We start from the raw sequence: 72,089 nt of genomic DNA on the forward strand, positions 1-72,089 counted from the left end.
ATACCAGGACCAGGTGCATTTTTTCGGTTGCACACCGGTCACCTAGCTATGTTTGGCGACTTGTGTTTGTCCTTTGTCCCGCTTGTTCCCCTTCTCCAAGGATTTATTATCGCCATTCTTGTCCCCCTCGTGCGACTCTTTGTATTAATTGCATTATTAACAAGGCACACCGTACTAAATACTTCTTCACAAGATCCGCGAGGATGCGCCCTTTTAGTCAAACAAAGTGCGCCTTTCTCAAGTGCTCGGCCTCTGCGCGGATATAGTCAAAGGCAAACAAGCAAAGAGACAAAACACTTCTTTACTTGGCGACAAGACGGCTGGCGCCGGAGGGGCGGAAAACGGCAGCAACCGTGGCGGGGTTTCAAAACCGTGCAGCCCACGCGCAATACGAGCGCCAGCGCCGCGACGGCAATGAGGGTGAAAACTACTTCTGAGTGATTGAGGTTGGTGAGTGAGTGATTTCGTGAGTTTGATGAGAGGCGTGAGTTTGTGAGTTCGGTGAGTCCATGAGTTCGAGTAATTCGGAGAGTAAATGAGTTCGATGAGGGGAGTGAGTTTGTGAGTTCGGTGAGTTCATGAGTTCGGTGAATTTCATGAGGGGCGTGAGTTCGTGAGCGGGGTGAGTTCAAATGTTAAATGAGTTTATGAGTGGCATGAGTTCATTATCTCGCGAGTGACGACTTGAAGGTCAGTGGGGCTGTGAGGGTGAGGCTGAGTGAGTTTTGGGGTGAGGGAATTACTATTTCTTGTTATTTTGAACTGGCTGCGAGTTCAAGAAAAATGCTGACCTCTGCCCAATAGAAATGGTACCGATTTCTCATACAATCATCTTTTTAAATATTGTTTTTGAATGTACTTTGCTTAACTGTACAACTACTACTATGCAGAAGTACCTAAATAAAGGTATAATATCTAGCACACGAAACTAATAATAACAGTTACTAATTTTTTAACAGGCAATGCAATTACTTCAGAATTACTTCAGAAGTTCAGTTTGACATCGATGTTTCAAATTTAAGGATGTTATTTTGAAACTATTTTTCTGCACTGAAATGTTTTTGCGTGTTGGTCGCCCGACCAGATTGGATACTGTATACCGTGGTTTGTATTTTTTCACGTTCAGTGCCTTTAATTCACCAGATTAATTAATAATATTATTAACCATTCAGTGAGAAAAAAAATTGTGTCATGTTTTTTATAAACTTAGTCTGCCTCTAGAACACTGCTAAGGACGCCAGTAAGCTCTATCAAGGCAATTGTGTTCAAATATGATCTACCAGCGAATCTATACGCACCGAAGGAATCTTGTGATCCATTCCATGCCAAAGGAGACACAGCAATATTTTATGCCTGCGATTTGTAGGAAAAAATAATTTGGATAAAGAAGCCTTTGAATTTCAAGAAATATTCTTTTTTTTTTTTGTAAAAAATAAATTATATTTTTTCTGATATCATGTCCTAAGTTTCAGAAATTTGCATAAAACCCGTGTGGTTAAGGAAAACTGCTAAAAAAAACGCTTGCGTGCCACAGAAATATAGGCAGGCGTCTAATTACTTGATAACATTCCCTATCTTACAGTAAAATACAAACATTGAAAGACGCCATTTTGAGTCCAAATGATGTTCCAAAAAAGATACTTTATGCAATTTTTTATATATTTTTAGTCACCTTGGAGTTGGGTGTTTGCTACAATACTTTTTTCATTTGTTTTATTAAGATTAATATTTGAATTTCTTGGATTAAATTTCTAAAGCTTCGCTTTCTTCCATTTTAATTAAATAACAAAATCTCAAATTTTTGCAGAAACGGCCTTATCCAGAGCAAAAAAAAAAAAAGCAATGTGGGCGTCAGTGCCCGCAACATTCGAAATCACCAAAAGTAAAACTCACCTTATCCCATCAACGCAAAAAAAAAAAGTAGAAAAAGCACTTTTTGTTGTTGCCGAGAAATTATTTTTTAAAGATGAGCCTCTCCAACCATACCTCCATGCTCTCGCCTTGTAGGTGATGCAGGCTGTCGTTCGCCCGCGAGGCGACAAGGAGGTGAGACGCGACCGCAAGGTCTTAGCCACTGTCCTGGAAACATGCTTTATTCAGTTGAAGTGGACGTCATCCTGACTTTCATGCATCAGTATCCTCTTTAGGATACGTAATGATACTGTCGTTCTAATTTTACTCTACTTCTGCCCTGGTAACCGCCGATGAGCTCAGTCCTTCATCGTCTTTTTTCCGAGTTTGGGAATGCATACCGCGCGTCGGCCTCGTTTATCGTATGTCTAAATGTAAAAACAATGCAGACCGGATAGCTCTTCACCGTTGCAAAATGATAACAGTGATGTCGCCTCCCCGTTGAACCTAAACGTATTTTGATAGGACTAAGGTGTATTGAAGTTCCTTGGCGCATCTACCAAGGACGCGCTGCCGAGAGAATGACGACGTCATGGAAACGACTACGCCACTCTTCTAAGCGTTACTGTGCGCAGGGCTCGAGGCAATCTTTTTGCGGGCCATGTTGAAATCGGGAGTAAAAACGGAAAAACTGATCGATATATATCTAAGAAACCTTCTCGCAAATTCTGTAAATTGGTCAAGCCTCTGATAGTAGTTGGCATCAACCCTGGAATTGCATGGTCGGCCATGAAACAATTAATTAAAAAGTTAATTAACAATCTGTTTAATAAACCGACTCACCATGACGGTTATTACCTCATCTAATGTCCGCCGAGCCTGCCACTCAGATGGCGAAGACGGCACACGTGTAACACCCACATCTTTTCAAACATGCTTCCTCTAAAAATACTACTAAGTTCAAAATTCGAGACATGTTCAGTTGTCCTCCAGTGTATTCCGAAGCCTAAGATACTACACACGTACGTGACTTCAGGGGCGAGGCGTTTGCCGGAAAGAGGGGATTGCTTTTTCCATTTTTACACTGCTTTTGGTAGCACTACATGTTCTATCAAAATATATTTAAGGTCAATGGGGAGACGACATCACTGTTATCGTTTTGCATCGGTGAAGTGCTATTTGGTAGGAATTGTTTTTGCATCTGGACATACGACAGACGAGGCCAACGCGCAGTATACATTACCAAAACTCGGGCCTGCGCTCGACTGCGGTTACCTGGGCAGAAGTAGAGTAAAATTTAGACGCCAGTATCATTACGTAACGGAAAGAGGATACGGTTGCATGGAAGTCAAGATAAAATACCCTTCCACTGAATAAAATGTGTTTTCAGAAAAGCGTTGAAGACCTTGCGGCGGCGTCTCACACCGTTGACGCCTCGCTGGCAAACGTCAGCGTGCATCGCCTACGAGACGGGAACCTGGAGGCATGGTTGGAGAGGCTCATCTTTAAACAAATAATTTATCAGCAACAACAGTATGTACTTTTCTAATTTGTTTGATATGTTAAAGAGATGAGATGGATTGAACTTTTGGTTATTTCGAAAAATGCGGGCAGCGAGGCCCACATTGCTTTAATTCTGGCTCTCAATAAGGCCGTTTCTTAGTAAAGTGGAGATTTTGTCGTTGAATTAAAATGCAACAAAACGAGACTTTGAACATTTGATACAATTAATTCAATTATTACTCTTAAGAAAACGAAAGAAAAAAGTATTGTAGCTAACGTCTAACTCGAAGGAAACAAAAATAGATTTTATAAAGTCTCTTTTTTATAGTTCCTATTTCGACTCAAAATTGATTATTTTAATGTTTGTATTTCACTGTAAAATAGGACATGTGATTAAGTAATTAGGCGCCCACCTAAACTTGTTTGGTACGCTACCGTTTTTTTCATAATAATTTTCTCAACTACTCGGGTTTTATGCAAATTCCAGAAATTTCGACTATATTATCAGCAAAAATAAATTATTTTTTTCCACAAAAACCTACTTTTTCTTTAGAGTTCAGAGCCTTCTTTATCCAAATGATATTTTTCGTACCTATACCAGACTTGAAAAAATTGGCCATTTCCTTTGGCACGAAATGACTTTAATAGAAAATCGAACTTTCCATTTTAATATTATATTAGAATGTAAATGTCCGACCTTGATTTTGGCAGCGTATATTTCATGTAAACGTCGCCAATGAAGTAATGTTTTTTTTTTCTCTCCGTCCTGATATTGAGAAAGATGACACTGGCGGCTTATGTGGAGCGTCATCAGCTGGTCCTCGCTGCATCGAATCTGGCCATGACAACTGCTGAGCTGCGTCTACTCGGTCGACGTGTAGGAGCAGTCGTGATGATTCCATAGTCTTACAACTTGCGAAAGAGCAACGAGGCAGGCTTCTCTCGTTTTTCAAGCTGTCAGTGATTTCAGACCCACCAAAGCCTAGTTCCATCTTCTCAAAATCATAAAAAAGCCACAAAAAAAAATTGTAACTGTAATTGAAGCTTTAAAGTTACTGAGAATAAAAAAGAAGGTAAATTACAATTTTAAGCAAAAATTAATTAAATAAAATGAGTAGATGCACGAGAAAGTAATTAAATTAAATTTACTGCAACTATGTAGCCTAATGGTGTACGTGTTGTCGTTGGTTGAACTGATTGAAGGAACCAATAAGCTTCTAATTGTTCTGATTGCATCGCGGTGATGTAGCCATGGGTTTCTAAGAGTTATCATTCTGAATATGTGCTTTTAATGAAATTCTTTTCAAAATAAAACAAGCACCTGAGGTACCTGACAGAGTATAGTGGCGAGTTTATGAACCACCACTCTATAGCCAAGCCGTGCCACGCACTTGTTTCCATAGGAACGCAGACCATTAGGAGTTCTTTCCCACTTTTCTTATTTTGATTATGGAGGGCGTGTTTCAATATGGCGGACACTCCGAATTCTCCGCTGGTTAGCAAAGTGCAGAAAGCTTATATTCTTAAGCTAACAACTGCTATTGCCTTATTTTGACGACGGGTGTAACACATTCTAGATTGAAATATGGTGGCAGAGATATACGTAATGTTCATAATTTATTTTCCTTGAGGGCCCGTGGGGCATTATACAAGGGGGTGGCAATAGAACAAAAACAAATAGAACAGTAAACAGAATTATAACACTGTAAGCTAGCTAGGTAGGTTAGATAAAGAGAGGGTAATGGCTTTAACAAATTTAGTAGTATCATTAATGGAAACGATGTTATGAGGTAGTGAATTCCAATCCTCGATGGCCAATGGTAGTGTGGAAGTCTGGTGAGAAACAGTTGATGATCGAATTGGACGTAATTTACAATGGTGATCTAGACGCGGGAAAATACGATGGGGAGGTGATAGAAGTGATTCTTTGAGGTGGTTATTGTGATAAAAAGTTTGATGGAGGAGAGAAAGGCGTGATACTCGGCGGCGAAGGGAAAGTGAATGAAGGTTAGCTGATTGGCGTAATCCTGATATGCTGGTATATGGTGAGTAGTTGTTATAAAAAAAAGGAAGGGCTCTGTTTTGGACGGATTCTAGATTATTTGCAAGGTAGGACTGCCATGGGGACCATATAAATGAGGCGTATTCTAATTTCGATCTTATAAGAGTAGTCTAGTCGTTTTACGGAGGGTGTAGCAAGTTTAAGATTACGGCGCAAGTATCCGAGAGAACGGTTAGTATCAGAAATAACAGAAGTTATGTGAGTAGTCCATGATAGGGTAGAGGTGAGATGAACAGCCAGGTACTTATAAGATGAGCATGCTATTACTTGAGCGTTAGAGAGGTAATACGAAAATGGTGTGATAGTAAATTTTAGGCAATTCATAATTCAGTTAATGCATTACACTTGTCCACTGACAAGCGCCACAGCCCAAGTCATTTCTTAATTTCAAGTCTCCTTGAAACAACTATTTAGTCTAAACAAAAAATTCCTCCACAGCTTAGCACACGCACGGCGCACGGGTCAAGTGCTGCTGTAGTTGTGCTACATGCTTCTGTCTCCGCAAAGCGCTTGGCGTCGATATTAGAACGAATCGTGACTTTCAAGACCTCTAACGTGACACCGATCATATCATGAAAAGGAGTAAAATACCAGAGAAGAAAAAAAGAAAGAGGGAAAGAACATCAATATAACATATTTTTTATAGCGCAGCTCTTAAACGCCCGTCTCTGGCTTGAGCGGCGTCTCCGTCGCCATCGGCGTAACCGCGCGTTACCATTATGGCACGTTTCCCATAATAACGTCACGAGTGACGTCACGAAGGTTACCCGTGAAGTTCAAAACCTTCACAAAGTCCTTCATCAAACCTTCACGAGTACCGTCACGAGGGACGAGGGAGGGAGGGGAACGGAGGCAAGGGAGGAGAAAGGGAGGAGGAGGAGGATATATCCTCCTTTCCGCACCCTCCCCTCCTCCTCCTCAAGAACTGTGCTCTAATTCGTCCTTACAGGGAATTGTCAACGTCTTTCATTTTTTTTAGTCGTTAGAGCTTGCTTGTTACGGTGTAAGGTTCGAGAAACAAAAGTAATACCTACCAGGTTTTGAGCCAAGAAAGTTCCCGGAAGAATGGCGACTGTGCTTGCCGAAAATACGAAGCCGTACTGCCAGGCATCCAGACCTTTTGAAGCTGCCTTTAAACACAAAATCGGCTCATTAATACATTTTTTCCTAGATTGGCATGGTTTTAAAACATCCATTTTAATGCTCTCATTGTACTAAGACGTCCGAATATTAACGATGGATGTACGCAGGCGAATGCAAAGCCTATACCCTAACAAACGAAGAAAAAAGTGACATGGTTCTCGCTTCCTTCACATCCTGTGCACCGAACGCTTACAGAAGTGCATGCGCACAGGTTTTGTAGCATCTCTGCTACAAAGCCTGTTTCCAAGATAAAGGATTGTTTAAGGTTGACCGGTACTTTTGTTTCTATACATGAAATGAAAGATCCGACTAGAACGAAACTGTGCAAGCAAAGTGCACGTCGGAAAAACTGGAATGTGTCACTACAGTGCCGCTCATTTGTGACGGGCTGTTCTGCGCCAAACGGTTGGCACCATTTGTACCTTCTTACCTGTGAAATTGTTTATTCCCTATAGTTTGCTTGCAATCTTTCCGAAATTTCAGCTAGTTTAACTTCCTCCTTCCCACGTACAAAACGATATTATGCACCGCTACTCCACAGCTACAACACACTTTGATAGCTGGAACTGCTACGCATGCATCAAACACGTAAAAATAGGGGAGAATAATGAAGAAGGATTGTGTTAATATCCTCTGGAAATTTGATAAGGCTACGTTCTCAGCGACTTGTCTTGGACAAAATTTCCGGCCAACCTTGAACAACCCCATGGCTGACCAAGCTGTGGTACGCAGGCCGCAGGCAACTGTTAAAGCCGATGTGCGGCCCGCGGCTCTCTGGTAAACATACCCTTCCCCCCCTTTCCTCTCTCTCTCTCTCACATACACACACGCACACATACACACACACACGCGCACACACACACGCACGCGCACACACACACGCACGCGCGCACACACACACTCGCACGCACACACAGGCGCGCGCAAACACACACACACATACACACACACACACTTCTCCAACATCAGAACCATAGGTACATAGAATCATAGACAACTTGTGTTTTCGCAGCTTTGTGCCAGCCACCATACGCGCATGGTGCCAACCGGATCGGTGATCACCCACCATGCATGCACTCTTGTTTCGCGCGTGACAAAATATTTTTTTTTTGTCTTTGCCATAGACAATATCAATGTGGATGTTTATCCCATAGACAATGGCTATGCCATCCATATTTCTTCAAAGTTCAAGCCACATTTCAAGGTGCTTTTTAGAGCGCAGCTCTTACCGCTCATTCACACTGGACGCGGATCCGCGGTCGCAAAGCGGTTGCGAACGCGGTTGTATGAAGATTCAGTACAATTGCACGCGCACTTGATGTCATCGAGTGCGCGTGCAATTGCACTGGATCTTTATACAGCCGCGTTCGCAACCGCTTTGCGAACGCGGATCCGCTTCCAGTGTGAATGAGCGGTTAGGGGCCCGTTTCCGGCTTGAGCGGCGTCGCCGTCGGCGTAACCGCAAGGTCACGTGGCCCCCCAAGGTCACATGGCCCTCTCAAGGTCACGTGACCCCCCAGGTCACGTGACTCCCCAAGGCCACGTGACCCCCCAGGTTGCGTGACCCCCCCCCCCCCCGGTTCACGCGACCCCTCACCCCAGTGTCACGTGACCCCCGCCCTCGGAGGATATTCAAGAATGAGGGGAGGAAGAGGAGAAGGAGAGGGAGGAGGGGCCTACCCTCTTCTCAATACCCTTCCCTCCTCCTTCCCCCTCAGTACCCTTCCCTCCTCCTCCTCAAGAGCTGCGCTCCAATTCGGCGTTACAGGGAGTTGTAAACGGCTTTGACTTTTTTATGAGCGGAGACTCACGATAGACAAATATAATAAACTATCGCTTTATGACTGGAATCCGCTGTTTCCACCACCTGATATATATATATATATATATATTGTAACGGCAGCTATCGGCAGCGATCCAGCACTTCAACGGCGCCAAGCTCACGGGACAGGCACGAGCTAAGGACACGAGGTGCCTGGACCACGAGCTGCACGGAACCTGGAATTCGGCGAAGGGCCCCTCGATGAGCTAGTCGAAAAGAACAGTGTAAATATTGTAAATAAATATGTAGAGTGTGATTTACCGAGCCTCCACTCCTACATACTGGTGACCTCGGACCGAGCCACCCCCGACCACGCCCAGCTACGCTGCCCTGGAGCCCTGGTTCTTTGGGTGAGTCCAGCTGGACTCACCCAAGACACTGGGGGCGACGACTCTCAACATCAAGTTCCCAGAGTTCTGGTCGTCCGATTCCGAGCTGTGGTTTTTGACCGCGGAATCAAATTTTCCGGAAGAGCAGGATAACCTCATCTTTGACCAAATTTGACTACGTCGTCGCGGCCCTCCCGCAGTCAACAGCTGCTGGAGACGCCGTTGCTCAGACTCTGTGTTGCGACGAATCAGCTCTTTCCGTACAGTCTCGTAGGGCTGATCTGCGGGTGGAGAACGCAGAATGTCGCGAACCACGGATGTGCCAAGCACCCGTGGTTCGTCGCATTGGTCAGCCATGGGGTCGCATTGGTCATCCATCGGCCTGAGATAACAGGGGAGCGTCCACACGCTCCCCTGCCATCTCAGCGGTGCGTCAAGAGACCTCCTCAACGCCGTGCACTACTCTGACCGACATCGGATCCCACCTCGCTCAACTTCTCAGCTTCAACGATCACACAGAGGCCAAAGTGAGCGAGCCCATTCGTGAGATTCGTAACCTCCAATCACGACCTTCCCGATCCTTGACCGTCAGCTAACGTTGCCCGGCGCCGCAGTGAATCAAGAGCTGGGTCCCCCCCTCCAAGAGTATGCTGATACCACCAGAGATACGGATCCCAAGCCAGAGCATGCCGCCCACCATGTAACTACTCGGTAAACGACATGGGCACCCGCTGAAAGCCGCCAGCGTCGAAAGCCCAACTTCAGGTCGGCTTTTCTACGTCACGAAACGCAACACAAAGGTCCGCTTCCCGGTGGATACTGCATGGGGCTGAGGTAAGCGTGGTACCTCCTACGCTGGAGGACCGCCGGTGCCGTCAATAAGAGTCCCCACCGCTCCAGGCTGTTAACGGATCCCCGATAAAAGCGTACGGCGAAAGGTCCCTGACGTTGGACATCGGACTCCGCCGGACATTCCGTTGGATTTTTACAATCGCGGATGTTCGGCAGGCGATCATAGGAGCAGACTTTCTGCGGCGATTCGCACTGACCGTGTACCTGAGGAGAAATCAACTCCTTGACACCGGGACGCAATTAAGCGTCCAAGTTATCGTGTGAAGTCCCCTCCTCTTAAACTTGCTCTTCCACAAACAGAAACGAGTTCTCCTTGGCAAACCATCGCCGACGAATTTCCTGCCGTGTTTCGCCCACCTGCTCCCGATCAAGCCATCCGACACACCGTGACCCATCACATCATGACGAAAGGGGCCCGGTTTTCGCCAGACCACGTCAACTCGCTCCCGACCGCCTCAAGATAGCCAAGAACGAATTCCAACACATGCATGAACTTGGTTTTATCAGGCCATCTTCAAGTCCCTGGTCTTCGGCACTTTACATGGCCCCGAAGAAAACCGGGGACAGGCGCCCTGTGGAGACTACCGATCATTAAACCAGTGTACTCTCCCCGACCGTTACCCCATCCCTCATATTCAGGACTTCGGTGCATCCTGCAGGGCGCGAAGGTCTTCAGCAAGGTGGACCTCGTGAAGGCATTCTACCAGATCCCCATAGAACCGGCAGACATCCCCAAGACGGCTGTCATCACACCGTTTGGATTGTACGAGTTCTTACGAATGCCCTTTGGACTGCGCAACGCTGCACAAACCTTTCAACAATTCGTCGACACAGTCCTCCGAGGTTTGTCATTCACCTTCGCGTATGTCGACGATATCCTTGTATTCAGCAACACCCCGGAAGAGCACGCCGAACGTCTACGACAACTCTTTTTGCGCTTCCAAGAATACGGACTTGTCGTCAATCCGACCAAGTGTGAATTCGGCGTCAATGAACTTGAATTTCTTGGCCACCACGTTGATAGCCGTGGAATTCAACCATTACCCGAGAAAGTCGATGTCATCCGAAGCTTTCCACAACCACCGATGGCGAAGAAACTTCGGGAATTTCTCGGACTCGTGAATTTCTATCGACGGTTTATACCACAGTGCGCCCAAGTTTGCGAGCCCCTCTACGACCTACCGCCGGCCACCAAAGTAAAGGCAGCGCCACTGCATTGGACGCCAACCGCCAACCAAGCTTTCGAGAGTGAAAAATATCTTTGCCAACGTCACCCTTCTCAGTCACCCCAAAAGCGACGCACCCCTCTCCATCATGGTCGACGCCTGTTGGAGCGGTTTTACAACAACACGACGGAAACAACTGGCAACCACTTTCCTTCTTTTCGAAGAAGCTGACTCCAACAGAACGGCGATACAGCACCTTTGGACGTGAGCTGCTGGCAATATACCTTGCCATCAAGCACCTTCGCCACTGCGTGGAAGGTCGAAGCTTCTTCGTCTTGACAGACCATAAGCCGTTGACCTACGCGCTGGCCTCTAACAGCACGGCACACACTCCGCGTGAGATACGGCAGATCGCATATATTTCGAAATTCACCACCGACATCCGCTTCGTTAAAGGGTAACTGCAAAGAAAAAAAAGTTTTTTTTTTTTTTTTTTAAACAGCCTAATTGGGACAAGCATGTCACAAAACAAATGTTCCGAAAAAAAAAAATTTTTTTTTTATCAATGTTTACGCTACAGGACATAATTTAGTAGAGTCAGAACCTCTCCACGTTTGAAACTCCCGCTCTTTCGACCCCCGCGGAAGAGGAGTACGCCCCGCCCCTCACTCTCCTTGCGTTGCGGAGTTGAACGACGCAGCGTCTCGACTTCCGGCAAGATCTGGAAACTACGCCAGGCCGCGGTATTGTTTTGGTTTGACGCGGTTTGGGCGAGCACATGTAGCGAAGACGTGACCGGAGAAGTGCCCCTGTGATGTTCCCGGGAGACGGAAAGTATCGTTCGTAATCGTCGTGCGCGCTTTGAAAGCGAAGGGAGTCACTGAATCCACGAGTGCGCAACCACAAGCCAAGGTTCACGACAGCGCTGCGTTGGTTTCGGCGATCTCGTTCTGTTTGGTGCAACACGGCGATGCGACAGAGCTGAAACGTTCGTGGTGTGTGTAATGCGGTGCTATGTGTGTTATGCGGGGTTGACGTACAACGGGTCCAGTCCCGTTGTCGTCAGCACTCCAGTAAAACCGGCCCGGGAGGACACAGCGAGCGTTTTTAAAAGTAAATCTTCCTTCGTTCCGTTTCAAAATGTGGAATATTCCGGACGCATACCGTGAGTAAGAAGCTGCGGGCGTTTTCAAATAAATTACGTAGTTTTAATTGAACAATGGACGCCGAATTGTTCTCGTAAATCTGCCGTTTTCATGCTTCGTGTTGTTGGACTGCGTTTGCACAGCGACGTGTTGCGCTCGTCGTGCGGTGTGAATAAATTTGGGCAAGATTTCGTACTTGTCTACAGATGCATGAACTGAAACCACCACAGTTTATCATATACAGTTTGCCCACTGTAGAACAAGCCTGTGGTAATCGCAAACCACGTGATCGAGGGCCTTGTGTGAATAAAAGTACATTGTAGAACTAAACTCATTACATATTACTCACACAATACAAATTATATTGATAACGTAATAATTCAAAAAGAGCGAAAGTTCCTTAAACAGTTATTTAAACCCGTAAAAGCGCCCTCTCACCACGGATGGGGTAACTAACCACATTTTATGCTTCGTTTTTATTGTTTTGCTTTTCAAGATGACGGCCCCCATGGCATTTTTGTACCCGGTTCTCGCGTCCGCTTGCGTTGCGCTTTCGCTTTATTGTGACGTGCGCACCACTGGACGACAATCACAGGTAATTTATTCACACAAGAGTTATTTCAAGCAGGCAAATGTTTATTTTCGCTCTACAGAGTACAATTTATAAAACGTTACAAACAGCACATGCAATGATGCGGTTGTTGACGGGTATTATCGAACATACACGGTAGTGTTGACGATTGGGCTAGTTGGTCATTCATATTAGCGGAAAACAAACAGCGCAAGGACAAGGACAGAGCGCTGTGTGTGTCTACCGCCTTCTACTCTGTCCTTGTCCTTGCGCTGTTTGTTTTCCGCTAATACACGGTAGTACGAACAGTTTGAATGTTAGCCTTCAAGCTATGTGCATAAACAATGATAAACCTAAGATCAAGAAATATAGTCTAAACACGTAGAAGTAAAGTCGTGGTAAAGGTATTTCAAAACAGCTATTCATAAACCATGCAAAAAAAAAAAAAAAAAAACTGCACAGACGCGACAGTTTTACATAACGAGTGCGATTACAAACCAGTTGCTTTCACAGTAACTACAGGCTAATGTGGTAAAGAATAAAGCTGTGCTTGGAGGTGCATTTGACCTGCCTGTCCTTTCCCCCCCCCCCCCCCCCCCCCCCCCCAAGATGAATGTTCAACACACCTGGGGGGTATGTTCGACGACAAATGTTTCGTTTCTCCTAAAAAGAAACGGAAGTGAAGATATTGCGTCTGATTGGTTAGAGGCTCAAATGATGACAGTTCCCGCTTTCGTCATTTGAGCCTCTAACTAATCAGATGCGATATCGTCACTTCCATCACTTCCCTTTCTTCTTAGGAGAAACAAGACATTTGTCGAACATTGCCCCCCTGGTCAGTTTTCTACGAGATATGTTGGATCTAGCCAGTCAATTTTTTCAGCACAATGTTAAGCTGTTAGGTTATATGACAGCGCGCCTTTACAACTCTCCGTCTCCTGATCTGCCTAACGGGGCTACTGGCCCTTCGACAAAAATATGACCTATCATCGACAAACCGTAAGCACCTAGAATGCCACTTTCTGACTGCAGCATCACCATTGAACATTGTAATCCATGGAAGCAACCTCCTGGCTCAGCATTCTTCACTCATCGCCCTCGCCAACCTCACCTAATCTCGTTATTGCTGATCACTGGTGAAGCACACCCGCCAGCAACATGAAAGTGAACACTTTACCTGGATTCTTGCCCGTTTTACGGCTTTCTAAAGCTATATTAACTCTATACCTCTCAAATTGTATGTGGCTTGGGGTATAAACTTTGCGTTCTAGCCCTCTTCTGGAACAGAGCTTGTTCCAAAACTTGCAGGAGCGTCAAAAACAAGAAGAGGGCTGTTCACCTTCATATCGCTCACGGGTGTACCTTCAAACTCCGGCTCACGTCCCACCTGCCCCTGCTGTTTCCTGTCTGTCGACAATGTCGCCACTCTCCAATGCGACATTTATGATTTGTGGTTCCACCAGAAATGTGAAGATGTATCTCTCGCTTTGTATAGATGCCTCTCCTCATTATCAACCGAGTGGCTCTGTGCGGCGTGCCAGCTCCCACCCCTGGCCGATGACCTCTTTCCATCCCCTAAGCAGCACGGAGCCCCTGTGTACCCCACCATCATCGCCAACTCTACCAAGAAGTTCTCCGACCCGCCTCCGGCGAGCGACATCGGCAGCATTCACCGTTCGCATGACCACTCCGCGTTTGGCATAGTTGTCGTGTGAAAAGTGCGCGATCGGAGTCTACAGACTCCAATCCCGTTTGGTTTTCCAACATTTGCTTCCTAAAAAACAACCTTCCTGACTTTAAAGCGCTGAAGTAATCTTTCCCGAGTACAATATTAGCTGTGTGCGAGACATGGCTGGACGCCTGTCTTTGGTGGGCAATTAATGGGGAATTGATCAATCTCGCACAATTCTCTTTATTCCAGCAACTGTCCCTCCTTGGGGCGAAGGAGTCCGTCCTCGCCATGCCATAACACCTGCCCTGCCAACGTCTCGACCACCTCACCCCTTCGGGTCTAGAAGCCATCTTTGTCGAGGCATTTTGTAAACATGGAAAGCTTCTTCTGGTGTCCACCTACTGCCCACCCTCCCTCCGTAAACAATCGTACGCCCTCCTCCAAAAGAGCATACAGCGCGTCGACCCCAGCAAGTTCTCTGCACTGTTCATCTGATCCACTTGATGACATGCTGTAAGACGTATTGGAAACAGCTGGCCTCACCCAACTTCATGACGCCTCATTCTACATTTCTCAAAACAGCAACGCTACATTCCTCGACCTCGTCTGCACCAATAATCCCACCTTATCCTACCGCTGCACAGTGAAATCCAGCCTACCAGGCAGTGATTGCAGTGCTCTCCTCACCAATATCCATTGCCCTAAGCAAGGTCATCAAGCCAAGAAGTTCCAGTAGTTCTAAAAAACCAATTTCCCTCATCTCAATCGGCTCATCCACCTCGCTCCCTGGTTCATCGTGTTTGATCACCCATCGGCTGACGAGGCCGACGACCTCTCACTCAACATATCAGCAATTCAGCACAAATGTGTTCACCCTAAGGATCAATAGGAGGCACGGCAGCCTTCCATTGATGACAAAGGAGATTGCAGTCTTAATCAGACGTAAACACTGACTATTCAAAAAAGTGCCCCTAAATCCCACTCATCTTTACCAAGCCCACCAGGCACGTACCGAAGTCAAGCATCTCATTCATATCTCCAATAACGATTACCTACCAACTAAGAGCGAAAGCAACCTGCCAGCCAAAACTCTTGGGCATGTTTTCACTATAAAAAAAAAAAATGTTCCACGTGCCGGTCTTCACACATCACGGCAGGCACTATTCTAATCTTGACGACATAGCACAGCTCTTCTCTTACCACATTTCTCGGGCTGTAGCATTACTTGACCCTACCGCACCTAACCTTTGTCCCACCCAACACACAGCTCAGCCAATCAAGGCCACACCAGCAATCGCAGTCTCTTCCATAGTCACTCTTCAAAGTGAAACCTACGAAGCCCTCGCCTGTGACAACTCCTCTCAACGCCCTGGATCAGACAGCCTCCACCCTGCACTGCTTAAATCCTGTGCTGGCTGTATCTCCCCCGTCCTCACTCGCCTCTTCAACGATTTTCTCTCCCACAGCTCTGTTCCTAAATCCTGGAAAGTTGAGTCAGTAACGCCTCTCAAAAAGGGACACGGTGCTCCCTCAAGTCTAACATCCACTTGTGACGGAGTGTATTACCGACTCATTCGGTGTTGTGTGTGCGGGCACGTGTGTGTGTGTGTCCCACCGTGGCGTTCGCGCCAGATTACAAAGAATCCTCGCCGTGCGGCCAGGGGAAGAAAAGAGGACAAAGAAGAGGGACAGCAAAAAAAGGGCGGTTTAGCCATCGCAAGCCTTCGGATGGAGAACGTTGTAGCAGTTGTCTGTGTCGCGAACTAGTCCTGGGTACTGTCTCTCCGCAACGTCGGGGCCCGACGTTGAGGAGAGACAGTACCCAGGACTAGTTCCGGCACATATAACTTTATCTAGACTGGGCTTGAGTTCGCGACACAGACAACTGCTACGACGTTTTCCGTCCGAAGGCTTGCGATGGCTAAACCAAACAATGGAGCCCCCGCCAATATGGTTTCCGCCCGGCAGGAGCTGGGAATCGGCCCTTGCAGCTTTCACTTATGCACTCAGCACCAGCCTCGACAACGGAACTCCGTGCAAGATCGTCCAGTTAGACTTCAGAAAGGCTTTTAACAGCGCAGACCACAGCTTGTTTCTATCCAAACTCCAACAGATGGGAATCTCCGGCATGAAGAATTAAAAATTTACTTTTTCACACTACCTTATTCTTCAAGGGCTCTTTTCGTGATTTAGCACAAACTGGAAACACTATTAACAGGTAGGGTGTCCACTGAGCTAGGTTATGTGTGCCATTGCGTGTCAAAGGGGCTTTGAGAAAACTAATTGAAGAACACTTTGTCCAAGCTCAAGAGAAAAAATCTTGTTCTTGACCACTGGCTAACACAACATGATGGGAGCAACCGGTTATTGTTTTCTTCCGGTGACTTCAGAACGAGGTCTACGGGCACGACAACCAGCTGTGGTTGTCGTGCTGATCCCTAAGACAGATCGTGATGAGGAAGAGCTAGAGATAAAATTTAAAAGCGCTAACAAAGACGCAGACAAAAAGGAAGGCGAACAGGACGAGCGCTTACTCTCAACTGAACATTTAGCGCTTTTAAATTTTATATCATGAACCAACTCGCCCGCTTCGCCACTTTAGTAAGAGCTAGAGCCCTCCCAGTCACTGTTTTTTCCCAGATATGCAGAACTACCTTTAGTGCACTTACCCAACCATTTACACAGTTTGTCATATGACGAGTTGCAGATTATTGTCAAGTGACCACTTGTGGCTGCGACATTAATAATTGCATAAGAGATCATAGAATAGATGCCAGAACTCTCATGAGGAATGTTATGCTGCAATGTCAATTTCGGTGGCCCTATTACAGCTATAATCTGTTTCATCCTAATTTTACAAAGAAAAGCACTGCCGCCCTTTGGAGCTAATCAGAGCAAAGAAGCAAGTTTTGTGAGAGCTCTCCGTAGGAGGTGTATACTCCCACAATATGTTGTCCCGTCCCTCAGCCAAATGTTCCGGTTGTCTCGTTAGTGCCGTAGCTTTGGTAATGCCCTGTAAGCTGCAGAAGGATGAGTCAACCTAGTTCCAGTAACAGTTCACCTCACGTACGAATATGACCAGAAAATGCTCATGCCACCCAAGGATGAGGGTCGACAAATTTCTCAGCGTACGGTCTCCGATTTTCTTCTTGTGGCCCAGATGATGAGCTGCCTCTTGAGTTTCCTCACTTCATCCCCCTGGTTACTGATGGTCCTTGTCTCTGGTGTCCGGCCCTTGCAGCTTGCCTCCACACGTTTGTCGCCCTCGTGGTATTCTCTGTGATTCTCCGAGGAACCATCGTACTGGAACAAGAAAGTAACAGTATACAGTGAATGGACGAAGCGAGACACACCTTATACTCAGGGGCAGATCCAGAACTCCGTTTGGGGGGGGGGGGGGCAGAAAGTTTTTAAGGATGCTATTCTCCCCTTCTTTCGTGTGCACCGGGGGGTCCAGCCATGTCGAATTGCCCTCCGAGATGGGGGGGGGGGGGTCGACTTTGTTTGTGTGTGTAGGAGGGGGAGGGGGGGGGGGCCCCCGTCGCCCCCCCTTGGATCTCTCCCTTGGATCTGTCCCTGCTTATACTTCTAAATTAGATAAGTACTGTGGGTCTTACTGCATGACGTGCCAAGCGGAGATAAATAATGTCTGGAGCTTGACGGGGGGAGGAGGGGTCACGACGCATGCTGGACGACAGGTGCCAGATGCTGTCATACCCACAGGGTATCCTGAGGAGAGAGAGAAGACAGGTGTGAGTCCAGGAAATTGGCATGTTTGAGCAACACTTTTTTTGGAGGTGCCTTCCCGTTAATTCCCTTCAAGGGACATCCATCTGACTAGTTAATTCAGAATTATGTTCAATGTACCCAGTCAACTTGCTTAGCCAAATGCAAATATATAACAAGTCGTAAATTCACTTTTTATAATGTTGCGTGTTTTTTTGTTTTGTTTTTTATATCTCATGCTATGATGCCAACTTCTCTTTTATGATTTTACACATTAGCAAATCCGAGGTTCGGTCCTGATCCGCGTCATTTGCTACTATATTTATATTTTTCCAGTAAAGTGGCGTGAAAGTTTCGATACATGGAGGTTGCGCGTGAACAAGCAATTCATTACGTTCGACCGTTTTACAAGTCCCGTCCGACGTACATACGACTAAGAAATTAATCGAGTCACATACACTTCGTTGGAGAAAAGACGATCGTGCCATGGCCTGACGCGAAGGACAGCACGAGCACTTCAAAATGTTTGCACTCACCAGCAACGAACTTGAAGCGGAATCCCGGAATCTTGAACGGCGAAGTGAGTCCCCGGCAGAACAGCAACACCGACAACGCGACCGGCGACATGGCTTCGGTTAGGGCAACGAACTTTTTGAAGCTAACGGTAACTGCTCGATTTTTTCTTTCCATGTTGGTTTATCATTATTACCTAGCTTATTATTTTTTCTAAAAATAATAACATTAACGCACTCAATTTAGTCAATTGCGATTCTTTTTGACCCTGTTTTTTTGTTTGTTTTTGTTTGACAACTTCAGTTGTCGCCATCCGGCTTGAGGAGCGCTGTGTATGCGCGATTACCGGAAGTGGCCTTGAGTGGGATTACTGGTTATGATTCCACTGTGGAGACCACTTTTTACGTAGTGAATATGGTGTTTTTCTTATTTTGTGTGTCTAGTTGTGGACGTTAGGTGCACCCGGTGCGAATCTCGATGGCCTCCGGAGCGTTATGACGAGAACGTAACTGAACACGTTTGTCGCTACGCGAACGCCCGATTGACTCCAGCCAAATAGCATTCCTTTCGGGGCGACATGGCTGCTGGAAGGCTCACTGTCGGGATCACGCATTTGACATCTCCGAAAAGTCAGCATTTGCACGCGCAAACAAGCAAAACAAACACAAAAAAAGCACGCTAAGCAAGCAAAGAGGAAAACGAAAGAACCGCGCTATGAAAGCCAAAACCCCGCGTCGCTTCTTATCACTAACACCTGCGACAGCTGCTAAACACACACTACTTCACTTCAAGAAGTCTCACTCAAGCACCTGGGTCAGCACGAAACACTGATCACTTCGGCGAAACGATTAGTCGACGTAGGCGAGACAGGCGGGAGCAGAGACTTCGGCGGCCATGAAAGAATGGCGAAGCTTTTGTTTGTATGAATCCAAACGGAAGTGCCCGTCTTGTAAACCTTTTGTAAAGAATAATAACTCTCATCACATGGGTCATTCTTTAAACGTAAAAATATGCCGCTCAAAAGGAAATTGCAACATATAACAAAGGTTTAACAACCAAGATCTAAGCTGTCAATCAAACTCTTAGCCAATGAGAACCTATTGGGATTGACGTCACGTAATCACAACTTCGTGGTGCGCGATTTAAAACGGACGAAATAGCCGCAAACTAAAACGAGTCTCACGCAATAAATATTTCTGTAAAAAATGTTTTTTCTCGCGGAAAAATTGTTTTTTGACATGCTTGTCCCAATTAGGCTATTTAAAAAAAAAAAAACTTTTTTTTCTTTGCAGTTACCCTTTAAGGGCACAGATAACGCCGCAGCTGACGCATTCTCCAGAGTTGGGGTCAACCTCTGTTCCACGGAACGACCTGCAGTTCCTTACGGACAGCTGGCGGAGGCACAACGAGCCGACCTCGAACTACAACGCCTGCGGACAACGTCAACGACATTAGTCTTTGAAGACATACGCATGCCCGACTGTGACGACACAGTTGCATGCGAAGTTTCGACAGGTCGTCCCCGCCCCTTTTTACCAGCAGATTTGTGACGAGCAGTTTTTGACTGCCTGCACTCCTTGTCCCATCCCGGGATACGAGCAACCCAGAAACTGATAGTTTCGCTGTTTATATGGCCTCGTATCAACGTTGACGTGAGGTCCTGGGCCAAAACTTGCGCCCAGTGCCAACGCTCGAAAGGTCACCGGCGCACCAAGGCGCCCTTGGGAACTTTTAGCACACCGGAAAATCGCTTCGCCCACATTCACGTTGATATCGTGGGACCACTTCCTCCATCACAAGAAACCCGTTATCTTCTGACCTGCGTCGATCGCTTCACGCGGTGGCCCGAAGCGGCACCAATGAAAGACACCGCAACAACCGTAGCTCGCACACTGATTGAAATGTGGATTAGTCGCTTTGGTGTCCCGCAGACAATCACAACGGACAAAGGACGTCAGTTCGAAGCGACTTTATTTCGGACCCTCTCCCACTTCCTTGGAGTCCAACACATCCATACGACATCCTACCATCCAATCTCCAACGGCGTGGTAGAGCGTTTTCATCGTGAGTTGAAAGCCTCCATCAAAGCACAAACCAACAGCTCGACATGGACAGAGGCTCTTCCACTCGTCTTGTTGGGAATCAGAACAGCCTTCAAATCGGACATTAATTGCAGTGCAGCTGAACTCGTTTACGGTACGTCACTCCGCTTGCCTGGTGAAGTTTCTTCTTCCTAAGCCAGCATTACACAGAAAACAGCAGAAAACTACGTCCAGCGGCTGCGACTACTAATTAAAGACCTTCAGCCCACCTGCCCAAGGACGCCCTCCGCAAGACACACTTTTGTCAGCCGGGACCTACACACGTGTTCGTTCGACACGACGGCGTGAAGAAGCCCTTGCAGTCAACATATGACGGCCCTTATCTGATACTGCGTCGAGACAAGAAGAACATGACGCTCGACGTCAACGGTCGGAAAGAAGTGGTCTCGCTGGACAGAGTGAAGCCAGCTCACTTGGCACCCGATTTCTACTCATCCGTAACCACACGCCTTCCAAAGCCACCTCGCGTCAGGTTCCAGATGAACACCAGCCTGCACACGCACCCTCTCGAAGCCAGGAACGCTCGCCAGACCGCTTCCTCGCTAGGGGGGGAGTACCTGTAGCGGCAGCTATCGGCAGCGATCCAGCGCTTCAACGGCGCCAAGCTCACGGGACAGGCACGAGCTAAGGACACGAGGTGCCTGGACCACGAGCTGCACGAAACCTGGAATTCGGCGAAGGGCCCCTCGATGAGCTAGTCGAAAAGGACAGTGTAAATACTGTAAATAAATATGTAGAGCGTGATATACCGAGCCTCCACTCCTACAATATATATATATATATGGGTGATTTCATCTAAAATCGGGCAGGCTAAAAGGGTATAATTTTTAATTTTCACGAAAAAAATATATGTTTTGGGGGAATTTCTCAAATGAAGGAGGGCGCAAACCGCATGTTCTCCCGATTTTTTGTTCTCGAGTTACGAGCCGTAGAAGCCGCAGTGGCAGAAACTAGCGATCTACAAGTGTTAGTACGGCCTATTTTACTTTAACCCCGAGCGAGCTTTTTTTTTTTCTATTATATTACACTGCTCTATTACACGGGCGTCGCCCACCCCGAGAACTTTCATATAGATTCTACCTTAGAGGGCGTTTTCTGCCAGTGAAATACACATAAGTAGACGGGAGCACGTGACTGCTTTGCGCAGTCGCGTGCTTGACATTCTATGCTAACGCTATTGCTTTCTCTACACCCTTTTAACTATTCGCCCTCATTTAATAGGTACTATAAAGATACCTTGATGTATTCAAATATTTTTAGGAATTTGATTGTTTTCTAAAACACATGTCAAACTCGTCACTCCGGTCGCTTTTCGGTCAAATTTGACAGGTCATTACTTTGTCTGTACTTAAGGTAATTTTTCTTTCTTTGGCTCTACAGAAAGCCCAAAGCAAGCGCATTATATATATAATAATATCATTATGATCTGTCGACTAGCCGCTCCGCTTGCGTACTTGGGGAGTTGCTATGCTAGGAGTTTATTGTATGTATTACGACAGTTTCACCGAGAGGCTCGGCTTCGTCAGGAGATGGCATACATGTGAGGGCATCAGACTGCGCAAAGCACTGCTTTGCGCAGTCTGATACCCTCACACGCGAAACTGTCGTAATATATACAATAAACTCCCAGCATAGCTACTCCGCAAGTACGGATCTCTAACTTATGTATGTATATATATATATATATATATATATATATATATATATATATATATATATATATATATGTATATTGTGACGAAGAGCAAGAGTCGACGACCGTTTTTATGTCCGCACTGTTTAAGCATTCAGCGCGCCTCTGCCCGCGCATCCAGTTCAGGCGCACGCGGGCCTCGTCTTCCTCGGCGAACATGCTGAAAGACGATGAAGGGGACATCGTAAAGTATACACGTCACAATATATATATATATATATAAACTAATTAATTGCCATGCCCTCTTTTAACAGTAGCTTTTTTCTTACAATGTTATTTTTATGAATATTTCCATATATCTTCATGGCCACCCCAGCAACATACGGACTCCCGTCTACTTATGTATATTTCACTGGCAGAAAACGCCCTCTAAGGTAGAATCTATATGAGAGTTCTCGGGGTGGGCGACGCCCGTGTAATAGAGCAGTGTAATATAATAGAAAAAAAAAAAAAAAAGCTCGCTCGGGGTTAAAGTAAAATAGGCCGTAGTAACACTTGTAGATCGCTCGCTCAATGGCCCACGAAAGCAAGTGGTTCTATGCATTTCTATACGGTTCTATATCCTTCGAGTCAGCAATTAAAATCTGGGTCGTCGTGCGAAAATAGTTCGTGCTCCAATTCCGTGCAGCGCCGGGAAAGTCAAGGATGGAAAGATGTTCAGACCATCAAATAAATGCGCTGTATGTGTACTGCGCGAAATTCTCACTTTAATAAAAGGACAAGTATCCGGCGTTTTGTTTTTATTACAGAGTAGAAATTTTGACACGTGCAGCGGCTATGTCACACTGAAATGAAAATGTAATTTGGTTGAGCCAAAAGCTTGGTGCATGTAAGGTTGGGCGGCGCCGCGGAGTTTTTCGTTTCGTTTATTTTGTTAGCGGCCGCGTGTCAGCCGCTGGTGCGCCTTGGGGCGAGGCATGTTGGTTACTTCCTTAGGTCGTGGCCGGTCGGGTTTCGACCGAGGGGTTCGCTGTGGCGCCACGAAGACGGCGACGACGACCACTGTCAGAGTTACGGGGCTGTCACCTCGGGTCCGTTGGGAACTTGACGAATGTACTTGTATGCGCCCTGTCGGCCATTGAACGGGGGGTAGCACGTGACTCCGAGGGGTTTCAAACCTATTCGCCGATCCCTTCCCGAGGGCGAGAAGGACCGAGGTTTTAAAAGCGCGTGAAGGGGCGGGAGGGGGCGATTTTCGCTTGCTTTGGAACGACCTTAAAGAAGTTCGACGGAGATGCAAACTTCACCTACTTGTACATAAAACTGTACAAAGTTTGTAATGTAAATAAATGTTTTGAACCCGGAGCCCCTAAAAGCCTCCATCGTGCACTAAACTACTAAGCCGCCAGCCAAGAAGAACAACGACGAAACTTTACGATAAGGAAAGAGGAACATTTAAGACAAACATACAGCTTCAGGCTTTCGACTTTGAACAAAACGTTTACTGGCTCGACTTCGCCTCCTGAAGCTCAACGGGGGGCGTCGGGGAGGTAGAGAGGGAGGATGGTGGGTGAGAGAAGCGCGAGCCAGCTCGCTGTTGAAAATCGAAAGCCTGTGTTGTCTGTTTGTCTTAAATTTTCCTCTTTCCTTTTCGTAACTTAATAACCAACACGCTCAACCATCTACATTACGAAACTTTACTGTGCACAAATTAAGAATAAGTCGGTTTGTCTAAATCTTAGCTGCTCCAAATGAACAGAAAAATAAAGAATTTCGATTTGGATTGTAGAACCTGCCACTGTTACCTTGGAAACGTGTTCGGGGAATGACGAAGCCGAAGAGACTTTCAAACTTAAAGGAGCTGTGCAACGATATTCAGTTGGAATGTTTTTCACTATACACGAGCTTACTGGCACTAGTAGGAGTCAAGGATACTCGCACGCAACTCCGCTGGCCAATAAACCCCTTTGTTGCGGTGTAACTTCAAGGACAAAACCGATCATTTTCATTCAATCTCTCCTTTGCAAAATTTCATGACGTAACGTGGGGATCGCGGTAAACCCATATGACGATATTTGAATGCTGTTCATAGATTGGACCCGAGCATTGCGTGGGCACTCGATTTGGGCTCGTGATAACTACTAGCTCGAGAAACATTCGGGTAGTGGCCCGTGTCCAATCGCTGCAATGACGACAATAGCCGAGCCATAACAATATCTGGAAATCAGCGCGTGCCCTGTGCTTTGCCAACCCCAGCGCGTGGCTATGATCTACATTGGCGGCATATAATCGGCTCCAGATCATGTGGCCGCTTGTTCTGGCTGCGAGTTGAAGAGTTGATTGCTGCTCGTTTTTCTTTAATTTTTTTCTGGGACTTCTATTGCGTGGGGTGAAAAACGAACGCGTGTTTCATAGGTCATTATTGTCAGGGATCCGTTCTAAGCGGTATTTGCGCAAAGTACAAAAATTGTTGCAAAGCTCCTTTAAGGGTTTTTGATGCCACGCTGAGTATGACGTCGAAATGTCGTGCTTCGGGCTGTGTAGCGTAATTTCTTTTTTGGTGGGAAGGATTTTGCAGACGTTGTCATTCGAAAGTTCTGTTTACAGAGCGAATTGTGCTAGGCTTTCCGAATTATTCGCAGGAACGTTGACAACCGACATTTATTTTTCAGTGTAACGATGACTTTGGCTGAGCTACCCGCTCTTCGTTAGTCAACACTCTTTTCCTATGAGGTGGATGATGTTTTTTCTTGCTTTAAAACTTCTGCACTCAAATAAAAAAAAGTCCAAAATCCTTATAGGTATCAGGCAAAAAAAAAAATTGAAGACTGATGAAAGCACAAAAAAATAATACTCTAAAATTCGAATTTGGAAAAAGCGAAGCGGTTGAATTCTAAAGTTTACGGTTACCCGAATAACCCATACAAAAATGGTCTATGGACGTCTATGGAAAATCCTATGGTGAGCTATCACCTTCTATATCCCTCTATGAAACCACAAAACACGCTATAGCGACCTATAGAAAAATGTATGTCTTCAAAGCTTTAGAATCTCGACCATTCCGATTTCTATACCTGGCTATAGAATAATTTATGACTACGCAGCTATAGACTCGCGACTATTCAATATTCTTTAGCGAGCTAAAGATATATGTATGTCCTTGATGCTATAGAATCGCGACTATTGAATGTGCTTTAGCCGGCTATAGAGTGGTGTATGTCCCTAAATCTATAGAATCGCGACCATTGAATTTTCTTGAGCCTACTCTATAGCCTCTTATGTCACCAAAGCTATAGGCCTCTGACCTTTCAATGTTCTTTAGCCGGCTATAGAGTGGTGTATGTCCCTAAATCTATAGACTCGCGACCATCGAACTTTCTTTAGCCGTCTCTATAGTGTTTTAAGTCACCAAAGCTATAGGCCTCCGACCATTCAATGTGCTTTAGCCGACTATAGAGTGGTGTATGTCCCTAGATCTATAGAATCACGACCATTGAATTTTCTTTAGCCGAGTCAATAGTGTTCTATGTCACCAAAGCTATAGCCTCCGACCTTACAATGTGCTTTAGCCGGTTATAGAGGGATGTATGTCTCCCGAGCCATAGACTCGCGACCATCCAATTTTTTTAGTCGGCTCACTGGTTTGCTTAGGCTATAGGCCAGCGACCCTCTTTTTTTTTTTTTTTACTGCAGATGTACGAAGGTGGAAGAGATCGAGTCATTCATGCGCTCGATCGGGGCGAGAATTTTCTTCAGCCAGGTTAACGGGGCGTACGTCGCCGAGGCTATACGCCCGCGATCACAAAAGCGTCCTCAGCTGCCTATAGGACTATTGCAGTTTTGCCGGCTGCTTTCCCTGCGCAATGCCTTATTTCGGCGTTGACGTCATCTCAATCTTCCGTTTTTTAGCTCTAATTATCTGTTGTTTCCAGTGTATTTTGTAAGTATATGTATTTCGTAGCGCGCCTTCTACTTTGTCCGTGTCCCTGCCATGTTTGTATTTCTTTCTGCCTGCTGTGTTAAATATACAGGGTGTCACAAATAAAAATGTACACGGTCTTTTTTACCCCAAAAATAAACTAGGCATCGCCGAACGCTCATTCTCCGCCCAAAGGTAGCGCTAGAGGTCACTACCAGATGCCAAAGTTTCAGCCCGATCCGATAACTTAATCAAAAGTTATGAGTGATTTTCTGAAAACTTCAATGGGAAAATGGCGACCGACGGAGTTTTCAAACACATGGGGCTCTATGGTACCAAAAACCGAAAACGGGCAAAAATGGGCTCCATTTTCGCATTGAAATTTTCAGAAAAACACTAATAACTTTTGATTAAGTTATCGGATCGGGCTGAAACTTTGGCATATGTTTGTGACCTCTAGCGCTACATTTGGGCGGAGAATGAGCGTTCGGCGATGCCTGGTTTCTTTTTGCGGTAAAAATGACCGTGTAAATTTTCTTTTGTGACACCCTGTATTTAAAGTGTTTTTTTTTTTGTGTATATTTCGTCGTTCTCGACGCGGCGTCAAGAACGCTGCTTACGCCACTACAGAGGTGAGCTTTACTCTTGTCACGACGGTTTATCGCGCTATAAAGCCGTCTATTTGACTCGTATAAAGTCTCGAGAGGGCGGTTTCGGATGCCGGTGCACATGTCATCGGTGTAGGTAGAGCAACGACGTAGCAATCGCGACGCGAGTGCTGACTGCGCCTCGATCTGGCCGGCCGCGCTCGCTCTGTGGAAATGTAAGCTTGGGAGTCTCGAGCCCCGTTAGCTTACTGAAGATGCAAGACACTACTTGGTCGTTGCGAATCCTTTTCCCTTCGAATGGCTTCGAAGCCGTTCCAGCGCCCGGCGTATACCCTACGCAGCGTCCTCCAACAACCGTTCGCACAGCATCGGAACTCTCCGTCTGCGAGCGCCGGCGGTTCGCCGTCGCGGGGATAATGTTCGCGGGAGTTCATGTTCGCGGTGTTTCATGTTCACCGCAGGAGCTCATAAAATGCTCCTATTCAAGTCGCAACGATAAATCGTCGGCGCTCGCAGACTGCCAGTAGGCTCCAGAAAGGTTGCGATGCTGCGCGGGCGGTCGCTGACAGGCGCTGCTGCCTAGGGTACGCCGAGCACTGGAACGTTTTCGCCGGCGTTCGCAGGACAAAGAACCTCAACGACAAAGCAGCGCCCTGCATCATCAGCAAGTTAACGCTGCTCGAGAGTCCCACGCTCACATTTTATCAGAGTGAGGCGCAGTCGTCTCTCATTTCCCGATTGCTGCGTCGTTGCTCTGACTAAACAATTGACAGTTCTCTCGAGACTTCATGAGCGTTAAAGCGACGCGTCTATAGCGCGATAGAGTGTCGTGACAACAAAAAAGCTTACCCCGGGAGGGGCATAAGCAGCGGTGCAATGTCTGTCAACGCCCATGTTGAGAACGGCGAAATATACAAAAACAACAGCCGAAAAAAAAATTAATATCATTAGGCACGCGCTACCCTAGGTGCGTCCTATTTTCTCTCTGTTCTGCGAATTCGACAAATCAGCAAGCGCTGTGGCTAATTTCTCTTCTTTTTCTTTAAATTATGAGGCATTAAACTCATTGGAGCTTCTTGGAGCACACATCCCCACCATGAGTCGTCATGGTGCTCAGGGATTGTAATTGATGGCAGTGATATAGACTGAACTCACGGATGAAAAACGTATTACGGCACAAATTTCTTAAACCACGCAATCATAGATGCCACAACGATGCAAAGATTCCCAAAATTGACGTTTAAAAATGCGAACCTAACAGTGTACATATAATGCAAAAGTGCTTGGTAAAAGAAAAAAAAAAATATCTATATTTATTTATTTGTTTGTGGACATCCTGCGCAAAGAAAAAGTTTTCGCCATTAATTATTCACTTTAAATTATAATGTGGGCTACACGGCGTAAAATATGATATCTTCAAACCTGCCTCGTTTTGGGTCACTTCTGGGAAGTGCAGCTTTAGAAAGGAGTCCAAAAGTTGGGGGGCCTTCATGGAGCTGTCCTGTTCACTCGGTAGTGACAGCAGAGTAGACGCTATGCGTGTTTGAGGCCAATCATGTCTCCGGTTAGGGTCCCGTGACAACTGTCTCGAAGCTGGTGATAACGCTGGACACGGCACCTGCCTTAAGCCCAAGGCCACACATAGCATCCACTGCACTATCAACCTTGGCTCGAACTGTCAACAGGATATACACCAACTCATCTCTGTGACGTCACGGCGCCGTGGTGGCGCGTCGGTCGCACTTCCGGTCTGAGACTGTGGGCAGAAGTCCCCATGCCAGACGTGTATTCCTGCGTTGTTTTGAAAGGAACCAGACAAAAACCTGCCTTCTCGTCAAAACGCCGCGACTGGGGCCGTACCAAAAGTATCGAGAAAGGTTTGAAGGTCAGTTTTCATGTTCGTCCGAGAATCAGGATATGTGCCGTAAAAAGGGAAAAGCAGACGCCTTCGGACAACGATTGCTTGGGCGGGAAGCACTTTGGGTTGAATTCACGGATGCTTGTGGTCATCAGATTTATTTGTGTTGTTGCAACATGAACGCCAGAAAGCCATCAAGTTGTGCGGACCACCTGCGGACTACGTTCAGTGCGTCTTCAAGTTCAAACGGCCGCCTGATCGTTCGAGCTGTCGCCTGCTCTCTCAAACGTTTCTGCTTGTCGTCTGCTCTCTTAGACTACGCCGGCCCGCATATGTTGGCCCGGTACTTGCGATAAGAAGTAAGTGCAGGCCTCAAAAGACTTACGTTTGAAGGTCGGTAAGCAGGCTCGATGTAAGCAGTAGATACAAGATGTTGATCATTGTTACCAGTGACTATCACTGACTATCTACGCCTAATTGACTTGGTCCGATTCTGCTTGCGATTTTTAGTATCGACGTCGACCATTTCAGCTACGGTTCACGCTTTTGCAGCCCGAGCGGCGTCGCGACTGAAAATTGCGAGCGAAATCTCATCATGCGAATCAGGTTTTAGGGTACATACTGCGGCGTCCACGCGGAATGAATCGCCACATGTCACATTATTCGCGAGAAATTTCCAAGTGTAACAAGCCTCGGTAATTTCGCTGACGCCGCTCAAGTAGTCAGACATTGCCAGGAAGACGTAAAATCAACAATTCGAACGCGAAAAAGAGCAGGGGGACTCACACCGACGCCGATAACATCGCATTTCAATGGTTTGTCTATGGGCGACGGCGAGCTTCCTGCCCACACCCCCCTCGCGCATGCGCGGCGCCGGTGGCGTCCGCTAGGGGCGCTCCGGTTTGTTTGTAAACATGAGTTGGTGTATAAGTGACACATTCTCTCTGTGTTCATTGTTGGTATGCCCCTGAAGATTAGTCTTTGTGATCGCAACCCCGTTCTGGCTTTGAAGGAGCTCTGCGTTTCAATTTTTCTGTTTTCTCTCTCTCCCTAAGCTAAAAGCATTGCAGAAGGTGCGGACTCGGCGGACCAATCAACCGTAGACTTTCTATCGCTTCACTCCGCTCTCTGTGCGCATGTAACGGAAGGAGCGTGATCACGTGGTTTGACGGATGACGTAATAGCCGCTGCCAATCCCGGAATGAGGCTGCTTGCGGACCTAGTTTCGCGTGTCGTGCGGCCCGCGGGGCTGCTGTGGATTTCACTTCTATGTTAAAAGGTATCCCGATCGAAAAAGTCCTACCCCTATGTCGGCAACAAGCGATTTCTTCAAAGAAGCCCAAGACATTCTTGTGATGCGTTCAGTGTTCGGTTCGGCAAATGACAGCTTGTGCTGCATCGTGGTGAATCTTGACGGATCCCTTCCCTCTCGGTTTTGTGTTTGAGTGGTTGGTCTGCAGTGCCCGTGTCGACGTATATTTCGGATTACACCTTTCAAGTCCGGTATTTTTAACGTAAGTGCGCTGCAACCTACTCGGCGACAATTGACCGTTCTGTAGTGTCTATCTCCTGGCAGTGCCTATCTTCTGACAGCTGGGAGAATAATTTCCCCGTAATTCTACCGCAGTCGCCTGCCATTAGCTCTCTGAAATCATGTGAAAATTGTAGTTAGAATACTGACATTCTTATTCTCTCTGCGTTTTGTGAAAAGACGTTTCATGGACACCTTTTCGTGGATAGACGCTTCATGGACATACGTTTAGTCGGCACTCGTTACGCGAATCGCACGCTGCAGGGACATTTCGTCGCACCTGTATTCCTGAGGCGCGTGCTCACCGACTCAGCCAACCCGTTCACGCCACTTCTTGGCAAATCATTACAAAAAACAAAAAAAAAAGATATTTTGAGTTGTTTATAAACGTCACGTGTTAATAAAACGATCTCTATGAAACGTCTTTTGATAAACTGATTGCAGCGCCAATGAGTGGCGACTGGCATTAGAATTTCGGGAGAAGGGAGGGGGAATTCGGCCGGCTGCCGGGGGACTAGACACTACCCAGGAATTTCCTTTGGTTCTTGTTTGCTTTACAATATTCTCAGTTGTATAACAGCTCAGTAGTACCTCTTCACATAGTAGAGATTGCTTAGTGTGTGCTTGTCTACAGAATGGGCTGTGTGTAATAAACTTCTAGGAGATTTGAAAACAATACCTTGTGTCTGTTTACCTGTGCTTTTGCAAACACCTGAGTGAGTGCATTTGTTTTTTGTTGCTGTTTTGTTGAAATGTAAGCTCTTTGTTTTAAATGGGGCTATGAAGTTCGGCACGTCTCACAAGGTTTTTTTTTTAAAGATGTCCAGTGACAACAAATAATTTGTTTCACATTTCATACGATTGCGGTAAAAAGAAAAACTACAGGTAGCTATGGCACGATGGTAAAGAGACTCATAAGACGAGCTATAGAATGAGCTATAGCGGACCATGCAAAGAACCATAGGCGGCTAAAGAAACCATAGGAAAAGCCATAAGCAGCTATAGCACGGTGTCTAAAAAAATTTATAAAGTAAGCCATAGAGATCTCTATAGCCGACCATACAGGAAGCTATAGGCGGCTAAAGGAATTATAGGAAATGCCATAGGCGGCCGTAGCATGATGGGTAGAGAGAACCATAGGACGAACTATAGGATGAGCTATAGCGAACCATACAAAGAGCAATAGGCGGCTAAAGAAACCACAGGAAAATCCATAGGCAGCTTTAGCACGGTGTCTAAAGCGATTTATAAAGTAAGCCATAGAGATCTCTATAGAAGACCTTACAAGAAGCTATAGACGGCCAAAGGAACCAAAAGAAAAGCCATAGGCGGCTATAGCATCCTTTCTAAAGTGACCCATAGATTCAACCATACAAAATTCGATAGTCAAATTTCCATTGAAAGAGCTATAAAAAACCATAGGGTAGACCATAGGAAAAGCTATACGCCTCGCAAGTGGGCTCATTTTCGTCTTCTACGCATGAGAAAGGAAGTAGCGGTGACGTCAGAACGCCAAGCCCTCATTGGCTGATCGCGACCCCCCCATCTCAGCGTCGTCTGCTCCTTTGCAACGTCGTCTGCTCGCAACATCGTCTGCGTCTGTCTTACCTTTCCTCCGAATTTCGGAAGTGCAGGTCTTTACGAGCGAGCTCGACTTCGCCTTTCAGAGAGGGCAGACGAAATAACTCGAGCAGTACGTTGTTTTTGTCTAACAACTAGCAGACGCGCTTCAAGGAGAGAAGTCAAAGAACTCACTGGCGAAGTGTCCCGAGGCGCCGAGGTTTGTTTGCTAAGAACCGAGAGTGAGCGTGTTAGTGTCCGCAAGTTCCCTCCCAAATACCTTTTCCCTCCTTTCCTGTGCGGCGAGACCCCTCATTCTTTAACGGCGTCGGCGGGTTGGCGCGGTTAACGTCGTCTGTTTTACGTCTCCTAGTCAAAGCGATGGCTGCTTTACCTTTCCTGCGTCTGTCGGAGATTCACCGCTTTTTCACCGGCGAGAGTCACCGTTGCTTCGGGAAACGAGGAGATTAATAGAGGAAGAGATTGACCTCTTAATCTAAAATTGAGTTAAGCGGTCAAGGTATAATACGGGAAGGGTTCACAAGGGTCGCGCTGGCATATTCCATTCAGCACGCCAGCCGGTCGTGGGCAGACGGTCGCCGAGTCGCGGAGTGCCTGCTAGGCCTAACTGCAAAGCTCGGTTGGTCGCGTTCGGTGGAATCGTGGACGTTGGAGCTTTTCCCCGGTGTTTATGGATCCAGCGTTCTTGTTCGTCGTAGTCTGTTTCAAGTAGTTTTTACTTTTTTCTTGCTGCTTGAAGTCGGGACGCGTGAGAAGCGCACGTAGAAAAATAAAAGTCCGAGGGTCGTCGCGACCGCGACGCTGTCGGCCATGCTGACTTGATCGTAAGAAGTGCGTAAGACAGCTTCGGAGCTGTCGTAGGATTTGGTCGTAACCTGCGTAAAACTTACGAAAATTTCGTTTCGTGAATACGAATTTGTTCTTAAGTTTTGTCTTACGCACATTTTTGGCGTACGATCGTTTCGTGAATCTAGCCTCTCCACTTCCGAAAGTCGCAGGAAAGGTCAGGCAGACGCAGACGACGTTGCGAGCAGACGACGTTGCAAAGGAGCAGACGACGCTCAGATAGGGGGGCGCGATCAGCCAATCAGAGCTCGGCGTTCTGACGTCACCGCTACCCCCTGCGCAAGAAGCAGACGAACTTGCCTTCCGCATAGACAGCCATAGAAGCGGCTATAGCTAATTGGGCCAATTTTCTATAGCCGGCCATACAAAGGATTTTCTATAGCCGACCATAGACCATTTTTGTATGGGAAAACGGTAAAAAAAGGGAACAAAATTTGTTCATCAGATGTCGCCAGTAAAAGAGTAAAAATGCAGTAAAGCAGCTGAATTACTTCCATACTTGCACGCACCACGAGGAGAAAAAAAAAAGAAAAGAAACAGCACAAACACAGATTCCGTTTCACAGGCATTCCTTGCTCTTCTGCTAACTTTGGAGAACAGAGGTACAGGGTTTGCCTCTGTTCCTCGCTGTATCTTTGAGATGTAGCTTAAATACATATGGTGACTTTTAAATGCCATGGATATATAAACTGACAAAACAAAATGTCTTTGTTGTACGTATTAAAAATCGAGACCCATGGCGCAGCTCCCGAAGACAAAAAAACGAGGCGATAAATCACGTTCCACACAAAATATAAGTTTCCTATTGTTGTTTTCATGTAGTAATTTTCTTGTAGCGGTGTCCGTGTTTACACTAGCTGCAATTTGACTGGGAATTTACCTACTTCGGACATCCTTCTCTATCCCCACCAGTTGTCTTTCCAAGTTGTATCTTTTGAGCAGACTTGTACGCTACTTATTACAAGATATCAAATTACTTTTTGATCACTTTTTGGAGTAATGTTATGATCATTTGAATACATTGATTAGAAACTAATCAGAAAAGTAATTTTATTTCTTTCGGAAGTACTACAATTACTTACAACCGTTAATAGTTTCCGCTCCCATTTTTTAATGGCGCCTTTTGTTTCTACAAGTTTCCTGCTAAGGAATCCTAAGATCGAATCTCCGAGAGAAGAATGGTTTACCGAAATTGGGAGATTAAAGCGGGAATTCATAATTCGGCAATTTTGATCCGGCGGCAAACAATACAATAGACCCGCTTCCCGACCGGCAAATATATCTGTCGTCCTGAAAATCTCAAGGAATGGGAAGAGTAACGATAACATTTTCAAGTAACGGCGAGTTATTATTTCTTCTCAAGTAATCATGTAATATAATTGAATATTTTTTTACCAAAAGTAATCATAATAGTAATCAATTACTTCTTTCGAGTAACGTGTACAAGACTTGTTTCGAGACACAAAGGCAAGAATATCCGAAATCCCATCTTCGTACACGTACCCACGCAGACAACATGAGCTGAAACTCCGGACCTGGCGCTTTTGTGCGTCTGCGGTCTCCACAAGCTTTATCACATCTCAATTTGTCAAATCACCTAAGTATGTTACCTTAACTTTACATCTCATTCATCTTCAGCTAATATACTCAGCTATATATTTGTTTCGGCCTGATGAGCTTAACTTAAGCTCTTTAGAGCGTCAAGGTTGCACTTACGAGAGGTGGGAAGTAGGGTGCCATCAGGGAAAAGAGAGCCGAGACCCAAAACTGGACGTATCCAAAGGGTGCGATCCTGGCGACCCGCCTGCACCGCTCCCAGACCGACGTAGAGGTACACATTGGGCTCGTCGAATTATCCTCGAGATTCTGAGCAGACTTCGGCTGTCTGGTGACGTTCCTAAAGTCGGCGGACGGATCTTGCTGGCCCGATCCATATCCTGAGAGACTGGATTCGTGTTTGTCGCTAGCTGTAGGAAGCAGCAGCTGCCGGCAGTCCTCTTGAGTTGAGTCTGGAGGACTCGCGTTAACATAATTTGTAATCATCTGAGTAGCGATGTCAGAAGTCAGTCTGTAAAAACCGGCCTGATTTTGGTTTTCGTAGATTGCTTTGTGTATTGCAAACTCATAGGTAGCAAGTTTAATGTGCATTTTGTAGAATTGCAGACTTTGGTGCATTCTGCCGCGCCTCTCAAAGCTTCTTTTGTTTCAATCATGAAAAGAATACCCTGCCCCCCCCCCCCCCCCCCCAGAAAAAAAAAAAATAAAAAAATAAAAATAAAGAAACCAAGATTTTTTTCTTTTAGATTTTGCATTTGATGTTTTTAGTTATGTAAAATAACTAAACATTACCATATCAACCCACGAGCGGTAAAGGCTTTGTGCGTTTTGAAACGTCTATCTAAAGCCAGCTATCTAAATAACATGCAAATAAGCAGATAAGATGAAGAAATAAGATTAAAGAAACTTTGTCTGCTACACTCTAAAAAATCCCCGTGCGTCCACTTTCCCGCACAACACTCGGAGAGGATATCAAGGCACCTTACGAAGGCAGCTCAGCGAATGACGATGCCGAAACATATGTTTAGACCAAAAAACGCAGTCTGAGTTGTCACATTAAGCAATGCAAAACGTCACGCTTGCATTGCTTAATGTCACAACTCAGACTGCGGTTTTTGGTCTAAACATGCTTCGCCATCGTCGTTCGCCGAGCTGCCTTCGTAAGTTGCCTTGATTGGCTCTCCGAGTGTTGTGCGGGAAAGTGGACGCACGGGAATTTTTTAGAGTATAGACGTGCGCGGAGTATTGTTTAAAGTAGACACGTAGGCTGCCGATGTTATAGAAAGAAAGCACTGGCACTCGCACCTCGCTACTCTTATACCTATGTACGATACTGGTCACCGTGTTTAGAAATTATTTTATGGGATCTGTAAACTTGTGGTTGGCGTGAGCGTTGAAAACAAAGGCGAGGTTCCAAAAACGAAACAGAGGGCTGAAAGGTCAATTGGATGAAACCTAATTTGTTTAGATTCATCTATTTATTTTCAATATTTCAAATTTCATTTGGGTTTGTGGAAGAATAGTGCAGTCATGTAAAGAGGGCAGGATGCTGTCATAAGAAAAAGGGTTTTCCTCTCGTCACTTAACAATAATAATAGCTTAGATAAAGGTGATACGCATTTTTCTAATAAAAACAAGAAAAAAGCTGGCAGGGCATGGTCAATGTTCTACAGCAAGTAGTTTTTTTTTTTTCATTCAGGATACAATTGGAAAAATGAAACTTAATGGCGTTTATTGTGAATTGGGACTTCCCGTGATTGTACACCTGCTCAATCCCATACCGGGTACCTTTTTTTTTAAAAGACATAATTACCTTGTGCAGGTTCATATATAACTTGAGCCACGTTGTGAAAGTGGTGAGTTTTGCAAGAGGTCGAAGGTAAAATCACTCGCGATATTGAGAGGGGGTGCGATCGCTCCTACATTGTATTTTCCAGTCCGAGTCTTATTTTTGGGGTTTGCACGAGGAAATAGTGTCGTGAGATGGGATGATTTTGGTCTTCAGAAATGACCACAGCTCTTTACGGGCGTTTATTTGTACACAAACTCATCACAGCCCACTATTCTTGAATTCACGCACCCGTGAATACCTGCTGCGTGAGTATAAGAACACGGCTCGGAAGTATGAGCCCAGCTATGCGGAACTCAAGTTCATTCGCCTCTTGTACAAGGGTTGCGATAATCTCAGAACGCCGAGCTCTTATTGGTTGGTCGAAAAATAAAATAGTGTGTAGATAGACCTCAAGGCATTTAGTATTCAGGTCTTCCCGCTATCGTTCCAATAAAAGCCAATCAGAGCTCGACGCTGTTCTGACATCAACGCAACCCCTGCACAAGAAGCAGACGACTTGCTCTTCCCATTGTCACGGACATCTTAAGAAACGCAGGCTGTGGCTTATTACGTTCACACTTCTTACTTCGTAATTTATTTTCCGGCGTTCTAGTCGGCTAATGTTTAAATTGCATTGGCTGGAGAGTAATACTGAAATGTATGAGGCTCACCACGCCCTGTGTTTCTTAAGCCTTGCTAGTGCTTTTGGGTCTGGCTCAGAACGATGCATTTACCCTCTAAAGAAGATCTGCGAGTTCACCTTGTTTGTCTAACACAAAGACAGCCAATCGGAGCAAACGATAGATGAATACTAGCGAATGAAAAAGCTAAGGATAAGATTAGAGAAGCAAGCGTGATGTGTGCAGGGACAAGGCGCATGGCGTTTCATTTGCTCCTCGTCTTTGCTCACTTGCTTTTTTGAGATCTAATCGTAATCTGAGCTTCGTCTTTCGCCAGGAACCGTGTATTGTTCGCCGTGATTGGAAGTGTTGTGCACGAAAGGGAACCCTCAGGCGTTTATGTAGAGTAGTTTGCGTTCGCGTTGACGCTGGTGATAAGCGCCACCGTACGCGCCGCAGCCTTGCTGGAGAGTCTCGTATGTCTTAACATCCACCCAGCTATATCTAAGGTCTAGAAGGTCTACAAACTGGAAAGGCGAAGTTTACGTCGGTTTCTAACACCCTCCCCTCCGCTCCCCCCTCCCCCACACACACACAAACACACTTAACTCTAAGGTATTCAAATTGACATAATCTGCTGCATTTTTACGTATTCTAATGTCATATCTCTGATAGGCAGGTATACGATATGAGATAATTGTCTTGCAGGTATAGTCGTTGAGCTCAGAAATAAGTGACGCCACAGCTCTGAAGGGGGATTGAGGAAGACTCAAAAAAATGCATTGAAAAATGAGCGACGACGCGGACGTCGTCCGTAAAAAAGCTCAGGGAGATATAACTCTTCTTGAAGGAGTAAACAATCTAAAACAAATACTAATATTCGGAATGGCTTTTCGTCTATTTGTACTTACTTTCTAACAGGTACTAGGGCTCCTAAGGCTTCGGCCCCAAATTATATCACGTCACGTCAGATTGGATGGGGTCGAGTCAGGTCAAGTCAGGTTGAATAAGGTCGGGTCAGGTCGGGACGGGTTGGGACGGGTCAGGTCCGATTATGCTAGGTTGGGTCGAAGCGGATTGGGTTGGGTCGGGTAGGGCGTCAATGTTTTAACACAGGAACAGTTCGCAATTAAGCAAACAGTTGTAGACCTATCTCCAATTGTAGTAAGCTCACAACAAATGTCACACGTGAAGCTTGACCGGGGAATTACAATGAAACACGTACCTACAAGCTTTCAGGCAATTTTTTCTTACAATCGATCCGGCATCAAAAGTACACTTTACATGTTCCGCGGCACTGAAATAATTGGACTTACAATATAAAGTGGAGACACTATGGGTTGATCTAAATAGTGGTAATAAGTGCCGGCGAAGCTTACCCGCCATTGCTGGTTGGTGGAAACGAGCGCAAAAGGACCCCGAAAGGAACACCGTATATCAGGTGTTTTCGATCTTTTGTCAAACAGTCCGCTGCAAATTGAGCGACATAGTGCATGAGCCAGCCTCCCATGCACGTATAAAGGTCAGCGTTTAATGCCCTGTGTCACATGGAACCCACCAAGGAGAGAGAGGAGGAAAAAAGAGTTTTAGCGGAGCAGCTGGAAACAGAATAGCAACAGGAAAGGACAGCGTCATACAAGTACCGCGTTCTAATTTGCTTGCTGCAGAATCAATTTGTCAAGGATTGAATGCGCACTCTGTTGAGCATGAAGGGGTTTCAGCCGTATGTACCATGCTGCGCTTCAGGATCAGTGCTAGCGTAAACATGCCCGCAAACCTGTGATATGAACGAAGTGCGGTCGGGGATACTTTTAAAACAATACATTTTTACAACGGCGCGAACTTGTAGGAGCAGGCGAGCACTTTGTGTTCACATCTTAAACTCGTTCGTTTGTCATTCGCGGTTTTTTTCCCGTTAAGTGCCGTCGATTAACTTAGCTTTATGCGGCACTGTCCTGTCTCCACACGCAAGCGAGAAGTGGTCATAGTATATCGACGTGGTCAGCAGCATTACCTCGAGGTCCTCACTGCAGCGGTTCATCCGTGAGAGGCTTGAACTAAACAGATGGGTATAGATAACACCCTCCTGTGCCCATGGATAGTTGGGCCAGTTTTAAACAAGTGAAGACACGTTATGCTACAAATGTTTCGGAATGAATCTGTACTCCGTTTCACCTTTTAGTGCCACCACAGCCGATGTTACGATGGATGCATGAATCGATCAAGCAGCGCTAAAGATGCGTCGTCACGGCTCTCGTCGTCTTTATGCGTTCGCTTTTACCGGCTAAACCAATCACGCATTCTGGGGCTCTAATGTGGACACTTGGCAAAAAAGTCGGCGAGAAATTCCGCAGCTCTGATTGATCGGCGCCAAGGTCAAATGCAGCATTGGCCAATCACGCCCGCCAGATTTCTTGCCACGTGTCCAGATTAGGGCCACTGGACGCACCGCGATCCTGCGCTTTCGTCGGCGCGTGATTGGCTTATAGTCGGTGATAGCGAATTCGCTGGGAGAACGAGCGCACCAGCGCCGTGACGAAGCACTTTAGGCGCAGTTCGATTGACTCCATCGAATCTTATAGCATCGGCCGGACTTGTAGCGAACCGTAGTGTGGTATCGGGGACTTCATTTTGAGAAGTTCCTACATGAATGCCACCCCGCAATGCACACGGAACAGCCATCTCTGGTTAGTGTTTTATTAGCCTAGCCAATGAGATGGGCGAACGGCGTCGTGCTCCAAACGGTTGCAAAGCGCCTTATTGCAACTGAAACTGAATTGTGATTGGGGCCTGATACCGATCGCTGTTCTTTACGCCTATCAAGGAAACAGAAGACCGGTGATTGGCGAAAAACGATCGAAGTGCAGGTGAGCCGGTGTAGGTTCGTCATAATTGTAAGTCTAAAGTAAAAAAAAAAAAAAAAAAAAAAAAAAAAAAACATCAACGAAGAACGAAACCTTGAAGAAATTAGCTCACGTTCTTTTTTACTGACACGTACACACTCTACTTTTCTATTTTTAGACCCTGTCTCAAGTGGTATCATAATGATGGACGTATTATTGTTGTTCCGAGCACATCACGTTGAAGTATGCAATCAGTAAATTTATTCCGATTGTTGGTGCTGGAAGTTTTACCACAGCGCCTTAAAAAAATAAACAAGCTAAATTTTGTTTAACAACACAAGCATACTAGAATTTACTACGGGGAGTTCTGAACGAACCTTTGAATTCAGTGTGTATTTTAGTTCTCTAGATATCGTCACACTGTTATTTGTTTGCCATCATGAAACACTAACAGATTGCAGGTGACTAGGAAGCTGTTCACTTTCCAGAGTTGTCCGAATACCTCCTCAACGACAAGCGTCTTTAACACTATAAATGTCTCATCCAATACCCAGGCAATTTCAGCGATATCCATGCTGATACTTGACGCCGCGCGCAATGCCGTAAGGGTTGGATTGCATTTTAGATTGCACTAAGTATCTTGCGGGAAGTATCAGACATGTCAGAACTAGAGATCCTAGATTTAAGAGAGAGAGATCAACTCAAACCACGGTGAGCGGTTACACTTTAATGACGGACTCCTTCTGCGAAACTCTGACGCAAGAGCGTATACGTTGTGTTGTCACGTGGTGAAGTCTAAAGCGGGTGGAAAGGGGGATGCGCTTAAAGGGACCACGAAGAGAGTATTGAAGTTCAGCTTAACCATTGAAATAGATGTCATGGGTGTCTTCCAGGTAACGTTGACGACGATTTTAGCACAAAGGTACGCTTCCGCGCCGCACAAATATAATTTAATAGATCCAGCAAAATTGACGCAAGGACCTTTAAGAGCGACGCCCTGGAATCTGAAAAAAAAAAGAAGGCTACGTTCTCAGTCACATGGAGTATGACATCAATGGAGGCTCGTCAGACGATTGGTCGAAGTAAACGGAGTCCGCTCTTCTTCGTTTTCGATCGTGAGTAGAAAAAAAAAGTTTTGTTTAATTTAGTAACAACGCAAACCATACATTTTTGTAAGATACGCCAAGAATCTGAAGGAGAGAAGGAGACGAGAGAGCGGGGACTTCAGGACGCCGAGCTCTGGTTGGAATGATTAGTGGGTAGACCTAAAGCTATATGGAGACAGACAGCTTAGCTTTAGGTCTCCTCACTCTGCAACCAGCCTCTGGTGCGTCGCACGATGACAGCGCAGCAGAGGTTGGTTGCACTATCTCTCCACGGGGTGTGGTGCCGCTGGGGCTGAGATGCGCTCCGATAGCAAACCGAAACTTAAAAACCCGTTAATTTTGTGCGGTTTTTCAGAAATCCGTAAAATGCTTCGCGTGCCTTCTATCGTTCCGCAATTTGTTGATTTAGTGTTTTTCGATGATGCTGAGCAATTGTCTAATTTAAACCATGCCCTTAAACACAATATTAAAAAAAGTTAATGACGCAAAAATAATTAACAACTTAATTATCCTGGACTTTAATAATTGTCCTAAATGGGCCCCTGGCCGAGGACCAAAACGCCACTGCCTTTTTTCGTTGCGATGAGTTGTTTTCGCAGAAGCGATTCGGCCTGCGTTCACTTAAACACCCTATATATATATATATATATATATACGTAAGAGTGACAAAAATTCCTAAAATTAGTGTATTCGGGGTAAAAGAAGAATTTTGTGGTGGACGTCAGAAAATGCGCGATAATTACAAATTAGTCCGCCAATTAACTAAATGACTAATTAAATTTTAATTAGGGCAAAGAGACATAAGATTCTAATTAGAAACTTGCTGAGGGTCATAAGAAAACCACTAAATCTGTAATTTTTTCAAGGACTCTGAGCGCGTGAGAAGCGTGGAAGTGCACTACAGTTACCACTCGTGGAGCAGGTACAAGGCCAGCGGTTGCGGTAAGGCGCCCGCGTGATTTTTCCGCTTTTATGAGAGCCCCAGCCTTGTACCTGCTCCACGAGTGGTAACTTTAGCGCACTACTACGCTTCTCAGGCGCTCGAAGTCTTTCTAAAAATTACTGATTTAGTGGTATTGTATGACGCCCAGCATGTTTGTAATTGCAACAATAGGTATATCTTCATTAATTAAAAAGCTAGTTAGTCATTTAGTTAATTAGTGAACTCATTATTAAACATCGCGCAATTTTTGACGTCCGCCTCCACGAGTATAATGCGGTGCCAAGAAAATTAAGCGATTACCTCGAGTTCACTCATTTTAGGAATGTTTGTCACTCTTACGTGAAACACATAATATATATATATTAAAATAGTTTTAGTGACTTTTGTTTAGTGAGTTCCGGCATTTCTTTTATATTGCAAGTTACATAAAATCCGCGTTTGCATGGTAAGGAATGTGCACATCGCTTAGCTCACTCGTCAGTTAACCAGAAATATATCCGCAGGTGCACTCATCGAGTGAATCACCTGTGACCCCGCACATCGGTTTCTGCCCTCTTTATTGCGTTCAGCTTGCGACTTTAATGCTCGGAGCCTTTCTGGCCACATGTGGTGCGGAAAAACATAACCCGTTATGATGGTATATGCTGTTTCATATATTGAGCACAGCCGATTCGAGCCACGTGTTCAGTGGAATGGCGATATAGTAAGCTGGAAAAAGTCGCAGGGCAAAGCTGCAGCTGGCATTGTCACGGGTGATATCAAAATAAAAATAAAACTTCATCTTACTCAGACAACCGACGGGTAGTACAGTTGTCAGGGGATTATAACAAAAATGCAGAGGCATGCCTGAGGAGGCGAAAGCTCCCTTCCCCGCCCGGGTCACATCATTCAGGAAGCCAGCACAAAGTTGATGTTCAACAGAAAAAAGAAGAACACGCGACCGGAACAAACCGAACGCAAAACCTGCACATAAAGAATAAAACGCGGCCTAAAAAGGACGAAACCAAGGAAATGAAAACCAGACAGTCACCAATGAAGCGACAAAACGACATACATGTTCTCTTCAAACAAGCATAATAAACGGCACAGAAAGTGGAAAAGAGTCAAGTGGAAGCTCCTCCCACCTCTCTCCCATTTGGCAGAGCAACCGCTGGAGAGGAGGTCGTCTCTTCTTTAGCGTTCGCTCTGCCGAAGGGAAGAGAGGTGGAAGGAGCTTTGAATTTACTTTTAACCTGTCAGCGACTACAGGCGATACACACTAGCAGAGGACACAGGTACCATCACGGTGCGCATGCCAGCTTCCAGTCATTTGCCGACGTTGCTGGAAGGCATATTGGAAGCAGTGTTGCGGAGTTGCCACTCCGGAGTTGGAATGATTCCGGAATCATTCCGCAATTTCACGACCCCGGAATGGAATGGGAATGGAATGGCGGCAACGTTGAAGCGAATGGAATGGGAATGGAATTAGGTGCCTTTTGCCCGGAATGGAATGGCCACGGTTCTCCTTTTTTTTTTTTTTTAGTGTTTACGGTCAGCTAAACTGAGCCAGTCAGTGAGTCAGTTGCTCAGAAATAAAATGAGCGGGAAGCTGCTAGCCCGCGAGGAGCCCTAACAGACTTAAACGCCAACAAAATGCAAAAAAAAAAAAAAAAAAAAACAAGCGTCAATGCAAAGAGCAAAGGGGGAAAGGGGGGTAACGTGGCGCCTTTCACGCACACGCGGGCGTTGGGCTTCGATGGCATTACACGAGAGCGAAACAAGACACCAAGCACCAAGCAAAAGAAAAGGGAGCAGCAAAGAAAGAAACCGCCATGCACCACTCCTCATCGTACTTCTTGTCGTGCTTTTTTTGTTGTTGTTGCGACAGTTTGTAGAATGCACGCGCGCGCACAGACTGAGATCTGGGGAGCGGAAGCGACTCATAACTCGCAGAGCTCTGATAACTCGTTGACTTGGGCGCCGTCCAAAGATGATCAGGTATTGTTTTCTTATAGTTCGAGGCGCGTTGTTTAGCAGGCAGCCAACCCTGCTGCCTTCCATGTTCATTCGTGCGCACTCCTTTGAAGTGCGAAATGTGGGTTTGCTTCGGCATTAAAACAAAGCGAGATTCACTTCCCTCTTCTCCTCTTGCGCTTTGCTCCGAGGCTTGTTTTTTTTGTACTGCATTTGTATTGTATGTCCGCCTATTACTTGGTCTTTGTTCCGATGCTTGTTTTCTGTGTATTATATTTTAGTGGGTTGGGGTAACAAGCAAGCTAGCGGATTCCCGCTCATTTCTCTTGACTTTAGTCTCTGCCTACTTTGTTTCACCTTGCGATGGACCGCTGCGGACGCTACAAGTCACCCTAGGCAATCCAGTACCGTGAGCGGGACTGCAGGGTGACGCAGCACTCAGAAAGCACTGGATTGGTTTCGATGGCTCTCGTGCTGTCTGTTGAGGTCCATCGTAAGGTAAAGTAGACTATCGTCGCCGCTCTTGGTGTGACCGAACTGACTAGACCTGCAGAAAGACCGTCCCGCGCCAGACGAGGTGCGACCGTTGCAGTGTGGGCAACTGAGAAGGAGAGCTGGGTGCTAGCTGCCACTGTGGTTTTGGCTTCCGCACGTCTCGGCTGTCCGGTCTGCATTCGTGCTCCTTGTACTGGACCCTATTTGAGGCGGCGAGAAGTCAGTTGGACGGTGTTAATGAGGAAACACGGGGAATGTCAATTCGGACGGTGCGGTATTACCCCGTTAATTGTATCTTGATGTAAAGAGCTTTGTCAACGCTGACTTCCCGACCCGTCGCCACTACGCGAACAACCGACACCGAGGTAGAAGAATGAATCGGTTGATACCGTCTGCTGCCTGAACCCGCCACTCAATCAGCGCGAAGAGAAACATCACAATTCGGACGAGAAGACAAGATAAATACAGATTGAGTCATGGCATCGTAGAAGACATTTTTCTACATTAGTGGCGAAGAAAATAAACAAGCTGCACGCTGAAAGTTGTGCAACGAAACTATACACGGTGCAGTCGGCGTATATCATCGAACTTTATTCGCCGTCTGAAGAGGAAACACGAGAATGAGTATGCGAAGGGTGGAAAAGGGCAGGCGAACCAGCCAAAAATTGAATTGGATATGATAAGAAATATCGAGATTCGTAAAGCAAGCGTGAACTTGTGCGTTTTAAAACAGGTTTCGTGACATGGTCTATACGGTCCCTCGTGCTGCACCGCAGAGGTTGCATTTTGTCAGAGGATGTGTTCTGCCGCTGTGCATGGAGTCGCTCCCAGCAGTGTACTAGCCGTGTTGCTGTATTTGAAGAATACAGTAATGTAGCTTATTCCTGCGCCACGCACGAACTGGATATTTTTTATGGTTTTATCAAACAAACACGCTGGCCGCGTAGGTCTTAAAAGTCAAACGCAAAAAAAAGTTAAAAAAAGAAAAGAAAATGAGTGCATTTAAGTTTTGCTGTTTGTTGCGAGCGACGTGGTCGCGAGACCGATGTCTTAAAAAAGCATTGACATATCAAGGGGCTTTCTCGATGTTTGCAGTACATTGTAAATAAACACATTCTGCCACCAGCGGTCCGCTTAGTAAAAATTAGTGCTTTTCTTAGAAATTTAGATCTTTTTTTTTTTTTTTTTGCAATTGTCTTTGCATTTGATAATGTCAGCTTTATGCTGCTTATGCCGGCAACAAAATGTAGCTGTCAAGTGCCAATTTTTACGTTTAGGAATTAAAGGAATGGAATGGAACGATTTAGCCATTCCAGGAGTGGGAATGGGCTCAGTGTCTCCATTCCTAGGAATTGAAAGGAATTGAATTATCGAAAACTCTAATTCCCCGGAATGGAATTGGAATGGAATGGGGGTGCCGATTCCGCAACACTGATTGGAAGCACAGACCTTTGGGTCTAAAATAAAAGTTAAATATTCGGATGCAATATAAAAAGAAAATTGAAAGCGAAATACAGCAGAAATCACAACAAATAACTTATAGAAATATCAGGAATGTTACATAGAAAGAAACAACATCAACAAACAAACAAAGGAGCATGTTTACTAGAACGTTGTTTTAGCATTTTAATGTAGTTCCGACTAAGGTTGACTTTAGAATCACATACTGCGAGAGGGAGGATAAAACAACAACAATATTCATGAACTGCGCTCCTTTGAAAGGTGTGAACATGTTCGGTAATAATAAACTAATCTTGTTTTTGGCTATCCGATGCAAGAGAAACAAGCTGACTGGTTTCCGATAATTCAAAGACGAATATTTTAAGGCTTGGCAATGTACCGAATTTTCCTTTGACAACACAACACAAAACATTTTGAGTGGGTTGCTTTGCAAGAAAGGCTTTTTTTATTCAGCCTATAATTTCAGTTTCTCCCATCAGCTTTTAATTTTTACTTGAACATCACTGGGACATTATATATGGTATTGTGTTCTTAGGAGCAAGCGGAACTGCACGTACATTGAAGAGCTCTGATGGGACTTAAAAGTTCGTCAAGCAACACTGGCGGTCGCAATGTTTCGGACATGAAGCGAGGTCATTGGATCCGAGTCCTCATCGAACGCAGCCGCAGCGCTCGTATCTAATACGTGCCCAAACAATGGCGGACTCGAATAATTTGCGCAGCAGCCACTAGATGGCGTGTGAAGTTTGAAAAGGGTTCTATTGAAGTCAGATTTTTTTTACTAAAGCATGTCAAACTTAGGAGACGCTGAAGCTTCGCCTTTAAGACTGGAACGCGATAGTGTTGTCGTATCCCGTTCGCAAAGCCTTCTCATATAAACGCGTTCTCGTTGCCAAGCCGTGGTAGCGTGTGTGCGTGGCCTTGTCGTTATCGTCAGATGTCAAGTGAGGTCACACATGACTGTGACGTCAAGACCCTATCGACCGGCTAAATTTGGCGGTACAATTTTCCGGTAGATTTTGCGGGTCAATTTTCGCTATTTATGGCTGGAAAATTTTTCGCTATATTTTGCGGGAAAATTTCCCGCTCAATTTGGCCTGAAAATGTTCCGCTAAATGTGCCGGGAAAGTTTACAGCTAAGTTTGGCGGGAAAAGCTTCCACTAGATTTTGCGGGAAAAGTTTCCGCTAAATTTGTCCGTTAAGTTTTCAGCTAAATTTGGCGGGATTATTTTCCGCTTGATTTGGCGGGATTATTTTCCCGCCAAATTTAGCCGGTAAATGCCATAATGCAACGCAGCACGTGTGACACACGCTGCTGCGCGCGTTGCATTATGGGATTTTTGGTCCCACCGACGACGACGCCGACGCCGGATTTTCTGCGACACGAGCTCTCTAAACGCTATCTCATTCCTCTCCAATCCCAAAGTTTTGTCCGTCCGTGCATTTTCCACTAAATTTAGCGCGGAAAGAAACGTCACGCCATGTAACATGATTTTCATGTGACATATATACGAAGTAGAAAGCTTGACGTAACGAATTATAAGTCAATTAAGTTTCGCCGGTAAATTTAGCGGGAAATTTTAGATCTTCTGACCTAAACAACAACTCAGTTTCTCCACTAGATATAGCGGGAAAGTTGACGTCAGGGGACTCTAACACAAATCCAGGTTCTCCGCTAAATGTAGCGGGAGAAAACGACATCACGTGACCTGTTTTCATGTGACCTATGCAACAATCTAGTTTGTCCGTTAAATTAAGCGGGGAAACATACGTGACTTGACACACCAAATCCTACTCCCCATCCCCCTCCTCCCTCCCCCTCGCTTTCCCCATTTCCTTTCTCCTCTCCCCCTTTCCCTCTCCACCTACCTCGAATAATCGTATTATGGGCTTTGACGTCCACTGCGATCCTCACACTGTACGTCGAGATTCATTGCCCCAATGTTTGCAGGAAACCGAACTTGCAGACCCATTTTAGGAGCGTGTATTACTTCACTTGAACTGCTACAACGTCACAGTCTCGAGCGACTTGAACACGGGTCTTATTCAGCACCTTGGCACCAGAAACATGAATGCAATACAGGTTATCTTTTTCCTTTAGTTTAAAGAAGAACCAACTTATAAGTTGAAGAGAAACAAATGCTCCTCAGATGAGACGCAGAAAAGCTTAGCACAATGTTATAGATAAAAAAAGACACTATTTACTATACAATATACTATATACATGCATATGTACAACGCAAATGCAGTCAGCGGGCCCCAAGTAGTGCTGTAGGATTCGATGGAATGAATGGCAGCTTTGTTAACAAGGGAAAATCTCGGGTGCGCTGTTCCCCCTGTACAGAATTGCAGATAGATTTCCCGATGTCGCATCAAAGGTTGGCCACTCCGGATCGCCGACTTGGTCTGCGCCACGACTTCCTCAAGGATTTCTTCGCCCTTCGGGGTCTCAGCTACTCATAGTCAGGCAACGCGTTTCGCTGAAGAAGCATTTGCCTTAGGCATTTTCTGGTTCTAATGGCACGCACACAGAGTTTGGAGCTGCGAAGCTATAGTGTCCGAGATCGTCTTGAGGCAGGACATTGTATTGCGTTCGATCTGTACCAAATCGGCGACACTCGGACTTCAGCCAGACAAAACCAGTAACTATTGTCTGAAAAGAAGATAAGAATAGCTCGTTCATTCAGAATCACACTGTGAAGTAAACTACATATTTCAATGCCAATGTAAAATAAAAGGTGTAGCTCGGTGTATATTTGTTGTCCAAAACTTTCACAGCTCTTTGCCGCGTCATGGAAATGGGCGGTAGCCGATACACCACGCGGCGCTGCACACAGTTACACTGCATTGTTCAAATTTAGCCGACTTACATCCAGCTAAGTTTAGCGGACGCCATTCGTGTGACACGGTGAAAGCCCTTAGCGTCATGACGTCACGTGACACTGAATTTCTTCATTTTTTTACCACCTGAGACTGGGTGGAAGAAACAAGTTGACGTCTCAAACACAGCTAACTACTTTATTCAGTGCTTCCTCCTTTTATACATCCTGAACCCAAAATCGTCACCAGAAAGAACACACCCCACACAATGGCACCAAGAGGACACGCCTTGACCTCGCAGTGACGCTTGTCTACACAAAAAACAACAAAAAGTTAAAAAAAAAACAAAAAAAAAAACACATGCGAGGTTAAAGCATGTTCCCTTGGGCCGATGTTTTGATGTGTGTACCTCTTACTGGCTCCGGGTGGTTCGTTTTTTTTTTTTTTTTTTTTTTTTTTTTTATTGTGAAGACAAGCGTAGCTGCGAAGTCACGGCGTGTCTACTTGGTGGCATTGTGTGGAGTGTGTTCTTTCTGGTGGCGATTTTGGGTTCAGGATGTATAAATGGAGGGAGCACCGAATAAAGTGGTTAGCTGTGTTTGAGACGTCGTCTTGCTTCTTCCAGCCAGTCTCAGGTTGTCAAGAAAATGGTAAACCTACCCCAGCTCGCCTGCGCCCTAAGTTTTTTCTCACTGAACTTTTCTAAATTTAGCAAAAACATATCTCCGCTCAACTTTGGATAGAAATTGCTTTGCTAAATTTAGCGAGAAAATTGGAATGTCATGTGACATCGCCACGCGACACTGTGATGTCTTAATGCAAAGAAATTCCGATTCCCAGCTAAATTTAGCCGGTACATTTTATTGCTAAATTTTGCGTGTGGGTCGAAGTTGAGCTACCACCCCCTTCGTGCATATGGTAGCGCAATATATTCCCTGTGCCCCGGTCTTTGTCAGCATAATAGCGCTAGTGTACATTTTGTTTCTCCGTCTCGTGTGACTGCCTAGTCGCTTTAAATTAACCGAGCTTCGAACATCAAGCATGGTATCTTCGTCACAAAACTTGTGCGTGCAGCAAATCGTTTCTTACCCAGATGGAGAGAATAGCGAAAATAAACATAGTTCCGTTTCTGTAGCCATACGTGGATGCAAGGTAGCCTGCACTCGGCGGTATTGCAATATTCCTGCACAGAAACGTCTCAATCAAAAACCCCTTTCTGTGAGCTTTCAGTCTTTTTTTTTTTTTATTTCGTCGCACTGACCTCGTCTGAGGTCAAATGGACAACGCAGGTTGGTAATGAATACAGCAGGGGCAAAACTAATAAATACGCAGGGACGAAGGGTAGCCACGCGTTTCTCCGAAGTACGTATAGGTGTTTATTCATTCAGGCTTACGTCTCAGGATAAATGCAGAAAGGATTATTTTAAAGTGAGCCTTCGTTTGTTTTGCATTAACAAGCAGACATGAACACACGCGTAATCTGAATTGACGTCTTTTTCCCATCGACAGTGGCATACTGTGTTAGATGCAGCGGATAACAGACGGACTCTGCAGCATCTGCTGCCATATGGCGTCCTCTCATAAACAAATACCTTTTTCGTTTTTTACACTCTAAAAAAAAAGCTGTAAAAGGATGTATCGCTACACCCTTTGTCCCATATAATGCACCCCAAAACTTCAAATCGACGTACAGCGCCCCACAGTGAAAGAGACGGCCCCAAATTTTACGAAGGGCTTGATAGCCGTGTGGTACAACCTATTAAAATAGCTAATGTACGTTGTACTGGTTACAAAAAAAAAACAAAAAACATAATTGGGGTTTTCTTGGCTCTACTGTAAAAACTCGATGTTTTCTTTATGTGGTCTTTGATACGTACTTTAGCGATTTAAAAAGTTATATCGCACCGTCATCAAGCCCCGCGTAAAATTTGGGGCCGTCTGTTCGACTATGGGGCGCTGTACGTCGAAATGAAATTTCGGGGTGTATAATATGGGACAAAGAATGTAACGATACACCCTTTTATACCCTTTTATTAGAGTGTACCTTGGTTTACTCTGGTTACCGTTAGTTTTTGAACCGTGGAAACTGATTCCTCCCACTAACACCACACACATTCTCGCGGAGTGTGGTGTGGAAATAGGTTTCGACGATGCGTAAATTTTTTTTTTTTTGCGTGCGAAAAGCACAGTTTTTGTTTTCGTCTGGCAAGCTGGAGAGCAATTGGACTGAGAATCAAGGACGATATGCGTAATATTTGCGACCACCGCGCTTGTACAAACGTATAGACTGTTAACGCCAACGCTGCATCAATGCTGTACTGGTACGTTTAGCATAATATTAAACATTTGACTCACGTGATGATTGTAGATTGGTGGACGATGCTGGCTACAAATCCGTTTGTTTGAATCGTATTTGGATATCCAGCAATCTCTCTATAGTAAAACAAATGCACGCGAAATCGGAATTCTGAACTTGGACACAAGGATTTAGTGCCCATGTCAGGCAGCTAATTTCAGGAATGAGAAACTGAAATCTGTCCTTACACGATATACCTCAAGACGCCAGTGTAAACACACACTTCCATGGCAGACGCTCCGATTCCCTTGATTACTTGGGCAACGTAAACAAACATCAGTGTGCTGAATTGAAAAGAGGAAACAATAGGCAAATGCGTTCATCCGTTAACATCCCTATTAGCACTCCGCCCGGTCAGGGATTCCAAAGAATAATTGCAATTCGGAGTATCAAGTTAGAAATCATTTTCGAAGGCCGGTATTTTATGGCCCTGTTTATAAGTTTTGTATAGCAAATTTCTTTAATGCTCTAGTTGGTCAGTAATTAAAACTCAGAAAACGGGGACTTTTGTTGTATAAACGTCTCACAACATGGCTTGCACTCCGACCTTAATCCACCTGCCGTTGACAGCATATACATGTATCAATTTCTTTGTTTTTAGATTTTGGTAACCGGTCTAAGGTAATGAGTTAAGAAGTCTTTCTACAACCTGCTGATTATGTGTACAGACTAAATTTACACATACTATGCACGTCGGTTTTTTACTTTTCAAATAATTTAGGTTTCCATACTTTTCGTATTAATGCAAAAATACTCCAAAAGCCGGGAGACGTCATAATTAAAATAAGAGCACCGACTTGACATAACAGATAAAACAATTTCCTTAGACGTTTCGCCTCACATGCGAGAGGCATCTTCAGTAGTTACAAAGCAAATGGAAGGTTAAAAAAATTAGTTTGCTCTTTATGTTTATACAGCCTTGATGGAGATGCGCCTCAACGGGTAATCGGTCTCTTAGCTGCAGATGAGAAATTTAGCCAGTGCGGTACAACCGCTAACCTGGATTTTTTAACGTGCATCACGCAGTAGTGATCACACGAACGCGTGCCGGTACGAAACTCATCCAGATCGAAACGGGCGGGGGCGGCGGAGATCGAACCCAGTAGGTTCCCAGCGCAAGCTTTCGCTCCACGCTCCGTATCTCTCCTCCGTCCGGTTTCACCAATGGGGTGTATCTCAAAACGTCCCATTCGCATTTGAACCTTGTACATTTCGGCGCATTCTCATTTGGTCCTTCTCGTTTGAACCTTCTCATAAGGTCCAAATCGTGTTTTGCGCAACTGGACCCATTCTCATTTCGTTCGTTCGCGCTACGACCGAATGGCACTAGTTCGGCATGCTTCTAACGTCGTTATGCCTTCCCGGCTTAGTGGATGAGCCTTACCTTGCTTGGACCCACAACATACCATCAGATATATGTTATGTGTAGAAGTACACACTGAGAATCGTATATTGACGCCTGCTTCCCTTCCTCTAAGCAAACGAGAGAAAAAAAGCGATGAACATTTAATTTGGAAACTTTGTTTGAACAGAAACAGCGTACATAATAGCAGTGGTTCTCAACCATTGATGTTTCGCGGACCCCTTTAGAAAGGCGGAGATGATGGAGGACCCCGTTCGGGGTGAGGGGAATAAAAAGGTAGAGGTTATCATGATAATGATTTAATAAATGCACATAACTAATTGCTAGTGTAAAGTAGAGTTATGTCATTGACATACACACGAGAGTACTCTCCCGAAAATTGGAACGTCTCTTCTCAACGTGAAGAAAGACCACAAATATGGCCGTGCCTGACTGATGAGACCTCAAACAAGGTGACATTTCGGATTATGATTTGGCTGCGATAAATAGTTGGTCTGTTTTACTGTCAGCTAGTAGCTTCTCACGACGACCTCGACGCACTGCTGAAATCCTTAGCAGATAGAGTATGCCTGTAGTGTGGCACACACGCACACACACAAATTATATCAATGTATTAATATTACCCTAAAAAAAAAACGATTTTGGTATAGAAAGAGTCAAGTGCGAAGGGGTCAAAGCGAGATATTCTTGAAAATGGATGTTTTGAAAAGGGCCAGGTGAGAAGGGCGAAACGAGAACGGGCCCAAATGAGGAGAGTTGGAATGCGAAAGACGAAACGGGAGAGGACCAAATGCGACAGGTCCAAGAGAGAAGATCTTTTTGAGAATGGTTGTTTTTAGAAGGGCCAAGTGAGAAGGTCGAAACGAGAACGGGCTCAAATGATAACCACCCTCACCAATGTAGGACGCTGGGCAGTCACTGCAGAGGATCTTGTGGATAACTCCTCTCTGGACGTTCGCCGGGTTTGGGTCCTTTGGTTTGGAAACGGACTTTCCAATAGTTCTGTATGGCTTGAAAGCAGTTTGAATGCCAAGGGGCCTCAAAGCGCGACTGAGAGGTTCGGAGACTCCTTTGACATATGGGATGCACACCACATTCTTATCTCTTTCCCTTTCGCACGGTTGCACATTTTGTTTCATTTGGTTTTTGACCTCGTTGCTTACTCCCTTCTAACATAGCAATGGGGCCCTTCAAAGTTTTTTCAAAAACTTCCTGCCTGAAGCCTGAATGCACTCTGCATTTTGGAAACATTCCTGTAAAAATAACAACTTTGACTTGGATTGTGAGAATCCAAAACAAATTCATTAGACCATTGTAAAAAAAAAAAAAAGGTTTTACGTCATATACAGTTGGTTCTTCTGTGTCTGTTTAAGGTTTAACACTCACGGTTCGTGGGGTAGGAAGGGAGCAGGCCCGATGATAACGTAGGACAGAGTAGATAAAATACATCCCACGAATATGGAGAGTTTTTCCACCTACAAATTTGAAGAGCAGGTGTTATTAGTATGAAAAAAACACATACACCAAAAATTGTTTTAGAAACTTTTTGAACCTGTCAAGTCTGGATATACAATATAAATATTAGTGTATTCATACTGTAAACAAAATGAAGATGAAATTATTTATAGCGATAATTGACCGGAAACTAAGAACCACGGAGAAAAAAGAACACCTACCCACCCACACAGAGTCTCAAACGCTGCTGAATGTTCACTATATAGTCCGTTTTACTTTAAGTCCGACACCGCAATCTACGGGACGAGCGCTAAATGTGGATCGTCACTCGTGGTCCTTGTGAGTTAGCTATATCATTGGCTAAACGAATCACGGATTAGATAAAAAGGGCAGGATCGCGGCGAATTCATTGCGCGTGATTGTGCTTAGTCGGGTGATAATAAATGCAGAAAGGCGAGGAGCACCGTGACGATGCACTTTTGGCGCTGCTTGATTGGCTCTTTTGGATCGTAGCATAAGCTGCGGTCTAACTCATAGTAAAACAGAGTCTAGTAGTTATATTAGCCCAATTAGACGTCAAATGTAGAACCCTCCTGCGTCCTTCCCGGAAACTTGGAAAACGAGAACACTCGGAAGGCAAAATAGTAGCAGTGCGCGAATAGTGGTTCCGTTTGAAAAAATGCTGCGGCATTCGTAGCCTTCACGGTGTCAGAGAAACCCCGCGACGCCCCCATCCGGCTCTCTCTCTCTGCAACTTTAAAGCTAGAGGGACGACGCTGTGCCATGCGCCGAGAAAGTGAGAATTCAAGAGCGCGCGGGGATGTCAACACGCCGAGCTCTGATTCGAACGATTGGTGGGTAGACATAAAGCTGTCTGCCTTTCTCTCCACGGCACTAAACAAACGCGTTCGACTGCGAAAACACTCGTCGAACGCTTTCCGCGTTCGACGAGTGCAGTGCAGACAAAACTGCTCTTTCGAGCCTACCCACTAATTGCTCGAATCCGAGCCCGGGGTTATGATGCCCCCGCGCGCTCTCGTCTCCTCCTCTCCCTCCTTTTCTCGGCGCATTCGATTCAAAGCAGAATTCGCACGCCCCTACACCCTAAAAAAAGGAGTATATTCTGACACCTCTTGTCACATATAGACCAACACGCGTCCCTGACGTTGCGCAACTGCGGTGGCGCTGTCGACGGCACTGCGCATGCGCAGGCGCTTCAGTCCACTAGAATTTGGTTTCTGCGAATGCGCAGTGCCGAGAACTTGTGTGGGCAAGCGCGGGCTTGTTTGTAAACAGCGTGTCGGTCTATACGACACCCCAAAACTTCAGTTCGACGCACAGCGCGCTGACGTCGAACTGACTGCCCAACTTTTGGCGGAGGGTTGATGACCGGTGCGATATAACATATTAAACAGCTAAAGTACGTATCAAAGTCTACGGGAAAAAAAAACAACGAGAAAACTGAGGTTTTGCGCATGCGCCAAGAAAATTCTAATAACTTTTTTGCAGTCAGTCATACTTACATTAGCTATTTTAATAAGTTGAACAACTCGGCTATCAAGCCGCTCGTGAAATTTGGTAGCTTCGGTTCAACGCCAGTGCGCGTATACAGCCAACTGAAGTTTTGGGGTTTCGTATATGTGACGAGGAGTGTAAAATATACCCTTTTTTTCTTCAGAGTGTACAATGCGAAGCGCAAGTACGCCGGCTTCTTGCACAGGGCTTGCGGTGATGTAAGAACGCCAAGCTGTTATTGGCTGATTGAAATAAAAAAAAGAAAGATAGTGGGTAGACCTTAAGGCATCCCGCCATTGAGGTCTACACACTATCCTTTTAATCGAAGTTAGTCAAAGGTTGGCTTTATTCTGACGTCACCGGAACTCCGGAGCAAGTAGCAGACGACTTGCTCTCCGCATAGGTTTCGGCCGCTGTGCTTACCCGCCAAAACACGTAGCCGAACGTCCGTTGCTGCGCAGTCCTAATCAGTTCATGCCGACAACTTCCCCTTCCTAAGCTTTTGTTTTCTTCAGGCGAGCACATTTCAAACTTCCACTCCGTGTTCCTCAGTCTTCGGATCACGTCATTACGAAATAAACTGTATTGTTAAACTTTCTGCAGACACAGCAACTGGCGTACGAATTTAACAAAAGAAACGTTGGCCGGAAGAGCCTTTTTTATTATTAAGAGCACATTTTAGTCGATATGCTGAGTTATTACCTTGTACGATGAAATTACTCCCGCGAAGAGGGAACCTCCACAATTGGCCACGTAGTTAGCGGTGAAGACCGTTCCGATTTCAGCGTTGGTCAAGTTAAACTAAAACAAAGAAAGAAACAAAACACCTTTCGAATTCTTGAACACCACAGATAAACAGTGTAATTTGTTGCTTCGTATGCCACCTTTAAGGCAACGGATTTTGAGTTACACAACGAATAGATGTGCTAATAAAGCCTATCCTAACCATTAACGCCTCGGCCCTTGCCACTCGCATACACATTTAATCACAGAATATTCATGCAATTTGAACGCATTCATTGTACATTTTGCAGATCGGATTTTATCTCTGCTCTCAGGGGCGGTCTTGAGTTCGCGGCATACGTCACCTGTCATTTAAGGCGTACTCGGGACTGTTTGTGTCGTCTCCGAGAGTTACTGTTAAATACTGCCTTGAAAACCGACAATCACTGACCGCACACTGTTGGAAGGTTATCAGGAAAAAAGTGTCACGATCCCCGTACTTGACTCAAATAGGGTTCCAAAGTTGGGCCGTCGAAGTTAGCAAGGAGAGACAGAATTATGGCAGTGAGAAGGTTGATGGCAAACATGGGATGCCGAAGAAGCCGGTAGTAGCTCCATTCGTTCTCAGGCAAACGGGGTGGTGTTGTGGCTGTCGCGGCTTCTGGAATTAAAACACGCGTAGATATGCATTGAGGTAACTAGCATCAAATTGACGTCTATTTTAAAGAAAACATTGTTAACTTTTTGATTTTGAGATTTTGAGAAACACGTATGAGATTTTGATCAACACCTTGTGGTGGCTGACGTTTCTCTTAGAAGTTTAGCTCCAGGAGGTTGCTTTTGAAGGTTTTTGCAACCAGTTTCATATAGCTCCTTTAGTTGTTTTCACATATATGCCAATCTTTAGCTTTTTTTTTTTTAGGGGAAAGGCCTGAGGCTTCAGCGTCAGAACCGGCCGTCAAAACTTTGATAGACAGAATGACAGAACACGAGAGTTGAATGGTAGCATCCTCACGCATCAACGAGCACTTTCCGAAGCTCTCCACTCTTTTTTTTTTATTTAAAAGCTTGCGAAAACAAAAATACAAAAGAAAACGCACGTCTCTTCCACTTTTTTAGGAGAGGAAGGGAACTCGGAGGAAAAAAGATATAAAAAGTCGGTTGTTCTTTTTTTCCCAGCAAATAGCAAAAAAGAAACATCAAAATGAGTGGTAGGGTATCCTTTTGGGTATCCTGGCATCCTTGCCAGGATACCCAAATTACGCTATTTTCACAGTGTTTCCTTCACTCCACTTATTCTCCCTCTTTTACCACGACCTAGCGGTGCATTGTTTTGGCACGGAAGGGGCAGGATTTTTCATAAATAGGAAGCTATGATTATCCACACCAGATATATATATATATATATATATATATACATATATATATATATATATATATATATATATATATATATATATATATATATATATATATATATATATATATATATTATAATCTGTCGTTCTCGACTTCGGTAAGTTCCTCCATAACAATGGAGTATCAGGTTCATTTATGAGTGGTGTTATTTTAAACTTCGCTAATATCTATATGTCTCGTGCAGTGGTTCTCAAATGGGGTTTCGTGGACCCTTTGGGCTCTGCGAAACCCTCTCTCATCAGGCAATAAGTCCAATAAAAAAAGTTGCCTTTTTTCATATTGAGAAAAAACGTTCAAAGTTTCGGGTGAGTTTTCTCGTGTGTATATCAATAAGGCATGTCTACTTCACACTAATTCTTAGTTGTGTACATCTATTAAATCTTTATCATAATTGACCTATACCTTTCCCTTCTCACCACGAACGGGGTCCTCCATCATCCCTGCCGATCCACAAGGGGTCCCCGAAACATCGGTAGTTGAGAACCACTGGTCTAGTGTATACCATTTACATAGAAGATTTCAACGCACCGCGGAATATCAGAACACTCTTTCGTTGTAATGACATGTTAGTTTGAGGTGATCGCATTGATTAGGAAAAGAACAGTGGACATTGGACACTCGAAGGAAGAATATGACCATTCAAATGTAAACACAAGTTGATACATATGTTTTATATAAAACAAGTTCTATTAGTGTGGTGATCGTAATGTAAGCAATAATTTATACTGCAAGCAGCATACAATTTTAGTTCAAGGGCACTGTGATTATAAAATGTTTGCAGTGACTCGTGTCTTAAGGAGAATTTAAGAAAGTTTCCAAATGTTCTTCTTGCGAAATCGAATGCACATTTCTAGAATTTGATATGGCTAACTGAAAGGTGCAGTCACCTGCAAATGACAAAAAAAGCGTTTTTTTAGATTACAGAGAGTGTTTTTAAAGCACCTCAAAACTTACCTTCCTTTCCAAGTTTGTCGGGATTGAGCATTACCATTGGAGGAATGGCCAACGCAAAGGCAATTCCCATGGCGTAGAATGGAGCCGGAAAAGCCCAAGCCTGGCCGTGAAACGAGCAGCATAATTAACAACTCACTATAGAACCAGTCCCAGATAGTTTCGTTCGCTACTCACATCGATGAGAATTCCACCGAGGGACGAACCGCTCACTTTACCAATCTGGAGAATGCAGTGTAACATAGCCTAGGAAATAAAAGAGAATGAAACCACTGTAAAACTTTAAAAAAAGTAGGGGTTGTGCCAAAATTTAGGATTATTATCCGTTTCATCGACGATTTATAATTGATTATTGAATTGGTGAAGTTTTTCTGATGTGAAGGCTGATATAATTTATTAAGTTTTGAAACATAGAACATGGCTGAGATTTGAAAGAGCTGATAACCATTTACCAACAGAGTAAGTTTTGAAAAATATTTCGTTTCATATAATCTGCTTTTTACATAAAATCCATTGCTGTTGGCTGATGGCAGAAGCAGATGAGAAAAAGGCAATAAATGCATGCACCTTTTTATTGACATCAGATTGTTGGTTACAAAGCACTGCGTTGGTTTACGGAGAAATATGTGTTTAATTGAATTATAACTTAAGACTCAACCATAATAAATATTGTGCACTACCGTAGCACAATACAAAACGAAACACCGCTTTAATAGATATCTTAAATCAAGAAGTTAAGCAATCAATATAGTAGATTGTTTCGACAAGTTCTGTTTATCTTCTTTGAGTTCAAGGGCATCGGTAATTCAGTGGTGTATATTGATATAATGGCATCACGGAGATGAATTCTGGCCAGGCTAGGAATCTTGATGTTGAGTTAGGCAGTGATGTAGATTTTGCCCGTGACAACTCCACTAATTTGCTTTTTGCCAATTAATACATGTTAAAAAGTTTGGCCTGAAATCAATGTATTAATCGATTAATTTCTTAGCCCTATCCAGGACTGGATTTCTTTTCCCCTTAAGTGTTGTTCATAGGTGCATGGAATATGTAGGCGTTTATGTGTTTGCTCGGTTGCTCCAAACAGAGGGCCCCACATATTTATTGTAAGATAAACACATAGTGAGAAAGTTTTCACACTACCGCCATGCCTTTAAAGGCTGAACCTAACGCGAACGCTCCGCAGGAACCAAGGGCCCCACATTCTACACCGGCCCCTGCCCACTCATTATGGTTGAGCATGTACCGACGTGTGTTCCTGCAATCACTACAGCCTAATACACGTTAAATACCTCGAGGCTGTCTGTCGTAATACACGGGCTAAATTTCTCTTTTACCGTAGATTAATCAGGTGTCCCACGAGGCATACAAACTTACCGCTGTCAAAACACTCCTACGACGAGTTTGATCTTTTGGAGGCACTGAAGGCAATGCAAGGGTTCGAAGAACAAGGCTTGAAATGGATTAGCGATAATAGAGAGTTATTGAAATCGTAGATAGTATTTGCATATCCACTTTGATATGCGCAAGAAGACGGCGCTACGGCGCACGCGCATCACGACCGTAGTCTTTGCTAAGTTCGAGAGTAATTTCTTCAGATTAGACCGTTTTCAAAAGTCCATCAAGTAACATTGGCGGTAGCCATTTCTTGAGAATGAAGCGTGTGATTAGATTCGAGTCCTCGCCGATCGCGGACAGAGCACTCGTCTCTAATACATGCTCAGAAGACGTGCGCCAACAATGAGGGACTCCGATGATTGGCGCATCATATAGATGGCGTACTACTTTGAAAGGGGCGGAGAGGAGTGCGGCTCTGCTTCATAGCGGATGCCTCGCAATACGAAAGAGAATTGGAGAGACCCACCCAGTTTTTTTCCCCCTACGATTGTCCTGGCAGGATAGACACAAATTAAAGTTCAGTCATGCTAAAGTCATGTCGCATTTTTAAACGCGGTCCGCTTTCCGAGGTCGATTTGTAGTTTGGGAAACACTCTGCTTCTTCGGGAAATACATGCAGGGTTTCCGGACTGAAAATATGGCCAAGCAAAGCGGGACCAAACAGGGAGAATAGACTTGGCTGTAGTAGGCTCGAGCGGCAGAGAAACCAGATTTGTGAAATATTTAGCGTATTATTTCGGACAGGAAAATCGTAGACCTTTTTGGTCTTTCTTAATCACAAAGCTGGTATATTGACTGAAAGCTCGCATGATTAACTTGAAATGTGCTTTTTGAATTTTTTTAATAATGTAGTTTAGAATCGTCAGTAACACTACCAAAACTGCTTCAGCGCCCACAGAAACGCACTACTTTGTACCATAAAAATTGTGTTTTGTGTTCGATCATATCGCGTGAAGTTATAGTCAGTTTCATGGGTCTGTCTCCTCTGTAGACGAGAAAGTTTACCCAGTGCAGTACAGCTGCTAATCGGGGGAAGGGGGAGGGGGCTTTAATATGCACTACGCAGTCGTGATGCACGATCGCATATCGGTACGATGCTCATTAGAGGCCCTAAACTCATCAAACACAAATTTGGGACAGAAAGTTCGCGAAGAGGGCCGATTGGACGTCAGCGAAAAAAGCGCGAATTCATCGTCGTGATAGGCCAATCGGTGCGCTTCATCGACTTCGGCCAGAACGTTGTTTTTGACGAGTTTAAAGGCCCAGGGGGCATAATCTGGACACTTTGAGGAAAAGTCGGCAAGAAATCCGGTGGCTACAATTGACCGTCCGAGTGCGGCGTTGACCAATAACGGCCGTCAGATTTCTTGACGGCTTTCCCGCCAGGTGTCTAGATCAAAGCGAGCAGCACGCAAACTCCATGTGCTCTTAAGCTCAAGCCTTTTCTCCACGTGTTAGGAGCTGAGCTGCATTAACAAACTCGACCACCGATTTCGCCGGGACAAGCGATACACCAGGGAACGGTTTGTGGTTATCGTAGCGGGTGGCGGATAGTGTTTGTGAGAGGCGTAAGAATCTAGCAAAATCGCGACTGAGAAACAACTTACGATAAACAGTCCCTGCGCTTTCGTAAATGCAAAGGTGATGATTCCAAAGGTACAAACATCGTAGGTAGTCGCGAACACTCCTTTCAGAAGAATCAAGGACATTGACAGCGCAAGGAGCATTCCACCCTCTGGTATCCAGTAGAGAGCTCTGAAGGGGAAGATCGAATCGCTAAGATACGTATTCTAGACGAAACAGCTTTGGTACTGCAGCTTCGCTAAAGTAACACCATGTTGCCAAAGAAATGGTAAAAAAACTGTACAGACTCGCTTAATTTCATGTCGCCAAAATAATTGTAGCCAAAGAGACGGAGAAATGTACGCTAAATGCGGGTTTCTATCACCTCACGTAGTTTTGCCATCGTTCAGCATAAACAGAGAACGCAGTCCGCGCAAACGGCAACGCCTTAAAAGCTGCCATAGTTGGCAGAAGGTTCTGGCTCAGGGAAAGGTATACACAATGTATACGACTCACACATTAGATTAAAACGTATATAGTGAATGCACGATTGATTTGAGACGCTACTGTTTTAATGCCATGGACGAAACTGAAATAAGCACTTCTTCAGTGTTCTTGCTGAAAGAAAAAAAATAACGTCCCATTGAATATTTTAGAATGATCATTGCATTAAAAGTTTTCAGTGGTGTGCTTTAGTTACTTACAGATTAAGAAACGAGGGGGAAACTTACAATTTTTATGCTTTTTAATTCGTTATTATGGCTAATGTTTTAATCTAAGTGGTTACAGCGAAATTATAAAATGCACGAAACTCGTCACGCCCTGAGCTTTTTTTTTTTTTTTGTTAAATTGTCAGTTACTATTGTATGTATGCCCAAAATGTGAGCTTCACTTTTTCGTTAGTTAAATGCAATGGCGGGTCATGGAGGTCTCACCCAAACGCAAAACAGAAGATAATCAGGAAAACCAGACCAGCAAGGTAGCCAGTTCGCGACCAGCCGCGAGCAATCTGAAAAAAAAAAAGACAAAAAACATAAACGGTGGTACAGTTACTAGAGAACGTCTAAATTAGGTAAGAATAGTGGACACCGACAGTTCTTTGAGGCGCTTTGAGGACAGTTCTTTGAGTCGAAGCATACGAAAAGTTCGTGTCGACGTCTTCCACATTTTCATTGAAACAAGCACTCGCTTGACGATGGCACAGAAATAGTCAAAAAGAAGGGTGTTCGCCAAGTTTCCCGCTGATTAAGAATATTTATTCTAATAATTTGTTACATTTTGTTCATTAAATTAGTAGCCTGGTTTGGAGGTTGAAGTAACTTTGAAAGTGGCAAGAAACTGCAAATAGATCATTGTTCCTCTCATGAAGAAAAAGTTAGGGAGCAGGCGAGCTGGTGTAAGTTTACCTTTTTTTAGACCACCTGAGATTGAACCTGCGATTTGTATAACAATTAGCGATGCTGGAACAGTTGGTTTCGATGAAACCATTTTGTTGTATTTGTTGGTATGGTTGACATACATTCAAATTCAGCAAGCATCTGAGTGTAGGCCAAAAAAAATAAATCGATTATAGTCCAAGGTATGAACCTCACATTTATGCCGTAATCTGGGACCCGCTACTTCAGGTTAAGCAAGGAATAGGGCAATTGATATGTCAGCTCCAATCATGAAACTTGGGCATAACGAGCAATGAATATTGCAAATCCCGGAGCAAGGCGGAGGGTGGACGGTCACGTAAGAGCTTACTGAATGGAAAAATTTGTTATCAACGTGCTCCCTGATTCATCTCTAATAGCTGGCACATCTATCAGGGTAACTTAAATAATTAGCGTTTCGTAACCAACATCGCGTCCGTTTCTTTTAGTAAGATTGAACGATGTAAACGTTGAGGAAACGCGCATAAATGAAATAAAAGGATAAATAAAAACAAACTTAGTGATAATATATATATATATATATATATATATATATATATATATATATATATATATATGTATATTTCTTTTTTCAATTAGGGTTGGCTTATCTTGAACATCTGAACCAGACGTAAATATTCTCACTCACGTTTTCAGATAGCAGCGCAATAGAATGTTTTTACACACCAGTTTTTGAGCCAGGAGAGCGCCGGGCGGCACCGCGAAGCTGAAGGCCGAAAATACGAACCCGTACTGCCAGGCTTCCAGACCTTTCGAGGCTGCCTACAATTGTGCGAAAAACATACATTCCATTACGCGTAAAGGCTCTAGAAATGACTTTTTTTTTCGCTTCGGCTGTTAATAACTCGAATGCTTAGAACAGAGAGTTACCGTTGAGAAAGCATCGAGCAACTTCAGCTTTTGTGTATATATATATATATATATATATATATTGCACTTATGAGGCTTATTTTTCATTTCCATCGCAATCACCCATCTTACTCTTCGAACTTGAAACTCCATCCTTTAACAAAAGGAAAGAGGTAAGTTTACTATATCTTTGCGATAAATAGTCCGCTTACTTAAGCACGTCGAAGGATGAACACAGTCGTAAGCCACAAAAGGAGGTGAAAAACTCCAGCTGGCGCCCATCGGAGCTTCGGAATACGACACGTTGAGCGTCGTCACACGGGAGCGGGGTGTAAGATAGACAGGTGGGGAAACGGCCCGTAGAAACCTACCGCAGCACCGTGACCGGATTGTGTACTCGTCTGCTTGCGGGTGGCTTGCGGGTACCCCTGATTTGCGACAGATGGCGCTGCGGCGAGAAGAAAAAAATTGGAATCGAATTTGCATGGAACTCTATGGGAGAGTGCGCAAAATAAACTGAGAGCACGACAGTCTTCCATTGAAAATCCACGAGAAACCTACTCCGTTAGTTTAACCGGTCGCCAGCGTTCGCCCACCTGGAGTGAGAGTTCGCGGTGCTCCACATAGATGGCGCCACAGAAAAAGAGAAAACCGAGGGGGACACAATCCGGTCGCTCATTTGGCTCTCGTTTCCCCACCTGTCTATCTTACACCCTGCACGGGAGAGAGTGTCATCCGATTCCCCACGGTCAGCTTACGTCTCATTAAAGTTATGACGTGGCAGGGCGACTTTCGGCCACGGCATGGTGGCAGCGCCACATCATAGCGTCAGCATAGGTTACTATGGTTACAGCACTCGAAAACGTAATGCAAAGTTTTTTTTGTTTGTTTGTTTGGTAGTGTTTTATTTCAGGAGGAACCGGCACCGCGGCCCCCTTGCACAAGTCAAGCTGATTTTCTTGAAGTGGTAGGCAAAGCTGCTGGCGTCGAGGAGAGAAAACTCTTCACTGAGATTGCTTATTCTGCGCTCTTGGGGTCCTTCTAAGAGCTAGCCACGCAACTCTGCCGCTGCCATGGATGGAGAATAATAAAAAAATGGCTTAAATCCCTATTTAAATCAGATATAAATAGTTATTTCAATCAGATGCGTATGATTATGATGATTTAAATTAAAAGTTTTCCGCAAAACTAATCCGAAAAATAATTTTTATTCAGTGTTTATCTATAATTTTACGCTTTTTATGTTAATTGGTTTTGTATTTAAATCAAGAAATCATCGAGCAAGAACGTTTTATATCATGCTTAACACCCTTGTATCGGTCTTTTATGATCAACAATGCGTGTTGGACCTGTTGGACCGCACACCGAGATGGCATTAGAGCGACTGATTTGTCGTCGTCTTTTATTTATGCACCCCCTGGAGGCTACACTCTTGGTACTAGCAGAAATCAGTGGTCTTCTATGCAAATCGGAACGCTAAACTTTCTTCCTGCCGTTCCTTCGCTTGTCGGTTATGTAACATCTACTAGAAAGTAAACAGGAAGGCCAAAAAAAAAAAAAAAAAACTAACACTAGGAAAGAACGCCCTATTGCAGGAAAATCATAATGAGAAAAAGCAAATAAAGCTTTTTTCATGACTAAAATTATTTAGCTACCTTCATTCTACAATAAAAAAAAAATTAAATAAATTGTACTTTAAATTTACAGCAATTCTTTCTTTCGTATTGTTTTCAGAGATCGGACGGATTGATCACGCAATCTCTCATCTTTAAAAGATACGGCTTCATTTCAAATCGTGAAAGATAAAAAAAGTATGTTCCAGAAACTTTTGAAAAAAAAAATATATATATATGCTTGGAAAATTCTTCACTAGAACGAAACTGAAAACCAGTTTTGCGTCAATCTTTTTTTATTTTTTATTTTTTGCTTTAAGAGGACCAAAGACATAATTTGGGACTTGGGGGATCACCACAGGTCGCATATTTGGGTGCTTCTTCAGGCTCAGAGGCCTTCCGCACTCAAAAGAAACTTTTACACGAGTTTTAGACTACATTAAACGCGGAATATGTTAATTAAAACAAAAAAAAACAGTTATTTTTATTTTTTCAATTTAGAATTTTTCTTTTTCGACGATAATTTACCAGGTTTGGATAGTGATGACTTTCGTACCATGAAATTCCCCACGGCTTATGCAGTACGGCTCGCCTGGGTTTTTTATCCTGAATCACGCAGTAGTGATACGCGACCGCACGCCGGTACAACGCTCATGCGAAAGCAGAAAACGGGCAGGGGTGGGAATTGAACACATGATCCCTAGATACTGCAGCGACAGCTTTCGCTTCACGTGCTCCGAGCTGTGATGCACTAACGCACTCGGCCACCGATTCCACATATAGTAAGAGGCAGCACCGTAAAAGGACAACACAGTGGGGAGACGTACAATATATAGAAAAACAAGGAGCGCTTTGTACGTTTCTTTTTTGTGCCTCTCTATTGTGTTCAAAGCCTCCTTAAACACATAAAAGTGACGCTTTTTACTGTTCAAAAAGTTCCTCCTTGTCGGCGCCTTCGCCCATAAATGGCGTCGTGCAGCCAGAGAGAGAGGAAGGGGGAGAGGGAAGAGCGCTAGCGAATCATGACGTCACGTGAGTGCACTAGACGTCGTCAGTGATCGGTGCCTTCGCTCAAAAATGGCACACTGCAGTCAGGGAGAGGGAGATATGGCAGAGGGGAAGCCGCGTTACTTCACTGTTTATAGGATTTTCAGTTGTGTTCTCGTCCTTTGGGGCGGGGACTTCCTACTATGTACGCCACCAACTCGCCCGAGTTTCTATCTTGAAAAAAAAATGCGAAAGTTGCTTAACATTTTTAGCGACTTCTGGATATATTTTTGCATAACACGTTGCCTTTAATCCACGTTTCCTCGGAAAATATTGTACATATCGCTAAACTCAGCCGTCCGATAATCAGTAATTCATCCCCAGCTGCACGAATCGAGTGAGTCATATGCTACCCCATACATTGTTTACTGGCGCGTTATGACTTTTAGCTCGAAACTTCAATTACTAGAAAATGCTCAGGGCCTTAATGACGGATCTGAAACACAGAAAAACAAACCGGTAGGACGGCAGAAGATATTTCATTTGGGACGCAGCCAATTCGATCCACGTGTGTCGTGGAATGGCAATACAGTACGCTGGTGCAAGTTCCAGTGCAAAGCTGCAGCTGGCATCGCTACGGATGATATAAACACGATGGAAAAAGCACACACAGGTAATCGCGGTGCGTATTGCAGCTTCCAGCCATCTGATGACGTTGCAGAAATACATATTGAAAGCACACGCCTTTGGTTCTAAAATGAAGCTTCAAAACCCAAATAGCGATGAAAAAGAAAGAAGACGCGAAAGTTTGCGTATTTACTACAGGGAACCAATAGTTGTGTTTTAGCTCTTTAATGTAGTTCTGTATAAAGTTGTAATTAAAAGCAGATTTGAATTTTTTTCAAGGGATTCAAGGAAGACTCACCAGGGGTGGGAAATAAGCCGGCGTTAGCGACAGCAGCGCCGCCATCCAAAACTGAACGTATGCGAAAGGTAGGACCCTCGCAATGTGCCTGCATTTCTTCCAAACCGAAGCGGTCTCAGCTGGCTGCGTTCGGTCCTCCTTGGAGCACTGCTGTGAGTGATGTCGGGTGGACAGCCCAGGCAGCAGAGGGCAATCTTCCCCAACAGTGTCTGCGAAGAAACTGTGATTGAAAATTCGAATTTTCATTACAGATCCTAATTTTCGATTGCTTCTTATCTTGTTACCATGAAATAGATTTTTTTTTTTAACGGGAAGCATTTTTTGGTTAGTTTCATAACTTCAGCTTCCTGCTAGATTAAGCGGGAAAATTGACGTCATGTGACATCAACTCCAATTCAGTTGCCCCATTAAATTTAGCGAGAAAAATAACGTCACGACTTCTTGTCAAGTGACCTATGCACAAATTTTGCTTCCCAGCTAGATTTAGAGGGAAAATTGACGTCCTCAAAGCCAATAGGCCCTTTCCAAAAGTCAGTCTACCCACCTTGCGCAGTGCAAAGCCCGACGCTTTAATAACGGCACTATGGAGCTCCTCCAAACCAGCGAAAGCGAATGTCTTCGAAAGCATAAAGCATGATCTCCTATCACCGCCACTAGATTAGCAAAAATTGAGCTTTTGGGAGTGCCACAAGGTGATAAACATGACTTAATGTCACGGGACCTATACACAAAGTCAGTTTTCCCGCTATATATGGCTGGAAAGTGAACATCAGGTGACATGATGTCACGTGATATGATGTCATGTAACAAAATCAGTTTACCTGCTAGATTTTGCGTGAAAATTGACGTCACGTCACCTCAACGGCAATTAGCTTGCCCGCAAAGTTTAGGGGGAAAAGAATGTCGCATGACTTAATGCCACGTGCCCTTATACACTTTCAGTTTCCCCGCTGATTTAGCAGAAAAGTGACGTCAATCCACCAATTCAGCTTCACCTTCTAAATTTAGCGGGAAATTTACACTGCGTGAAAGTGATTGCATGTCGGTGCAGCCACGAGGTGTAGGTGCTCCCAGTGGACAAATTCGGAAAGCGAATTCTGTAAACGCACACGTGAAACTCGGGGAACAACTTTCAAGTGTATACATAATAGGCTACAAACTATCTGATAGATGGCCGTGAGAGTATCGCTAATCATTTATGATACTAGGACGTTTCCCGTATGCAACACACCTAAATTTCGCGTAACAATTTGCCTTCCAATTTTCTTTTCTGCTTCTTCAGTAACACTTCCATGAAAAAATTAGGGGAGATTGTGCTGCGCATGGCGAGATAAACTTCGAGGATGGGATGAAAAACTGTTGATATGAAAGAAGTCGATAGCTTATCCTTATATTCTACAACGTTGCATAGTCACATCGATAGTTTGTGAGTGTTCCGAATAAGGTAATTCTTTACGTATATCAGATTGGTGCATTCAATCCAGGCTAATTTTAGAAGGACAGAGCAGACCTGGTCATTGCGGAGCGGAAGTTCGTCTGCTTCGGCACACGGGGTTGCGATGATGTCTGGATGCCGAGGTATTATTGCCTGATTAAAAAAAAAAATATATATATATATATATATATATATAGTGGGTTGACCTCAAGGCATCTAAAATTGTCGTCTACCCACTATTTTTCCGATCAAAACCAATGAGAATCGGCGTCCTTCTGGCGTCAACGCAATCCCCGCGCAAGTAGCAGACGATTTGCTCGCCGCATTGTTCATGCCTTAAAAAAGAAGTGGCAGGACTAGCAAAATTACTTCGTAGATCTATGTGTGAAACTTGACGCCTTAGAAAACCCAAGTCGTTGCTGCAATCTAGTTTTCTATGGAATGCAGGGCCGGCCTGCTAGGAACAGCGTCTCAGCTGACACTGGGTAAAAGAAAGCTCTGCCAAAGCCAGCGCACAAGCTGAGCGCACACCAGCTTGAGCCTTTGCAGTGCTTTTTTCTTTTTATCACCCAGTCTCAGCTGATACGCTGTTCTAGCAAGCCGGCCTAAGACACGAGACCCTGCGAAACTTCCGGGTCATCTCCAGAAACTGTTACAAAGCTCTGCAGCTCTAAATTAAAAATTGTCATTATTGGAGTCCAGCGAGCTCATAGATTGGGGAACTATTCAACGGACAAATATCGCCCGATTACTTTTAACTTCCTGTCCTTCACGAAAACGACAGACAAACTCACATATGTTTGAAAGCTAAAAAATTCATCTATAGCCTATGCAATTATATTTCAAAGTCTGCCTGTGAAAAAAAAAAGAAAAAGAAAAATACTTATGGATTTATGCAAATTTATTTTTAAAGTATGAAAACTGGGCGATACAAAATACTTTTGGAACTCTGAAACGAAACAGATGTTTGAAACTGACTAAGTAAATGCCATCATACTACTTGCCCCATTTCTCTTATCATTGTCAACTGTAGAAGCTTGAAAAGTCAAGCGGATGACTTTCAGCAACTTCTTTTAATGTCTAAGGGCTACTTTACTATAGGCACTGATATTTGTCATTTTCTTAAACCTAAAACTGAGTGAAGAATGAGAAGAGTTCGAAGTGAAAAAGAAAAAAACCGAGTGACAGAAGCTAAATCTGCTCCTGTCATGATTTTTTTCCCTTCCATTTTGGTTCAGGGTCGCCAGATGCTTGTAGATTAACCCGCCGAATTTTTTGTGAGATCTAGCCCAAAAATAGCGAAATGTCGGGCTATAAAAATAACCCAAATCGTCCACGCCCCCTCCCCCCCCCCCTGCCCCCCCCCCCCCCCAAAAAAAAAAGCAAGGTATTTAAAATGTTGTTATTTTAGAACACTAAACAGAATACATAAAGAAGACATGTATTTACAAAATAATGCAAAAAGGAGGTGAAATATCACTAGTTTTCAGAAGCAAAGGTGGAGCACGGCTACATTACTGCAGTCAGTGGCGGTTTCAGAGGGAGGGGGGAGTCCGAATGTCCTTACCGCACCCCCTCCCGCTTTCCACTGAATTACGCATGCGCATGGGCGGCGAAAAGACAGGGGGAAGGGGAATGGTTGTTTTCTCAGACATCTAGTACGTTCACAACCACCCCCTCTGGAAACACCGGCATCCGTCCCTGACTGCGATATTAAATCCCGCCAAAGAACTTCAGACTGGGGAAAAACTATCGCGACTCCGTGAATGGGGCCTAATTATTGTACTTTTACGCCCGTAATTTAAATATTTTTCTTTCCTAATATCTTAAATTGATTGTTGTTTTCTACATGGCTCAAAAATACCGTGTTTAAGGCTTTAAAACCAAGTGCTTCGAAATTAATTTAATATCTGGTATGAAATAGCCCAAAAATGGCCATATAGCCACCACCACCAACCAGGCGACCCTGTTTTGAATTCTTCCTCTTATCCACCCAGTTTCAGGAGGTTAATAAAAAAAAAAAGAAGATAAATTTACACCTACTGGCCTGCGGCATCACTGTTTAATTGAGTCCTTGCATTTACAAATTGACATTTACAAAACTTAGGAATTCTGCAAATCTGCAGAAAAGCGCCCAAGTCTAGATTAACCCAGTTTTCAGTGAAAATTGAGTGGACCCTCTCCCGGTATTTTGCGGTAGGTATAATACCGGGAGAGGGTACTCTCGGCGCCTGGCATACGGATTACGTCGATCGTTCGGCTATTATCACGCACGCTTTATTATATATGTTACATCTTTATATGTTTTGCACCATGATTTTGCATGACCGTGATCGTAACATCAAGTGCACCATATTTTCAGTCATTGAGAGTTACTCCTACGCACATATTATTTTTGTTTCTCGCGACCACCGCCAGGGTCATATTCGTGTCCTCTGCTTGGCCACATTCGCATTTCTGAAGATGCCCTGGATCCCGCCCAGCCTGCTTTCGGCCAATGGCCTCCTCCTAATTTTCTTCCTATACTTCCCAATGAATGGATAAACTCTCTCTATTAGTGGCTCTGGTTTTCGTTGCACTTGCTGTTCGACGCTGCCACGCGTTCGCTGTGGAGCGAACGCGTGTGTATATAGCGCTGCGGAAAATTCAGTTAAGCGGATGTTAAAAAAAGTGCGCAAACCTCGTCTTTTATAGTTACTGCTAGGAGTCAGTGAGCCAGTTTCCTTTTCTGTTCTTTCTTTAACCACCCATGACAAACAGCCACCAACAGAGAAGACCCCAAACAACAGGCTAGGAAGACATAAGACAAGCTCCAGGCTCTGGGCTTCTCACCAATAATAATGAGAGTATCACTAACCAACTTGGAAAGAAAAGTCACGTTCTCTCATATCAAGTGTTCAGGAATGGTAAAACAACAACAGACAGTGAGAAAAAAGAGGCTGATTGTTTTTTTACAGCATCTCAAGACCAATCACCAACAACTAACAACGTACGAAAAGAAAAGTGATGCTAATGAAAACGATTAAATATTTAGTGCCGGTTTCAAAACACAACCTGATACCTTCCAACCCCCCTCCCCCCCAAAAAAAATAACAACAAACAACAAACAAACAAAAACAACAACAAAAAACAACCAACCAAACAAAAACAAATAGATTTATAGAAACACATGATACGAATACAGAACAAAAACAAGAAGCTTTATAAGTGTGATTCTTCTCTTTCAGGGGAAAATGTAGATATGTGAATTTGTAAATACCAGGGTATGTATAGCTATAAAATAACTATATTGTAAAAAAAAAATCAATAAAAATTAAAAACAACAAAAGAAATAAAACAATATCTGCTTCCCCCTCCATCTCAAAAAAAGAAAAGTAAACATAAAAACAAGGAGAACGACAAATCATAAATGAAGTGAAAATATACATGAAAATACAAAGATACGCAGATATACACCAATTTAAAAAGTATATTACAAGAAAATAAGATTTTTAAATTGTTTCCAATTTATTTTCTTACACATTCCAGTACAAAAAATCTAAACAAGAAAAAAACGACCTCCACGTCGTCAATAACACCGAAGACAAGAAACAAGTTCAAGCGGAACAACAATTAATAACTTAATACCAAAGGGGAAAAAACACAAATAATCATAAATGCCTGCAAGATTTTTCCAAGTTCCTTCCAATGAAAAGGTGGAGCTGCCTTTCTTTTTAATTGGCTTTGAGAACTAAAGAACCAATTGCCCAATTATAGCCCTCATTTTTTGAATTTAAATTGAATTAAACCTCTTATAATATTAGGTAATGCAGGTCGAGAGAAACAGTTGATTTCCTTAATTTTTAAGTCTCACTTAGAAATCGAGTAATTGAGTCACTGCCAGGATAAGGGCAAGGCATCTATTTTAGATGCCCGGATTTTTATACGCTCTTGTTGCCTTCTGTCGTGCTTTGGCAGCGGCTGCACTTTCGAAGCACGCGCGACGCCCAAAGATAGGAAGCTCTCGCGGGAGGCGGAACAACTCAAAGATTTCCCTGC

At 44.5% G+C, this 72,089-nt stretch overlaps 1 protein-coding gene across 1 annotated transcript; it reads right to left on the reverse strand.

Annotated features, from left to right (window-relative positions):
* Positions 1-47,740: 47,740 nt before the first annotated feature.
* LOC115321362 lies at positions 47,741-58,085 on the reverse strand. Its single transcript, XM_040219158.1, has 9 exons — positions 58,023-58,085; positions 57,849-57,948; positions 55,976-56,136; positions 55,455-55,553; positions 53,169-53,257; positions 50,608-50,703; positions 50,419-50,496; positions 49,153-49,246; positions 47,741-47,896 (listed from the first exon to the last, which is right to left on the reverse strand). Exons 2-9 carry the CDS (start codon positions 57,916-57,918, stop codon positions 47,741-47,743), a joined length of 843 nt encoding a protein of 280 aa, XP_040075092.1. The 5' UTR covers positions 57,919-57,948; positions 58,023-58,085.
* Positions 58,086-72,089: the final 14,004 nt, after the last annotated feature.

The sequence above is a fragment of the Ixodes scapularis genome, unplaced genomic scaffold (genome assembly GCF_016920785.2).
Source record: "Ixodes scapularis isolate PalLabHiFi unplaced genomic scaffold, ASM1692078v2 PGA_scaffold2__306_contigs__length_199485367, whole genome shotgun sequence".
In the NCBI taxonomy this organism is placed as follows: Eukaryota; Metazoa; Arthropoda; class Arachnida; order Ixodida; family Ixodidae; genus Ixodes; species Ixodes scapularis.

Coding starts and splice junctions, on each gene's coding strand:
- LOC115321362 (XM_040219158.1), bottom strand. CDS start 57,918: ATGGGAATTGCCTTTGCGTTGGCCATTCCTCCAATGGTAATGCTCAAT. Junction 50,497..50,607: donor GGCGTCTTGAGGTATATCGT/GTAAGGACAGAT, acceptor GTTTTACTATAG/AGAGATTGCTGGATATCCAA. Junction 49,247..50,418: donor CACCAATCTACAATCATCAC/GTGAGTCAAATG, acceptor GTTTCTGTGCAG/GAATATTGCAATACCGCCGA.